This window comes from Pan paniscus, chromosome X (genome assembly GCF_029289425.2).
Source record: "Pan paniscus chromosome X, NHGRI_mPanPan1-v2.0_pri, whole genome shotgun sequence".
NCBI classification, from domain to species: domain Eukaryota; kingdom Metazoa; phylum Chordata; class Mammalia; order Primates; family Hominidae; genus Pan; species Pan paniscus.
The window spans coordinates 115,836,577-115,908,665 of NC_073272.2; the positions used below are offsets into that span (position 1 = coordinate 115,836,577).

Consider the following 72,089-nt stretch of genomic DNA (forward strand, 5'->3'; position numbering starts at 1 on the left):
TTTGCAGCACCTCCTTTTCCAGTTCTTTAGAATATGTAGTGACACGATTTAAACTTTATTAATTAGAAAAACATATTGAAAATGCCTGCACACGAACACAGATAATATTAATATGACCATTCTTTTTTTTTTTTTTTTTTTGAGACAGAGTCTCGCTCTGTCGCCCAGCCTGGAGTGCAGTGGCGCGATCTCGGCTCACTGCAAGCTCCGCCTCCCGGGTTCACGCCATTCTCCTGCCTCAGCCTCCTGAGTAGCTGGGACTACAGGCACCCGCCACCACGCCCGGCTAATTTTTTGTATTTTTAGTAGAGACGGGGTTTCACCGTGTTAGCCAGGATGGTCTCGATCTCCTGACCTTGTGATCCACCCACCTCGGACTCCCAAAGTGCTGGGATTACAGGCGTGAACCACCACGCCCAGCCTAATGTAACTATTCAGTAATTGTTTTTTATCTCTTCAAAGGACTCTAGTAGGTAGGTTAGGGTTCATAATAAATTATACTTTATGGTTGTTTTTATTTAAGAAGTTAACAAGAACAATTATTCCATGGATCTTATGAAGCAAATAATTTCCTGAGGTAAGAAAGTAAGAGTAGGCATTTGGCTGTCTGAAAGGCCTTGGATTTAAGAGCTAAGATACATAGTTTTGATAAAGTTTATTTTTGTAAATGAAAACCGGCAGCAAGCATACCTTACAGCAATGCATTTAAAAGGAGGAATACCAGTATACCAAAGGTGAAGTCTAAGTCCAGGCATACCTCATTTTATTGAACGTCACTTTTATTGTGCTTTGCTGATATTGCACTTTTTACAAATTAAGCGTTTATGGCAACCCTGGTTTGAGCAAGCCTATTGATGCCATTTTTCCCAACAGCATGTGTTCACTTTGTGTCTGTGTGTCACACATGGCTAATTCTCACAATATTTCAAACTTTTTCATTATTCTTATGTCTTATGGTAGTCTATGACTGGTCATGTTTGATGTTAGCATTTTAATTATTTTGAGGTGCCATGAACTATGTTCATATAAGACGGCAAACTGTTGTGTGTATTCTGACTGCTCCATTGGCTAGCTGTTTCCCATCTCTCTCCTTCTCCTTGGGCCTCTCTATTTCCTGAAACACAACAGTATTGAAATTAGGCCAGTTAATAACCCTGAAATGGCCTACAAATATTCAAGTGAAAGGAAGAGTCTCACATCTCTCACTTTAAATTTAAAAAGCCAGTAATGATTGAGCTCACTGAGGAACCATTATTGAAAACTGAGAGAGGCTGAATGCTAGGCATCTTGTGCCAAACAGCCAAGTTGTGAATGCAAAAGAAAAGTTATTGAAGGAAATTAGAAGTGCTATTCCAATGAACACGTGAATGATAAGAAAGTGAAACAGCCTTATTACTGACATGGAGAAAGTTTTAGTGGTCTGGATAGTAGACCAAACAAGTCACAACATTCCCTTTAGCCAAAGCCTAATTTGGAGCAAGGCACTAACTTTTCAATTCTATGAAGGCTGAGAGAAGTGAGGAAGCTGCAGCAGCAAAGTGTGAAGCTAGCAGACCTTGTTCATGAAGTTTAAGGGACGAAGCCATCTCCATAACAGGAAAGTGCAAGGTGAAGCAGCAAGTACTGATGTAGAAGCTACAGCAAGTTATGACAAAGATTTAGCTAAGACTATTGATGAAGGTGGCTACATTAAACAACAAATTTTCAGTGGAGGACAAACCAGACTTCTATTCAAAGAAGATGCTATCTAAGACTTTCATAGCTGCAGAAGTCAACACCTGACTTCAAAACTTCAAATAACAGGCTGACTTTCTTGGTAGGGGCTAATGTAGCTGGTGACTCTAAGTTGAAGCCAATGCTCATTCACCATTCTGAAAATCCTAAGGTCCTGAAGAATTATGCTAAATCTATTCTGCCTGTGTTCTATAAATGGAACAACAAAGCCCGGATGATAGCACATCTGTTTACAGCATAGTTTATTGACTATTTTAAGTCGACTGTTGAGACCTACTGCTCAGAAAAAAAGATTCCTTTTGAAACATTACTGCTCATTAACAAAGTATCTGGTCACCCAATGACTGTTGTACAAGGAGATTAATGTTCTCTTCATGCTGCTAACACAGCATCCCTTCTGCAGCTCATAGATCAAGGAGTGATTTTGACTTTCAAGTCTTATTATTTAAGAAATATATTTTGTAAAACTATAACTGCCATAGATAGTGATTCCTCTGATGAATCTAGACAAATTACAGTGAAAAGCTTCAGGGAAGGATTTACCATTCTAGATGACATTAAGAACATTCATGATTCATGGGAGAAGTTCAAAATGCCAACATTAACAGGAGTTTGGAAGAAGTCGATTCCAACCCTCATGGATGACTTTGAGGGGTTCAAGATGTCAGTGGTGGAAGTAACTGCAAATATGGTGGAAATAGCAAGAGAACTAGAATTAGAAGTACAGCCTGAAGAGGTAACTGAATTGCTGCAATCTCATGATAAAACTTGAATGAATAAGGAGTTATTTCTTATGCATGAGCAAGGAGTTGTTTTTATTTATTTATTTATTTTGAGATGGAGTTTTGCTCTTGTTGCCCAGGCTGGAGTGCAGTGGTATGATCTCGGCTCCCTGCAACCTCCACCTCCCAGGTTCAAGCGATTCTCCTGCCTCAGCCTCCCAAGTAGTTGAGATTAAAGGCATCTGCCACCATGCCTGGCTAATTTTTTGTATTTTTAGTAGAGACTGGGTTTCGCCATGTTGGCCAGGCTGGTCTTGAACTCCTGATCTCAAGTGATCCACCTGCATCGGCCTCCCAAAGTGCTGGGATTACAGGCGTGAGCCACCACGCATGGCCAGAATATCTCTTAAGATGTCATCTACTCCTGGTGAAGATGCTGTGAATATTGTGGAAATGACAACAAATAATTTAGAATATTACATAAATTTAGTTGGTAAAACAGTGACAGTGTTTGAGAAGACTGACTCCTATTTTGAAAGAAGTTTTGCTGTCAAACAGCATCACATGCTACAGAAAAATCTTTTGTGAAAGGAAGAGTCTGTTTACGTGGCAAGCCTCATTGTTGTCTTAAGAAATTGCCATAACCACCACAACCTTCAGCAACAACCACCTCTATCAGCCAGCAGCCAACAATATCAAGGCAAGGCCATCCAGTAGCAAAAAGATTATGACTTGCTGAAAACTCAGATGATTGTTACCATTTTTAGCAATAAAGTATTTTTAAATTAAGACATATACGTTGTTTTCCAAACAATTCTATTGCACACTTAATGGACTACCATGTGGTGTAAACAGAACTTTTATATGCACTAGGAAACCAAAAAATGTGTGTGACTTGCTTTATTGCAATATTCACTTCATCGTGGTGGTCTGGAACTGAGACTGCAGTATCTCTAAAGTATCTCCGTACTTCCCTCCTTTAATGCATCATTAGAATAGTATCAGGTAACTAGGTCATGTTAAAATTTTTTATTCATTGTTTGTTTAAAAAAATAGTCAAACAGCCACACTAGCTCCATTGCCCAGTTGATTTAGGTGTGCCTTATATTAAGGATTTGGCTTGGTTAAATATATGCAGGAAAAAGGGTGCATTGCATGGGTTGGTTAGTGAAGCACCCAAGTATTCCAGAGTCTCCGAACCTATTTGTTTGCTATACCTTAGAGAACAATATATGTCTATATTTGTTTCTGAGCCATAGCTACTGAAATCAGCCTTCACCTTGAGCACCTAGCACTGATTGTCCTCACTGTGGATCCAAACTTCTTGCAGGTGACACTTGTAAATTGACAATGTGAGACTCAGCTGGAAAGGAGGCATAAATGTTGTTTAAGTTGCGACCTCTTCAAAGAGGAAATATAAATAAATGTGTTCAGTCTAACTGAAGTGGATATTAAACAGAGTTTCATCTATGTGTGGTGCTCTATTAGATATGGAGGGTCAAGTGATGCCTAATTATTCCATGTTACCATAAATGCTGGTGGATTACAGCAGGGAGTCAACAAACAGAATTTTCTAACATGTTACCTTATTTTCTTATAGTAAAATAGTTAGAGAACATAGGCTTTAGAGTTGGATCGTTTGGGCTCGAATATCAGATCTTTCACTTACTAGTTGTGTTATTTTGAGCAAGTCACTTAACTTCTCTAAGCCTTAGTTTCTTCATTAGTAAAATGAGAATTATAATTTTTCCTACCTCAAAGGGGTTCTGTGAAAATTAAATTCGAGAATAAATGTAGATCACTTAACATAGTACCTGGCTCAGTAAATAATGGTTTTCTTTTCTCATCAGGCACCCTCTTTCTTCTACCTTCTGTCTTTTCCTGCCACAGCCCATTCCATGCCATGAGGCCTTTAAAGGTCTATGTTGTAGTGCTGATGCTGATGGAAACATACATTGGAAAACTGTTGGGTAACGTATATTAAAGCTGAATTGATTATACCCTGTGATCAGAAATTCTACTCTAGTTCTATACCTAACAGAAATACATACAGAAGAAATGTTAAAAGAAAGTTCATAGCAGGAATATTCAAAATAGGTCTAATCTGGAAACAGCTCAAATGTTCATCAGTGAAATGGTTAAGTGAATTTGGTATGTATTGTATAGTAGCATATTCATACATTGTAATATGATATAGAATGATAATAGGTGAACTACAGATCCACGTAACAGTATGAAAGACCCTCTAAAACATAAGGTTGAGTCAAAGATGTCAGACACAAAAGTGTATATATTAAAATATTCCATTTGTTAAAAGTTCAAACACCGGGAAAACTAACTTACGGTGGTAAAACTCAAGATAGTGGCCAATCTTGGGGAGGGTAATAAGAGGCCTTCTGAGGTTCTGCTAATGTTGTTTCTTGAACTTACTTCTAGTTGCATGGGAGTGTTAAGTTTGTGAAAACTCATCAAGCTGTATATCTATAATATGTGCATTTTTGGTATACATGTTACACTTCAATATAAAGTTTATACTAAAAGCTCTATGTTATGTTACAGGCAATGTAACAAAAACATGAAATTTAACAAATTCAGCTTCCTTATTTGGAAAGAACCAATATGAAATTATGCATCAGGAGCTATTATTTTCTTTCAAGATTCTATAGCATGTTATCCTTTATATTCTGTAGAAAGCAAGATTTGTGTTCTCTGTCAATTCACTAGTTGATACTGCTAGAGCATCATCACTTCTTTGGCTGACAACAAAATTTTCTTTCTTAAATAAGTCTTGCTTCTTAGAATTATAGGAACCTTTTCTAGAAAAACTTACTAATGTTTTGACTATGGGTAGAGTCTGATTTTTAGTAAAGTGGTTAATGTCTGAAATCATAAACTTCAAATGCTTAATTCATGTTTACACATTTACTAAAATAGGAATTTATATCATTTATTTTTACTGTAGACCAACTAGTCTTTCTTCTTCATTCTTTCACACTTTCAGATGGTGAAGTTTAAAGAGTTCTTTCAGGAGAGGGCTAAAAAACAATGTGGTTGCTCAATAAGGCATTGGGTTTCATGAACGTGTTCAAAGTCCTTCTCTTTTATTTTTATTTTTTAATTACATATTTGATGTATATATTTTGGAGGTACATGTGATGGATAATTTGATATATTCATGTAATCAAATCAGGGTAATTGGGATATCCATCACCTTAAATATGAGACTAAAGATAACTTCCATGGTTAATGACATAATCTTAGTGAGAAAGAAGAAGAATATGGGATGTAACTATTGGATCCATTTTTATTTTAACTTGTTTCCTGGAAAAAAATCACAATTATGAGCTGATTTTTAGTTGCTAGTGACTTACTACTAACTAAATCTTTCGATTGCTGTATTAGTCTGTTTTCACACTGCTATAAAGATACTACCTGAGACTGGGTAATTTATAACTAAAAGAAGTTTAATTGACTCACAGTTCCACATGGCTGGGGAGGCCTCAGGAAACTTATGGAGGAAGGGGAAGGAGAAACAAGCACCTTCTTCACAAGGTGGCAAGAGAGAGAGAGAGTGCAGGGCAAACTGCCACTTTTTAAACCATCAGATCTCATGAGAACTCCCTATCACCAGAACGGCATAGGGGAAACTGCCTCCATGATCCAATCACCTCCCATCAGGTCCCTCCCTTGACATGCAGGGATCACAATTCGGGATGAGATTTGGGTGGGAACACAGAGGCAAACCATCTCATTTGCTGACAATGCTGTGTGTGTGTGTGTGTGTGTGTGTGTGTGTGTGTGTGTGAAAAAACAGCAAATCAGGTTGATGGCTATTGTTGTGTGTGTCCTAGCTGGGATGGCCCATATTTAAAAGTCCCCCACTGAACAACGTAGTGCTTGTGGGTCGTTAATTATAATGTTGAAGTGTTTTTGCACAACTAAAACAGAGCTTGCCATGTGTCATGGCCAAGTTAACAATCACTTTACTATTGCCTTTCAGACTGTGGCTTAGGCCTAGATTGCAAGGCAGATGCGTGGTCACACTCTCTCTCTCTCTCCTTATTTTTTATTACTCCAATAATGAACAGTCTTCTCCTGTTTTCCCACACCATGCTCATTCATATCCCTGTGATCAAGTTTACTTAGTTCCCTCTCTCTTTCACCTATTCAACTTCTATACTTCTTTCGAGTTCCAAATCAATAATTCATAAACATAATTTGTTCATCAGTTAATAAATCAGGGCCCAAAGAAAAGAAAATATGCTCTTGGATCTCTTGAGCCTTTGAGAGTGAATTATAGACCAGGTGTCCTTCCCTTTTTTGGCAACAAAGTCATTAAATTACTTGTCTGAGTCAAATTTTCTAATAAATATTTACTGAGTGCCTACTCTGCATCAGGTTTTGTGTTAGATGCAAGAAGAATTAACACAGTCTCCCTGCCTTCAAAGAACTGGTAGTCTAGTGGATGATAAACAAGTAATTTCACACAATATAAAAAGAATATATGGTGCATAGGGACACAGAGGAGAGACATCTAAATCTAGTCCGCTGTAATAGAGGAGGAAGTATTGTGAAAAGACCTGGAGGAGGACACCCAAGCAGAGTTTTAAAGGACGAGTAGTAGCCAAATGAAGAGGAGGGTGGGAATTTCCAGAAGAAGCAATAGCATGAGCAAAGGCACTGAGGTGAGAAACATTATGTCTGTGACATACACACTAAACGTTTGAGACAATGAATGGGAAGAGATGATACTAAAAAGGCAGGCAGGAGCCAGGTCATGAAAAGCAAAGCATGGTAATGGGAATAATCCTACCCCCCCCACCCCGAAACAGAAGTATATTATCTAAAATCGATCTCACATTTTATGTGTTAAATGCTCCAACTCTCAAAGGTGATAGAAACTTTACTGCATAACAGGCAGGGAAAATTGGCCCCCCTGTATAACAGATACCCTTGCCTTGTGATATGTTTGGGCTTTGTGTCCCCACCCAAATTTTATCTTAAATTGTAGTTCCCATGATCCCCACGTGTGATGGAAGGGACCCAGTGGTATGTCATTGAAACATGGGGTGGTTACCCCCATGCTGTTCTCGTGATAGTGAGTAAATTCTCACAAGATCTGATGGTTATATAAGGGACTTTTCTCCCTTTGCTTGGCACTTCTTTCTCCTGCTGCCATGTGAATAAGGACGTGTTTGCTTTCCCTTCCACCATGATTGTAAGTTTCCCAAGGCCTCCCCAGCCACGTGGAACTGTTAATCAATTAAACCTCTTTCCTTTATAAATTACCTAGTCTCGAGCAATTCTTCATAGCAGCATGAGAACGAACTAATGCGCCTTGTGATTCCCATAATCTCTCTATCCTTAGGATTCCTGTCTTCTTTCTATTTCCTTGGTTACCAATTGTTTGACGTGCCCCAAGGTTGGCTTCTTTCATTTATATGGGACTTTGATCGTTTAGTAAATGCTATTGGATTTGCTTTTTAGCTCATCCTTTTATAAGGAGGTTTATAAGCCCCTCTTGCTCCTCTCCCTTCTATGTTTAATCTTAGCCTTTAGGTCATACCAGTAGTGTACAGTACTAATAGGCACACACTCATGCATTAGCACTCTCCATCCCCCAATTCCCCATTGATACATGCACATGTGCACACACACACACATGCACATCAGCCTTTGTTATGTTCAAGACAAAGTTAAATAAAACTTATTGATACTTTCCTTACTACCATCCTACATCTTTCATGGACTTTTCTCTACCTTACCTGCCAAGATTCCCCAGGGCATATTTCTATTGCAAATGGAAAATTCTTGCAGTCAGTGGAGAACAAAGGAGCTGTACGTAGGGTACAGAATTTGCCTATTTGCTCATTCCTCTGTGTGCATGAATTTGTGCTTTGCTTTATAGAACCACCATCACTATCTGTTACCTGGGCAGACTGAGTTTAAATCCTTTGAGTTTCCTGATGAAAAGGCATTCCATTTGTAAACAGCATTATAATAATTATTTCCTCCCTGGTCAAGCTGGGATGTTTCCTCATAGTTTACTTTCTAGGCCTCATCTTTCTTACAGAGTGTGCTCCTTTGTTAAGGTTAGAATTTCCCATAAACCTGCTCAATAATTTGTTTGTGTTTGGCTTCTTTGAAATACTACACAAAGCAATCCCTGTAAAAGGCAAAGCTGTCCTGAAGGCTGAGAAAGGAGCCTGAGACATAGGCTCCAAGTTGCTTTTTTCAGGCAGAGCCAGCTGGGTAATCTTATCTCAGATGGCTGCTTTTCAAGGTGCCCAATTCAGGGGCTTTTCCTCTGGGAGCAGCATTTGCCCCAGGGAATCAAGTGCTTTCTAGTCAGGGGCAAAACTTTGGGAAATCTGAGGACCCAGGGTGGTATGGTCTGTTCAGTAGAATTTTGGGGAACAGAATGGCCCCCTTCTCCCTCCAGCACTTGTGCAGATCAGCACTTGGCCCCAGAACAGAGACCAGACTGAGAGGCGAGGTTAGGAGGAAACAGGGGACCCAGGAAAGGAGGCTAGATTGCAAACGCACCTACACAGCTCTGAGTCAAAGGCTGTCAGTCATCTCGGCTCAGACTGCTCTGCTCTCCAGCAGCCCAGCCCTTTCCCAGGGCTGGGGCAGGAGATTGCTACATGTAGGCTTATCTGGGGAAAAACCAGAGCCTCACTTTAGTCCCTTCCGGTAATTGACACTACTGGACACCCAGGAGGGGGAGGAGAGAGCTTCTCTTCATAAATGTTCCCACCCCTGGGCAAGGTGGCTCACTCTGGCAGGTAGGAACAGGGGAGAGTGCACCTGCTACCAGTCAAGCTCAGCCAGACTGCAAGAGGAGGCGAGGCGGAGCCAGCCGAGGGAGTGAACCATGGACAAGTTGAAATGCCCGAGTTTCTTCAAGTGCAGGGAGAAGGAGGTAGGGGTCTGGGAGCTGCGGGAGGTGTGGAGGACCTGAGAGTGGAAAACTTAAGGGGGGTTGCTAGTCTCAGTTTTTGCTTTCTGTGGCTGTTCCTTGTGCTCCACATTTCTGTTCAACTATTAGGTGTGACTGAGATATATCTATAGAGTAGAGAAGAAAGAAAAGCTCTTACTCTCATAGCTAGAAGACTTAGGGCCACCTCATCCTCTGCCTTGGGAGTACCCACAAAATCCTGTTCTCTATCCCTCTCCTAACTGTGTCCATATGCTAGAGGAAAGTACAAAAGTACACTGTTCTTAATTGACCCAAAGAACCCTCCATACCCCAGAGAAGTGAGCAGGTTGGGAGAGAACCCCTGTCCCTTCTCTCCCTCCCAAGTGGCGAGAGAGCTACTTCATCTGGTGAGACAGGAGAATTTGTCTCTGCATATTATTCTACGGCTTTTAGAAAGGCATTGATTTTAATCTGTAAGACAAAGAAAAGTTAAACTACCCTTAACTTGATACATCCAATACTATCAAGCCATAAGAAAAGTTTATAGATTCTTGTTTTTTTTTCCAGCAGACACTACATTTGATCCTGCTCAAAGATCTGCTACAATATCAATATTGATGACTTTATCTAATTCATCTTTAAGACTTTTGTATTTGAAACCTGATTTGTCTACTTTCATTTTTCCCTCACACCAGTGTGACAAAGACCTTTGTATTTCAAACCTAATTTGTCTGCTTTCATTTGTGTCTCACACTGCTGTCACATTTAATGTTTTTACCAAAATTTGAATAATCTTAGCTGATGGAGTAGTAAACATATCTACCTACAGAACTTTGCTCATTTTAAGAGGTAAATGTTGTAAAGTAAAAGCAGCTATCAGCAGAAATCTCCCCAACTTTGTAAAGCATTCCCCTCAGCTATGGTTTTCAGGGTTTCTTCCCCCCATTTTCTGTTGCTCTTTGGATTTGTGAAATTATGCTTCTGTGGAATTTGTAATGGTAGAAAGGCAAGCTGTTGATATTTTTTCTTCCCCAGAAAGTGTCGGCTTCATCAGAGAATTTCCATGTTGGTGAAAATGATGAGAATCAGGACCGTGGTAACTGGTCCAAAAAATCGGATTATCTTCTATCTATGATTGGATACGCAGTGGGATTAGGAAATGTGTGGAGATTTCCATATCTGACCTACAGCAATGGTGGAGGTATTCTATTTCACCCCCACCCTCCCACCCCCGCTTTTCCCTCCAGTTTTAAGTGTGGTTCTGTATGGCTTCTGAGAATATTTTACGAGTTGAAGGAAGGCATATGACAGTTGACAGTTTGGGTTAGTGGGAGAATGAGAAACAAGCATATTGAATTTATTATTAGTCTGAGCTACTAGCTCAAGTTAGAAACCTAGTTTCACAAAATCCTCAGGTATAAACTTGATAAAAAGCTTTATTTTTAGCACTTCTAAGCTTCTGATTTGAGATCTCACATAATCTTCAACTATGACATACTTTTCCTAATTTATGCATGTTTCTGTGATAATCTGTTCAAACTCAAGTTGTGCTTTGCTTAATTTATAGCTGAATCAGAAATAAACAGAAAAATAAGTTCTATTAAGAAGCTCAAATAAATTATTTGCTTAACTAAAATAATGCATTACATTTTGGTGATTTAAGTGTTGAAAGAGATGATTAAAAAGTAATTAAAGGTTTAGTATTTTAAGTTGCAATGTTGAGTTACATGTATTCCAAATTGGACGGACTATGTAGAAGATCCTTCTAAAATGAAATAATTTAGTTCAAGGATTGTTGTTTTATTCCTGCAAAAAAACACTGTTTATACCTTGTAGATCATTAGGGTAGACTCAATTAGAAAAAGGAGAGAAAAATCACTTTGAGGTGACACACAAAGGGAAACAAAATGAATTGCACAATTCTCTAGTAATGTTCAAACAACTTTTCACTTACACCATATTTTATTTACTCATAATTACAGGTTCTATTAGAAGTATAGAGGTGACATGCCCCTATATTTCATAACTGGGTACCAGTGAGACTGTGCCACTATAATTATTTTTCTTAGTATAATAGGATTTTGTGTGGTGATATTTCAATCATATTTCTTATTAATTGGTTACATTAAAATATTCACAGTGGTCTTCAGAGACTTAAGAAAGAAGCTCTGTTTATTAAACAGTTTAAGTGTCAGTAGCATGAATTCCCCTATCTAGAAGCTGGGTCATTTAGTTGTCTTGGTATCGAATATTAGCTGGAAAATGCATCAGAAATCACAGTTTTATTTCCGTCTCTGTCCTAAGGTCCAGTGTGGTAAAGAGAAGCATTCTGGATCATTTTGAGCCTCTTGTAACTCATGTTTAGAAAAAGAAATTCCCTGTGCCTTGACATCATACATAGGCCCAGTAATTGCCACAAATTTCTAGGAACTATATTAAACTAGTTTTAATAGAAACTTTTAAAATATAGCCAAAACAAAAATAATAATATTAATTGTATGCTATTATCTTTTTCACCATTTCCTCTAAAATTTAATATGCCATATTGGCTTTCAATTTTTTATAATAACATCATTTGGGTAATAGATGATCTAGGCACTCTCAATCCTTCTTTCATCCAAGAGTAGAAGAGGAAAATGAAATTAAAATTTGTTAAATGCGAATTAGGTTTAAAAATATGGTCAGGTTTGAAAAGTTGTTTCTAAAATCTGGAAATATTTTTATCTGTATATTCTTTTTAACAGTTTATTAAAGAGAAGTGTCATACCACCTTAAGGTCTAGGTCTGCAGTATTGACAATTTGTGGCTATATTAACTATATTAACAATTTATCATCTATGGATAGTATTAATAATAAAATAATATAATAGGTGAAAAGTCAGGTATAACACTGAAGAAAATAATCTTTTTTAACAAAAAATACCTGTTCACACTCGGCTGGTAAAGCTTGTTTATTGTTGTAGTTAAACAGTTGTATTTATTTTTTCGTATTTGTCATTCATAGGACTTAAACTTCTACTAGTCATAGTAAAGATGGTATGTACATTCCAACATCTATACAAACATATTTTTCCCTATGGTCTAGTGACTTCCAGGGTTAGTATTAAAGTAAGTCACTTACCTATGAATAAATAACAAGTTCTTTATAGACTCATTTTTTAGTAGAATGTATTTTGAGAGTTGAAAAAAATGTTATTCCTAGGTATGATGTTACAGTATCATAATATGAAAAATACTTGAGGCAAAACTGTAACATGAGTAAATTAAATGTATACAATCTGAAAACCCATTTTTATCCACTGATCCCCACATTCTTTATTAAACTTTGCCAATTCTTCTGGAATGTTTTATTAATAAGTTTAATATTCTGCCCTTGCTTCAACGTATAATTTGGCAAAACTTCTAATGAAAAATACTATGCCCCAAAAGTGGAAAGAAAAAAAAAGGAAAATGATAAAAGGTTAAAAGGATGGGGGAGGTGAATTGTCTAGTGTGGGAGAATTATTCCTTGTGAAATTGAAAGTTAACTACAAGTATTTTTCAAAAGTTCAGAGTCTTCAAACAAAACCAATACATTTTGTATTAACATTGAGTGAAGAACCTTGTGACTCTTTGGAGAATAATAAACTTAATTGCAATAGCTTACACTGTGAGCCACATTAGCATTTTAACTCCAAGTCTTAAAAATAGACCATTTATTTTTAAAGGAGAAAGAAAGATAACCAATGTTGAACATGGGCTATGTGCCTGGCATTTTGGCAAGTGTTTTCACATAGGCCCTGTATTTGAACCCTTATGACAAACTGAGTTGGCATTGTTCTCCCCTTTTATAAGGAATCCAAGATTCAGATGTTAGGCAAATTGCTGGAGGTCACATAACTGGTAAATGGTCTAGCCAGGATTTCAACCTAGGTTTACCTGGCTCCAATGCCTGGGATCGCTCAATTCCTCTGGCTTACTTTCTATACTCTACCATTTTTAATAATCACAACAGCCTCATTAGGTAATACTAGCATCCCCATTTCATAGATGAGAAATCCAAGGTTTAAAGAATCAACTACTTATTCATAGAAAGCAGTGAACTTTAGGCCCAAACCCAGCACTCTTTGATTCCAATATATCAGGATGCTTTTAAAGTGTTATGCTGGTTGTCAAAGTGCCATCAAGACTTCGAGCTGTAATAGTGCTTTGGTTCTTTCTCACCTTTTTTAGGCGCCTTCTTGATACCTTATGCAATTATGTTAGCATTGGCTGGTTTACCTTTGTTCTTTCTGGAGTGTTCACTGGGACAGTTTGCTAGCTTAGGTCCAGTTTCAGTTTGGAGGATTCTTCCATTGTTTCAAGGTTGGTATTAAAGCATTTTCTTGGTATTAAAGCATTTTCTTCACCATGCTTTTTTGTATATTTGTGCATATAGCTACCTTCACTGTGAGGAACAAAAAATTGCTTAAAATTCTGACAATTTAAAGCAAAGAAAACATGCATTATTGTTGTTTTGCTGTACAGTTTGCCACTGCAGAATTTAAAAAATCAAACGTTTTTATTTCTGTTTATCATGGGCTGCAGAAATGGGAAGGATTAGAAAGCACGCTAAAGATGGTTAGAAGGGTGTCATTATTTTCCTGTTTTCACCCTGTGAATTCTTTTGGCACATAGTCTCGTGCTCTAATTTAAAGGCCCTAACTTTTTTCTACTTCATATGTAGTTTTTGTCTTACTGCCTTTGCATATCTTTTACAATGCCTCATTCAGAAAAGCTGAAGGGTAGGCCACCATTTTTTTTCTTGGATGCTCTTAATAGAATAGGACACTGGTAAAGCTTAAAAATGCCTTGTTATTAAACATCAAACTACCTCTTTTGACTGAAGATTAAATATCATTTTGGTATGTGCTAGCTGCTGAAAATTATTTGTTTTCAATGCAACATCAAAAATAAATTCATAGTGAGGTGAATAGAATATTGTTCTGGAAGAGTGGAGAAACTACCTTAAAAGCTAGTTTTGAGCATTGGAGTTATATTCAGCACGCTAAACTGCATTTTGAAACTACCTAGTTAAGGAAACTTTGGATATTTAAATTCAGATTGTTACTGAATTATTTAATTTTCTTTACACATAGTTGTAGATATATCTACACCATCCCTCCAGGTCATTATTTTAGAGGCTTCATTTTCTACTTCTCAAAATGTTGATTTATAGATGAATATTGTATTGGTCAGTGAGTAAATAAGATACGAGCTTTGAATTTTTTTTGTCTAAAGAATGTCGACTTTGCATGATCTGACAAGAATTTGCAGGCTTAACAAGAAAAAGTAATAAACATGGGTTTTTCTTTATGTGAATTTGATGCGCTTACCACAAGTCTTCTGGCCTTGGCCTTAATACCCTTTGTAATCAACTAAGAAACTGCACCAGCAAGCCAATCATAAAATTAAATTTAAATTTAGAAGAAAATTACTCAGACAGCATTAGCCCCTACTCTCCCAGAAAGAAAAAGGAAAAAAGTAATTTAAAACAGTCTTTATTTATTTAGAGACAGAGTCTCACTCTGATGCCCAGGCTGGAGTGCAGTGGTGGATCTAGGCTCACAGCAACCTCCGCCTCCCAAGGTCAAGCAATTCTCCTGCCTCAGCCTCCCCAGTAGCTGGAACTACAGGCATGCACCACCGCGCCTGGCTAATTTTTGTATTTTCAGTAGAGACAGAGTTTCACCATGTTGGCCAGGCTGGTCTCGAACTCCTGACCTCAAGTGATCCGCCCTCCTCAGCCTTGAAAAGTACTAGGATTATAGGCATGAGCCACCGCACCCTGCCTGAAACAGTCTTTTTTATTTTAAAATAGATTTTGTGGTAATCGAGATACAGCTTTTTTATGAATTAGCAAAGTAAATTTCACTTGAGTTTGGTTTTTATTTTAATTGTTCTTTTTTTTCCAGGTGTGGGAATTACAATGGTCCTGATCTCCATTTTTGTGACAATCTATTACAATGTCATAATTGCCTATAGTCTTTACTACATGTTTGCTTCTTTTCAAAGTGAACTACCATGGAAAAATTGTTCTTCGTGGTCAGATAAAAACTGTAGCAGATCACCAATAGGTAAAATTTGTCAACACCCAAATAGTTCTTTTACATATATTTTTTATAAGCTTGAAAGGTCAAATCATTCTCTAAGCAACTTAGGTACAATTTTAAATGTTCCAAAGGTCACTGGTGAAAGCAGAAGATAGCATATATAATCAGAAAAATGATTAATACAATGTATTAATCTCTGAGAGCAGTCAGGAAGGCTAAATCATGCCTAAGAGTACTTCTTCCAGGCCTAAGTCTTGGGCAGGAGAGGAGAAACTGAGAAAATGATAAAGGGAGAAAAGTGCTATCTAGGATAGTTGTGTGTGTCTCAGGAGACAGTAGGTGTTGTTCATGTCATATGTTGCTAATCTTTGGGATAACGTACCATCCATGTCATAGACTATTACCATTTTAATTACCTATGTATATCAGAGGATAAATTTATAAATATTTAATGCTTCCGAGAAGTTTAAAGGCCTTAATTTGTCTATATACATAGGTTGGATAGGTAAATCCACATACAAAAGTTTGTTAGAGCACTAAACCTCAACTGAAACAATTGTTACTCTATACCTGTTGTTACTATAAATACAATCACAGCTTAAAAGGGCAGACAGTTTTGTAATCCCTCCTAGTTTAGTAGAAAAGATTTTAAGATGCTGAATGTACATAGCTTATTCCATCTGTAAGATTTCTACTCCACTTTTTTCAAGTAACAATTTTGATGATAATTTAAATATGTTACCATTAAAACATTTTCTAGGAAAGTAATCTTCTAAAACTAAGTACATGTCTGTGTCTATATTTTTTATCCTCTTTAGTAACTCACTGTAATGTGAGTACAGTGAATAAAGGAATACAAGAGATCATCCAAATGAATAAAAGCTGGGTAGACATCAACAATTTTACCTGCATCAACGGCAGTGAAATTTATCAGCCAGGGCAGCTTCCCAGTGAACAATATTGGAAGTAAGTACACTAGATGATTTACTTTTAAGCAGATGTTATCTTAAAATTTGTACAAAACAACAAAACATTAATCATCTCCTTCCTTAACTCACATAAATAGAAAAAGGAAAATCAGGACAAATTATATTTCATTTAACTCAAATGTCTACCGATCCCAGGTGATTAGTAGTTACCTGCAAAATTAGCTCATAGTCAGCAATGTGTCTTTTATAAATTAGTTATTAAATGGGCACAACACTGTAATGATTTATGAAGTGCTTATTAGCTATGATTTAGGAAATTGCTTTGAAGAAAACACATACAAATTTTAGACTACAATGATCAAGTTGTAATGATAAATAGTTGGGTGATGAGTAATATTGCTATTTAAAAAAGTGTAATTCTTCAGCAGTTTTGTTTACAATTGTCATTATATGGTAAGAATAGATATGTAGTGTTATATTCACTTTTATTAATTTCAAACGATCTCTCTACTTACTCCACATCTATCCATTACTCTTACCTAATATTGTTGACTCTACTGCTAAATGACCTCTTCTTCATCCACTGTTAATGACCTTTGTAACTCTTTTAAACTTTGGATCTTCAAATGTTCTCAAACTTCAAGCTTAGAAATAAGATCCATGCATGTACCTAGTGAGAATCTTGGAATTTTACAGAAAGTCTGTGGAAAAGGCGTGAATAACAGGATCATTTGAGTTTGATGATATCTATAAGTATGGAATGAGGAAATATTTAATATAATTTTAAATGTTTTCCTCATTATTTTAACATGAGAAAATACTGTAATAGTAAAATAAAATAATCTGACATAAAGTCAATTTATTTACATAAAGGATCTTGAAATAGAGGAAAGTAATAGCTAAAAGAATCAGTAGATCTTTTATTCTATGGTTTGAAACTTTGGATTGGCTGTGGTTAACTGAAGTTCAGAGCCTGGCCATTTAATGAACTATCTGTGCCCTTCGTATTGATAGTATCTATCAATAAAGGCTCACCGAACTTTGATATATTAATAAGATACAATATTCATGAAGCTTCGACCTGGATAAATGGTATTACAAAACTCAATGTATTTTCTTTAAGTCAAGTGATTCTGTGATCATAAAATGGCTTATGTGTTTCAGTAAAGTGGCGCTCCAACGGTCAAGTGGAATGAATGAGACTGGAGTAATTGTTTGGTATTTAGCACTTTGTCTTCTTCTGGCTTGGCTCATAGTTGGAGCAGCACTATTTAAAGGAATCAAATCGTCTGGCAAGGTAACTTGAAAAACACATTAGATAGCGATATAGCAGCTTTCCAATTTCATGGTAGTTCAATATCAAGCATTACCAAAAGCATGTTTTTTTTTCTATAATGGGAGCATTCAAATGTGTGAAAAGCTTTCTAAATAGTCTGTGAAAAGCTTTCTAAATAGTCATTTTAAGCTCTAAGTAAATACATAGGATCTCTGTTATTGCTAAATACAAAACAAACAAACAAAATAAAAACTGGTACTAGAGGTGCACATTTCCTAAAAACATGGACCCTTTTAGCTGATAGAGCATTCTGAAGCTTAAGAGTATATTATTAAATTTTCTATCCTACTATATAAAGAAGCATCTTGAATGGAATCATACATTGCAATGTATGGTTTGGAAAGTCTAGATCCTTGTTCTATAGAGTAATAGTATCAGGAATCCCCTAGTCGGAGAGAGAGAGAGAAAGAGAGAGAAATGTGTGTGTTTGTGTGTATGTGTGTGTGTGTGAGTGTGTATGTATATATACACACAAACTATATATTCATTCTCTTAAAGATTGCCAAAATGGACACAGAACTTTTTCTCTCAGTGAAAGGGCCTCTTCTGAAAAACATTCTGTTATATTTTCCCACTTCATTGTTTACTTTTATAAACTTTCAGAGAGAATAATGGTAATTTAAGAAAACAACATGAAATTTTCTCTGTGAACAGTTACACAATACCCAGAAAAAATGTCTATGTGTTTTTAACTAGTCAATGGATATTTCCCTAAAGGTGGAGGACAGGAATAACTGGGGATCTTGTCTTTGTATTCTCAGTACAATATCTAGCACGTTCTGTTAATGTTAAGTTGTGATGAGACATGCTGTTACATCACAAAAATACTGTGAATATCACAAATCCAGGGAAAACTTTCCAAAATGTTTTAGTTGCACATTTTTTAAACCCTTGGTTTCCTTTTGATGTTAATATTGAAAGAGTCCATTAAAGGCCATTTACCCAGGCGATTAATTTTTATTGGTCTCTGAATGACTTGTTTAAACCATCTCCTTGGATGTATTATAAAACACAGGACATCTATGGATCAAGGAAATCATCCTCATTAAGGCAAAGCTGGTCTCAAAGGCAATCTGCTCATCTGGAACCATGTGTTATCTAGTACAGAAGCAGTGCACTTGTATGTATGCTATCAAACTCTCTTAATGGTAGCTGTAAGGATAACAGTAACAAGTGTCCAGTATTCACTTCAATATGCTTTTCTGGGATTTGAACATCTGCTAGGAAATATTTTCCTTTTCTTTGAAGACTGAATATATATTAACCAATGCAGGGTTTAAATCATTTCTCTCCTCACCTCAATGCAGTAATTTACTGAGAGAAGACATTCAGTCTCCTCAGACATGTATAAGGATATATTTATCGGAGCAATCCATTTAGATCCCAAGTTATCACTGCTGATGTATTATTTATTTACAGAATAAACCTGGGAAATGTGGATTAACACATCAAATTATTTTTGAAATGGATCATTTGAGAGTAGTGAGGACACAAATAAGAAATTATGCTAACTTTGGTATATCATCAGACCCTATGAAATCCCCTGTACTTTATTTAATTAATCTCAACTGGCTAATAATTTTACTTGTATACAGTTATACACCATGATTTTAAAAATAACTTACTAATTTTTGGTTACTTTTCTTGGTAGGTGGTATATTTTACAGCTCTTTTCCCCTATGTGGTCCTACTCATCCTGTTAGTACGAGGTGCAACTCTGGAGGGGGCTTCAAAAGGCATTTCATACTACATTGGAGCCCAGTCAAATTTTACAAAACTTAAGGAAGCTGAGGTGAGTCTTAATTTGGATTTCAAATTATCTGAGGAGGTAAATCTTAAAAGTAAATGCCAAACATCTTTGGTTCCATATGAATATCATAATGTAATAGCTTGCAAAATAATATACAGTTAAATTTATTAGTTTCTATCCACTAGGATGTCTGACTTAGCTAATATTTAACCTGCCATTAATATTCTTTTATTGATGGTGAGATAATTTTTAGAAATAGGATTTTTAAAGTCATTTTTTATTCATATAAACTGAATCTATTTGACCAACAAAATTTCAGGCTTATTAATCTGAAAAACAATATTTCATGCATAAATACCCACAAGTTGATGATTGGGGCTATGTGATTTATTGGATAAACTCAGACTAGCTTTAGAGATTACTGTTGAAAGTTTAATAGTCTAATATACATTTTAGTTTTCTTCAAAATTTAATATTCGCAAAATATTATCAAATTTTGTCTAGTGAATTGTGAAGTTAAAACATACATTTGATAATGGATTAAGCATTCCAAAATTGTTACTTATACCAAAAACTTAAACGTGTGCCATGAATAAGAATTGGGTAACCCTATTTCAACTTTACCTTCAGATAATGGCTGAATGTATCACTGGCATGTAACATCTTTTAAAATTTGACTGCTGAGAGTATTAACAGTAAGTGTACTACAGATAGCATGCTTCTATTAGTATGGTCTAGAATGCTTTCACTTTTTTTTTTTTTTTTGAGACAGAGTCTGTTGCCCAGGTTGGAGTGCAATGGCACAATCTCTGCTCACTGCAAACTCTGCCTCCCAGGTTCAAGCAATTCTCCTGACTCAGCCGCCCAAGTAGCTGGGATTACAGGCATATGCCACCGCACCCGGCTACTTTTTTGTATTTTTAGTAGAGATAGGGTTTCATCATGTTGGCCAGCCTGGTCTCAAGCTCCTGACCTCAGGCGATCCACCCGCCTTGGCCTCCCAAAGTGCTGGGATTACAGGTGTGAGCCACCGCACCTGGCCCTTTCACTTTTTTACTAGTCACATCACATTCTTAGCACACATTAAGCTTCTGTTCAACTAAAAACCTGTAATTTTATGTTGAAATCAAGAGAGACTATGTTAATATTATCTGCCATACTACTAGTACTATTCAAAATGGATATTAGTTTGCTATAGTATTCTTCATGAAACTCATGCTAATTTCCAGCCATTGCTGTCTTCTTTTCTAAATACTTACAAGAGGATGTGTAATTATTTCTTGTAAATATTTTTTGTAAGCAGTGCCAAATTTATTAGCTTTTAGTTGTGGAAATCTGTCATTAATTTACAATTACCTTTCTGAAAACTGAAATGCCAATCTTTGGTCTTTGGTTACCTTTTTTTGTGCTCAATAATTTCCACTCAATGATTAATCACATAGCTTTAACTTATTTTAGATCTATGGAATTTTCTTATTATAGTCTTGGAGATTAATATACTTTGATGTGTCCACAGGACATCTTAATTTGTTTCTTCATTTATCTTGGGCCTCACTCTTTTTATCCCTGTTGGTTAATCTCTTCCTAATTTGAAGACCATTTTGGATGGTGAATAAGAAACAAATAAAATGGAACTTAGCATTCATCACTTTCTCCATGTTAGGTTATTGAACAAGATAAATTATGTTAATGCACTTGGAAATAGTAAGATTTTATATAAATATGAGCTAATGTACAATTATTTCAATTATTTCTGTTATATTATACTATCTTGCTAGAGTTGCAACATTTTCCCTAAGAAGTAGATTCACCATTTTCTTTGAAACTCATGACTTTGAGCCTAGTTAAAAATCCCCTTTGATATTCTTTTAGTGGCTTTTGCAAGCCTAAGATATCTGGGTTTTGTAGTTCCTTGAAATCATTCTGAAAAATTTATATGACACTTTTATATTGGTCTGTGTTTCAGTGACTCTAACATCTTTAAAAAATCAGAGTGAAACCTAAAGCTCCTTGTGAGACAAACAATTTCATCTTCTCACCCCTCTACTCTCCAACACGACATGACCCAACTCCTTCTTTTTGGGGTTTGCTGGCAATGACAATTGTTTTTCTTAGATTTTTTTTATTCCTCACAATATATATTCTAAACATGGAATCATAATCAGGTGTCTTTTCTTTCCTTTGAATATCTGAACTTCATTGAGATCTCCAGGAGAGTAGAGAACCACACAAATTTATAGATAGAGGAGTCTTCAGCAATGCAGAGATTATTTTTCTAACTCCCTCATTTTACAGTGATGAAACTAAGACTTACATAGATTCTATTTTAGCCAATTGTACGCAGCCAATTAATAAAGTTTGAATTACGATTTCCTAGTCCCTAATGTAATAATCTTGTATATTGGTATGAGATTAATAGATATGGAGATTAAAACTATGTTTGGAATTTCTCTTCCCTTTTGTTTGCAACCTAACTACACATCATGGTATTCAGTAGCATTCTTACACAACACAGGACTGCCACAACAACTTCCAGCTCCCCCTGTCACACAGGCACATGTAATGTATCAAGTAAAAGAAGCTCAGAGACCAACATGAGCATGCTGTTCATCTGTTAATATGGGCAATGACCAAAGAAAAAAGAGGGCATTTTATTTCTAACACAATTTTCTAAAATATAAGTGAAATAACCATGATCTATCCCAAAAGAGTTTTCTATGAAATTTGAAAACTGATTCTAAAGTTTATTTGAAAAAGAAAAAGGCCAAAACCCCAAGGTGTATCTGAAGTGAAGAGGACTTGTCCTATCAGATATGAAACAATATTTATAATGCTGTACTAATTAAAATAGTGAGGTGTTAGCATAGGTATAAATATATAGACCAGTGGAACAGGATAATAGTCTCAGAAATAAATTCAAAAACAAATGGAACTTGGTATGTGGCAGAGGTGGCAATGCAGATCAATAAGGGAAGGGATGATAATCCAATTGATAGAATTGACATCCAATTGATATCTAATTGATTTAATTGATATATCAATTATCCTTGAACAATTGATATCCCATTTAGGAAACAACATCAGTTGGAAATTTCACATATCATTCACATATCACATATATTGATATGCACAATATCAATTTTAGGTGAACTGAAAATTTAACAATATAGGCAAAACTTGAATTCCTTTAGAAGAAAATACAGAATAGTACCTTTATAACCTTGGGCTAAGCCGTTTTTTAAAAGTAATAGAGATCAAGGATAATACCTATAGTCAAAGATGGATACCTTCAGCTACAGTAAACCAACAACAAAAACTTTGGTTCATCAAAGAACACAATGTTAAAAGGTAAACAAAATTAACCTACAAATTTTGGAGGAAAAAAATCAACATATATAATAGTCAAAAGATTAGATTCCAAATTACATCAAGAATTTTAAAAACCGAGTAAGACAGCCCAAACCCAAAACTGGCAAAAGACATGACCAGGAATTTCACAGAAAAAAACAAATCATATGGAAAATGAAGTGTTTGCAAGTAGGCGGAGGAATGGGAACCCTCACAGCCAGCTGGTGGGAGTGCAAAATGGTACAACCCTTTAAAGAACAATTTGGCAAGATTTAGTAGAAGGGAGGAATACATATACTTTTCGACATCACAGTTACACACCTACATATGGGGAATGTACAAGAATGTTTACAGCTCCATAATAGCAACATACTGAATGATCTAAATGTCCATCAACAGGAGAAATGATAAATTGTGACATATGCAGTGTGGCAATAAAGAAGTGGAAAAGGGCCAGGCGCGGTTGCTCACGCCTGTAATCCCAGCACTTTGAGAGGCCAAGGCGGTCAGATCACCTGAGGTCAGGAATTTGAGACCAGTCTGGCCAACATGGTGAAACCCCGTCTCTACTAAAAATACAAAAAAATTAGCCGGGTGTGATGGTGCATGCCTGTAATCCCAGCTACTTGGGAGGCTGAGGCACAAGAATTGCTTGAACCTGTCAGGCAGAGATTACAGTGAGCCAAGATTTCACCACTGCACTCCAGCCTGGATGACAGAGCGAGACTCTGTCTCAAAAACAAAAACAAACAAACAAAAAAGAAGTGGAAAAGAATGATTAAAACTACATATATTTAATTTAACCAAATAAATTTGCTTATATTCTTTCACTTTTGAATTACAAAGTGGACATTTTATATAGTTCAACTTGATGATGGATAAATTTCACAATACCTAATAAAAAATGGCACGTTGTATATGTTTACGTGCATTAAGATAACTTTTCTATAAATTCCAAAACAAAACATTCAAATCTAAGTGTAAAGAAGAACAAAGAAATTATGAGCACAAAAGTCAGGATGGCAATTGCCACTGGTGGGTAGAAGGGTGACAATGATGAGAGAGGGGTACAAAAAGGATTTAAGAGACTGCAACATTTTATTTCTTAAGCTGAGTAGTGGGCATTTGGGTGTTCATTTCATTGTTATTAATAATATATTCATTTGCTTATGTGAAATATTTACACAAATAAAAAATTGAGTATATGTTTTAAAATATTAAATTATTTTCTCTTATAGGTATGGAAAGATGCTGCTACTCAGATATTTTACTCCCTTTCAGTGGCTTGGGGTGGCTTAGTTGCTCTATCATCTTACAATAAGTTCAAAAACAACTGCTTCTCTGATGCCATTGTGGTTTGTTTGACAAACTGTCTCACTAGCGTGTTTGCTGGATTTGCTATTTTTTCTATATTGGGACACATGGCCCATATATCTGGAAAGGAAGTTTCTCAAGTTGTAAAATCAGGTATATAATACTATATATTATCAACTTTGACTAATTCAATGTATCTCACTTATGAAACTCCAATAGAATTTATAGAAATTTACTTGACACAGTCATGATTTAGAATATTGAATTTTCTTCCTCATTTCATCTTATATAATTTTGTTGCTGTAACAATATAATAATTCTTAGATTATCCATGTAAACAAGAGTATATTAAGGAAATATTGCTGAAGAAGATAGGATGTTTAATTTTGTTTAGTCCTTGCTAAGCACTTTCCATGCATTATAAAAGAAAGAAAATGTGTATACAAATTTCCTCTGTACAATTATACTATTGGGTTTGAATTTTTAAAACACATGAACATCATATAGGTGAGAGAGTCAAGTGACTTTGAGTTTCCACTTGTGTCTAGCTTTAAAGGAATCTTAGTGAACTCCCTAACTTTACGGATATTAGCTAGGGATGCTTAATTATCTGGCTACAGATTCTGGGGGAAAATACTAGGGTTGTTTTAAGTAGGGATGCTTCATTAAAATTTTGTTTATGTTTTTAGTATCATATGATGGAAAGACTGGTGATTCATAACAGAATGTCAAGGATCTTGTAGATTATCTAGTGTCCAGCTCCTCATTTACAGAGAAGTGGATTGATACACAGTAATGTCATATATGTCTTGCAGAAGGTCAAATATTTAGGAAGTGATAGAGCCTAGACTAAAAGCTAATTTTCATGAATCCCAAGTTAGTCCTCCGGGAGGTCGAAGAAACTTAAAAATACTTAAAACTGAGGATCACATAATAGAACTGGCACAAAATTGAAAAGCATTCTAAAGGTAACATCAAATGGAAAACAAGATTTAATTTATAGTTTCATTACATACGATTTTGCATATATGCATATAGTGATTCTGGGTAAACATTTGGAGAGAAGGTTAAAAACAAAAGTTAGTTCGTAAATGTATCTTTCTTTAACAGTGCAATTCTTTTAGAGCATCTAGGCTAAGATAATGTGAACTAATTTACGTTTCTGGAATTTAAGATAGTTTTTATTCTTTGTCAATCTTAAAAAATAAGATAAGTTAAATAAAACTATTAAAAGAATTAAAATTTCTTATGTGAGAAATGTACCATTTACATTACAGTCTATTTGCTAACTTAATTCATGTCACATGTTCACATTATCACATCACAAAACAACCAAATTCAATATTGTAAAAAGGGAAGGTGAAATAGTTGGTAAAAAAATTTATGTCATGGATTGTGTTGCCAAATAAGATGAGATTTTTCTAATATCTTATGTTTTAAATGTTTAAATATGTGAATATTCTTGGTAACTAATTTATAATATCATACATGTTTCGTAGGTTTTGATTTGGCATTCATTGCCTATCCAGAGGCTCTAGCCCAACTCCCAGGTGGTCCGTTTTGGTCCATATTATTTTTTTTCATGCTTTTAACTTTGGGTCTCGATTCTCAGTTTGCTTCGATTGGTAAGTAATACTTCCAGTGGTAACATATTCCTCTTATATTTCTTTTGCATTTCCTCTACTTGAAAACAAGGTGCTTTTATTACCCCTGTTACCGCCTCTAGCTGTTAATCTCAGAATGATCTTTCTGAAAGTTGCTTTAAATAAAATTTAAATACAGAAAAATACTTGACACTCAAAAGGAATACACATTAATATTTTATCATACGTGTTTCAGATATTTTAAGAAAATAAACTGTTACAGGTGAATTTGAAGTCCTCTTTCTTTTCCTAATACAATCACATTTTTTTCTAGAAGCAACTCTTACCATAGATTGTGTATGTTATTCTATCCATGTTTATATACATTTTATATGTCTGTACATATCATATACATTTTTAAATTTGCACATAAATGTGAAGTTTCAGAGCATGCATATGACTCTGAAAGTTGTTTTTGCATTGATTATGAATCCCATTGATACACAGGCATATAGATCTAGTTAAATCACAATCTCTTTGTTGCCATAATAATGGGCATATGAATGATATACAATTTTTTAAAAATTACACACACTGCTGCAATGATCATCCTTGCACATACTTCTATGCACACGTAGGGATTTACCTAGGTTACATGACTAGAGAAATTCTGAAACAATTTTCATCCTACCACTCTCTCACATACAATATTTTCAGTTTACTCTGTTTATAGGATAAAATCTAGACTTTTCTGGTTGACTTTCAAAGTCCTTGAACATCTCAAACATATTTTCTGATATTTTCATTCTCACATCCTTCTACTCTTAGCCAGTTCCCTATTTGATGAACACATTTATCTCTTAACCTAGAATCCTTTCTGTTTCCACACCACTGATTCAAATATTTGCCTTATTTAAAAGTCCTACTAGAATTCTTCCTTTTAGACTAATTCAGTTCACAGGGGACTGTTACCTTACAGTTGTTATCGATGAAAAATCATATAAAGCAGGCTAAAAATAACAAATAGAGCTGCATTTGATTTTCATCAGAACCAAGTGGTGACTGCCAAAAGAAAAAACCCTGTGGGTTTTTAAAAGCAAGGAACAGGGCTCAGAGTCTATTTTCAACATATGTTTGTAAATTTGATTAACATACATTGAATTCTGTGATTAACAGTATTGGCAAATAAGTTGACATATAACATGTCATTTCTCCACCTCTGAAGAAACGATCACAACAACAATTCAAGATTTATTTCCCAAAGTGATGAAGAAAATGAGGGTTCCCATAACTTTGGGCTGCTGCTTGGTTTTGTTTCTCCTTGGTCTCGTCTGTGTGACTCAGGTATACTACAGCATTTTTTTTCATAGAAACATATTAGTTGGAACATACTTTATAACCTAACTAAAGAAACCGAAGCTTAAGAGGATGCTTAGTGACAAGTCCAGGTCTGACTTGGATCAAGGTTTTCTGGGTTTTAGCCCATTTTTCTCCATTATTACTTTTATAGAAAGTCTATTTTGCAGATGAGGAGGCCGAATAATGGACAGTTACTTCAGTTACAATAAGATTACAGACTTTAAACACATACTACATTTCTCACAGCCACTTCAGAACATACAGACATTGCATACCATTCTGATAATCAACAAATTTAAGTGCTTATTTTCTTTCCAGTGACTCAGTATAGATTGAAAGATTCTTGAGATATTTAAAGTCACATTTGAGTTTACATTTGAAACATTGCTTTTCGCATTTTAGCAGAAGGGAAACTAAGGAGCATATGTCAAGATCAAATTAATAGATTCAATTTGAATATCCCATCAATCATAAAAACAATTAAAATATACTTAGAAGTAATTAATATTTTTTTGGTAGGCTGGAATTTACTGGGTTCATCTGATTGACCACTTCTGTGCTGGATGGGGCATTTTAATTGCAGCTATACTGGAGCTAGTTGGAATCATCTGGATTTATGGTAAATAGTAACTATAAAATTATTTTCCAGTTTTATTAAAATAGTTTAGTTTGATTCATTTTCATTATATTTACCTAATTATACTATTAATTTTTATACTATTATAATAGCAAAGTACAATATACTGCACAACATTATGTTATGTAAAAATGTAATTACAGGTGTATGATTCATTGTTGTGGTAGAGAAAAATGTTTAGACACAGAAAGATAATTGATGCCATAATGGTTACTGGAAGAAAATATTAGCAAGCACTCAATGTACTCTTTGTTTTCTTTAGGAGGGAACAGATTCATTGAGGATACAGAAATGATGATTGGAGCAAAGAGGTGGATATTCTGGCTATGGTGGAGAGCTTGCTGGTTTGTAATTACGCCTATCCTTTTGATTGTAAGTAATAATACACCATGAACTTGATTTCGATAATACATACGTTCTAAGATAAACTTAATAATTCACATTGAAGACAAAAGGCAAATTAATTTTATAAAGGAATGATTTTCAAGTTTTGCAGTATTTACGGCTGGTGCCTCCAAGTTGCCTAAATTAAAATGCCTTTGCAGTATTATTTTGAGGCCATCAGTTTAAACATTTACCATTTGAGAAAATAAACAGGTTCGTATAGATGTAAAAGTTATCAATAATTTAAAATTTATCAATACAAAAAATGAAAATAAAACATGAATTTGCTCATTCCCTAAAAAAATATGTTGAGCCATCAATAATATTCCTAACCTCTCTGCCAGGCACAGAAAAAACAAAGATGCATAAGGCCCAGATCCTCTCTTCAAAGAATTCAGTTTAAATATACTGACTGCTGAGAAACAACAGTCATATTTTAATTCATATTTTATCTCTTAATGAGGGAGGTATTTGGCAGATGATAGTAAAAGAAACTTACCTGTGTCAATAGGGGCAATGGTTTATGTCAATAAATTCAACAATTAATACTATTTAGAAGCTGAGGTAAAGCAAAAGTATGTCTTACTCGAGAGACATAACTTATCAACTTAAAATGTTCAAATAACATTTCAGGACAGTAAATGGCTGAGCACCAAAATAAACACTACACTGGAGGGAGAATGATTACGGACTAGAAATAATGGTGGTGGGGTGAGGCAGTGTCAAAGCTTCATAGATTTATTTTGGTTTTCATTGCCTTCATGCTTCAAAGGTTTTCCTAGAAAAGGCCATTAAGTAATTCTATGCAGGATTTCCTTCAAATCTAAAGTACCACATTTGTTTGTAGAGAGGATTACATTTTTTTTTTTTAACATTATGAGATCACTTTCAAAAGCTGAGCAGTTTGGAACGAGATCATGGTGAATTAAAATATTTGGATATTCCATATTTTTGCTAAATTATTTTGAAAATGACACTAAATATTTTTATTTGACAAGTCTCCATAATAAAGTAAGCCCCCTTGTCAACTTAGAAGGTCTAGCTGGATCACTTAACAAGCTAATATTCAATGATTACATAAGTTTGACACCTGAATTTAATTTAAAATGCAAAAGTATTAGATATGAAATGATTTACATTGCCATCTATTTTTTATAAAGTCATGTGTATTGGACTCCACTATCCCTCATCCATTCTTTTGTAGTTATGTACATTCATAGTAACTGTAAAGTATATTTAAATTACTGTAATTAAATTAATGGAGCTAAGTCATTTAATTTTAAAATTAAACATAGATCTATTTATTGTTTTCTCGCTGATTTTAATAAAACAAAAACAGCTAAATTTAAGGAAGCTCCTCAATAATTATTGGGTTTTGTTTTGTTTTGCTTTACCAATTTCTAATTAATTAGTTTTAATGCTTCAACATTTCAGGTTTATTTTAACTTGGCCTTATAATGTGTTCATCTTTAACATTCAGATTTGACTGTATTGCCTAAGCAGATATTGAGGGTTTTTTTGGTTTGTTTTTTGTTTTTCCCTCAGTAAGATGCTGGAAGTGAAATGTGCTTTGGTAAATGCTCACCAATAATGTGTGTAAATGCATGTGTGTTTTTGATGTGTCAAAAGGGGATCTTTGTGCAGTGGGAAAGAATAGAAGCAATTCCTAAGCAAGGAGAAAAGCATGCCCACTAAGGTGTACTTCACATTCTCATTGTATTAATCTATATGCTGGCATGTAGATTTAATCTATGGCATAGAATAAAACCATGCTATTATAAATCAAAGTGAAAAGCTCAATAACAGAAAATTTCAGATATTATTTTACTTTCAATCTGATATATGGTCAAGTATTTTATTGAAATATATGTTGAACAAGTATTTGGATTTATAAATATATGATGGTATTAATTTTGGAAAAATTTATTCAAAGTAAAAATAAAAGTTATATATTTTGGTTCATTCCATATTGTTATCTTCTGGCTTGTTACCTGATTATTTCAATTATTTGAATATATTTTCATATTAACTATTTTTGATAAATCACATCTGAGGAACAGAATCAAATTGCTAATCATCAGTGCAATAAAGTCTAATCTTTAGCTTTGTCTTTGCATATTTAACTTTGACAGGCAATATTTATCTGGTCATTGGTGCAATTTCATAGACCTCATTATGGCGCAATTCCATACCCTGACTGGGGAGTTGCTTTAGGCTGGTGTATGATTATTTTCTGCATTATTTGGATTCCAATTATGGCTATCATAAAAATAATTCAGGCTAAAGGAAACATCTTTCAAGTGAGTGCATTAAAATTGTTTATACTTTATACAAAGTAGTTATCATCAAAATGGAGATTAATTTACTCACATGGTAGTAATATGAGATTGTATGAAATACAATTAATTACTCCTTCCTCTTGGCTACTTCTATACCTGACACAGTCATCTGTTACTAGTGCACAACATGGTATTTTATTATTTATATATTTGCTGTGTTTCTCTATGCTAGACTATAAGCTCCTTGTGGGGAAAGTCGGGTCTTATTTGTTGCTGTACCTCTGGCCTTGCTACGGTGCTTAGCATATGACAGCTATGATATCTATACCTATGTTGAGTTGTCCCTGAAGATGTCACAAAGCAAATGACCTGTTTGCTTTATATCCATAGTCACTGCTTTTAAACCTCATCTGGCTATAATATACATCCTAATAGTGTTTTTATACTGGAATAAGCCTGGTAAATATCTTGAACCCAATCTAGAGCCTGAGTCATCCCTCTTCCATGGAGGTCTAGGGGTATGAAGTTCATTATGACATCTCAGTAGGACAATGACAAAGTAGGCTTAGCAGCCTTAGATTTAAATAAATTCCTAAGTCCATACAACAATGGATCCAAATCAGTGGTTTGATCCTGGAACTCCCATTTCCTTTGTTCTTGAAACACATCCCAGGTATACACTGGTTTAGATCCTCAGCTCGTCCTCATCCTAAGGCCAGGATGGAAATGTCTGATTCAGTGAAGGTACAGAGTAGTCACTCTGTTACTCTAATGGGTTCACACACCTTGTTTTGAAATCATTTACATGCTCAGCTATTTTGGTTTAGTAGTTAATATACTTCTATTAACAACTAGCTACATTTGATTATACCTTTTTCTTGGTAAACTGTGCATTATTAAGAATTTAGATGAACACTTTTTAGTTTTCTATGATTCTTATTTTTTGTTAGTAGAGAAAAAATAATTTAAAGGAAAGTACAGTTCAATATTTGCTTGTTTACAGATTGTAGCACTTAAATTCTAAGACAATGATTTTTTGTTCTTGCATTTCAGCGCCTTATAAGTTGCTGCAGACCAGCTTCTAACTGGGGTCCATACCTGGAACAACATCGTGGGGAAAGATATAAAGACATGGTAGATCCTAAAAAAGAGGCTGACCATGAAATACCTACTGTTAGTGGCAGCAGAAAACCGGAATGAGATCTCATTGAAAAAAATATATGATTGTATAATGTGATTTTTTTTAGAATAGGGGGAACCTTATTTATTTGTGTGTTAACTGAATAGGAAAATGTACATACTATGTTCATGATAGTGTGATTTTTTTCACATTTAAGCAGGAATGCAATATAAAAATGTGAATCTCTTAATTCTCAGCCATGTGCTTATTATATTTCTTTTTAGATTGTCTATCTGTATAACACACACACACACACACCTAACAGTCTCTATTTCACAATTATATTTTTGTAAATAGTGTATGCATTTTTAATACATTGGAGGCTTTATTTTGAACTAATTTCTTAGAGAATAGTTATATTTTCTATTACACAAGTTTAAAAATATTATTAACTTGTATTTTCTTAATATACAATCTATCTTTTCCACAAATATGAGTGGGAAATAAATCAGCACATTTAAAAGAAAGTGTTAAAACTGAAGGCCTCACTTAATTAGAAACGTGATAAATATATGGACAAATGGACTATACATACTATAAGAGGACTGTAGTTTAATACTTTTTACCCAAATATGTTTAAAAACTTCGTGCATTTGTTACAGCTCATGTTTTCTATATGAACTTAGTCATTAATGTTCTTTATAAAAAGTGAAATAAGATGGAAAAATAAGGATCCTACAGCCAGTAAGTGATAAATCTAGAAAATTGAGTTTTTAGTACCTCTTTTCCCATATACAATCTTCCTTCCTTAGGTAATTTGGAAGAAAACTATGACCCATTTAATTTCTATTGTGTTTCACAAAATTAAGTGTTGTTCATTATACTCTCTGAAATATAGGTTTAATTTCAAGTGGAATATGGACTTAAATGTTAATGAGAAAATGGCTTTAATCAATTCTAGCATTTTATTACTGTAATACAGGGCTGATAGAGTGATTTTGTCTTATATGAGTAAGTTACTACTTACAGGTGATAACTTGCATACTATTGGAAGATAAACTTGTCAAACTTGTCAAGAATGAGAAAAGCCAAATTAGAAAATCCTATGTCCTAGTTTCCTTACCAAGGATAATTAAATATATCACTAAGAGCTTTATATGTTGATTATATATTGTTGACAACTGGTTTAAGCATCATAGCCTATGATGATAAACACTGCCTATATATGTAAAGAGCTTTTCATCAATTCTTAAATTTCTTAACCTAGGCTTCAGGGAGCATATGAAACCAAAATTATATGGAACATTTTCTGTGTGTACATGTACATGCATTTTTCTAGGGAGAGAGTCTGTAGGTTTATCAGAATATCAAGGAAAACTGTGACCCAAAGAAGTTTAAGAATCACATACACTGCTGCTGGCTTTTTGTGCTTGGCAAATGAGTGACAATAGAAGAAATAATTTTTCTTACACATTTTAAAACGTTTTCTCTTCCTTGTGATTGAAGATGAAAGGAGTAAGAAATTAAGGCATTTGTTTAATTTATACTGGTAATTTATTTAGGGGGGAGGGGACATGAAGGTAGGTAAATAGGTAGGCCTCTAATTGAACCACCTCTCTAAGTTATGTACGTATATATAAGCTGAAATTGTGTTTGACATTCTGAGGGTTTTCTTTTTCTTTTTCCTTTTTTTTTTTTTTGGTGGGGGGCTGGGGGTCAGAGTCACGTTCTGTTGCCCAGGCTGGAGTGCAGTGGCATGATCTCAGCTCACTGCAACCTCTGCCTTCTGGATTCAAGTGATTCTCCTGCCTCAGCCTCCTGAGTAGCTGCGACTACAGGTGCCCGCCACCACACCAGCTAATTTTTGTATTTTTAGTAGAGGCGAAGTTTCCCCATGTTGGCCAGGCTGGTCTCGAACTCCCGACCTCAAGTGATCTGTCTACCTCGGCCTCCTAAAGTGCTGAGATTACAGGTGTGAGCCACCGTGCCCTGCCCATTCTGAGGGTTTTCTTTGAAGACAGGTCAAATGCTGTTAGTAAGTTTCAGGAGATTGTTAATTCCTCAGTTATACCAGATTTTATAAAATATTTGAGAATAGATGGCTAACAAGAGGTTAGAAATACTTTTCCTTAATTTTAATCCACAGTATGTTACATGCATTCTACCACTACATTTTGGTGCTATTTAAGGTGTGCAATTTTCTATAGGTGACTTTTGCAATTCAGGGAAGATTGGGGCATATTAAATGAAAGAATATCTAATTGGGGGAAGTGTGAAGGGAAAGAAATTCTTTTCAAAAGCTGACCACAAAGAGTAGTTAAAAGTTTTTGTCACTATCTTCACAAGTGTGTAAAGCACAGATTTTAACAGAGTGCTTGGCATATTGTAGGGTGCTCAATGGTGGTTTTTATTATTATTACTCAGATTCCACAGTGGCAAGAAACATCATTCTACATAATGGAAAACATTTACATCAAATCCCACTTACTTTAATGCGAACTTGGAGATAATTTATGGTATTGTATTGTAAACCATTAATGAAAACTTTTTCACAGTTGAGTGAAATTAAAATCACTATATCTCAACTAGTCGTTTACTGTCACTTCTTTATTGTTAAGAAACTTTTGAACTGTTTTTCTTTCTCTATTGTGCTTCCATTCCTTCCCCAGTAAGTATATTTTAGCCATATGTAATCAATTACTTAAAGTATAAATAAGAAACTTGGTAAGTATCTGGATTTTTTGTATGTGACTTGGAATCCCCTCCCTCTTAAAAAAATAATTCATTTAGTATAAACACACAATCAAATGAATCCACTCAAAGTGTCTTTAATGGTTTCCACCACTGGCATTACATCCTGTACGCTTTTAGGTGGATTTCCGGTGAGGTGATGCACCTCTGAAACCCTTGCTAAGTAGAGTATGTTCCAGTTCAACCAGCTTGTTTTCCACCATACTGAGGTTTACCAATATTCGCTTCTGCCTGGCTATTGAGTGTGGGAAATTATTTAAAATATCCCGAGAGAGGTCGTAGACTGCAAGATTATTGTCTGTATTGCTGTTAATTAACCCAGAAGAAGAGGGTCTCACTAGTGCAAGAGCAGTTGAATTTGATGACATTTCGCCAGTGTTTCTCTGTAAAGAAAGGGAATTATACATACGTAGTTTATCGAATTAAGCAATTTCCAAACTACCGAAAAACAACTTGTTTAATCTTGGTCACCAAAATAAACTGATTTCCCCTAATATGTCGAGATTAAAAATGTATTGAATTACTACATTAATTCAAAAATATATTCTTCCAAAACCAGACTGAGAAAAAAAATATATGAAAGTAGCCGTTAGTGACAAAGTTCCATATCCTTTCCTTACATTTCCTGTAAGGAAAGCAGCCCAGTAGGTAAACATATGAACCCTGTCTTTGACTCTTATCTAAAAGCACCTCACTTGTGACTTTAACACCAGAAAATCCACATTCACACTCGAATTATTTGTGAATGCCCAGAAAGCACCATAAAATAAAGATGGTGAGATTAGCAAACAGACACGTGGGAGAGGAGAAGCAAGAGAAGAAAGAGAGAAGGTAAGATTCTTAAAGTGGAGAGATGGTGGTGGGGAATGGGCACTGACAACTGCACTTTGATCTCCAATGAGTGGAAAGCTGACCATATTACTTAGGGACTTGGGGCTTTTTAGAAGAGACCAGAACTGTCGAATCACTGGTGAGAATACAGGAATTGCGGGAGTAAGCGGTAAAAGTCTGGGGCTCCTTTGAGCGAAAAGGAGAGATGAGGTGATCTCCCCTTACCTCTCATTTTACTGTATTTTACTCTCTTACATATACACTCCCAAGTCCATATACTCATCTAGCTTCATCTAATTCAAATCTCCCTTACATTCACCATTACCTGAAAGCGGCGATATTTCCAGAAGACAATCAAGGCACACAGAATGCTGCTCGCTAGGAGTAAATAGAAGTTCATGTTTCCTCTTCGGCCTCTTCTCCCTTCTCGGGACGGGCCCCCTCAGCTGGTAGTTGGGAAGCAGTGGGCCTCTAGCCGCCTGGATTTGGGAAACTTTGGGCCAGGATGCCTGGTGTAACTGGGAAGTTCTGTGTTGTCCCGCTTTATATACGGCTGAGGGCGCGAGACCTCACAATTGGGCACGCAAGCGGCGGTGCCACGCCACAATGAGATGATGTAAAAACCGGCCCTGCCGGAAACCAGGCGGCACTTAGTACCGCCCACCTGGTTAGTTTCAAGTCCTTAGAGAGGAGAGTGAAGGACAGTGAGGAAGTTTGGGATTTCTGGGAAGCCGAAAGGTAGTAGAAGGACAGGCTGTAAATGGATTGGTTAAATAGAATATTTAAAGTGCTCCTACCTTTTAAAAAATATGTCTTTGCTACAACCACTGCTTTATTCACTTCAAAAACAAGACAAAAATGCAATGTAAAAAGTAGTTACCCCCAAATTATCTTTGCCAGAAACTACCTCCTCCACAGTCACCTTGCTATTTTAGCTTTTACTCCAACCCTAGTTACATTGGAATAATTATGTACATTTGTATCATTTTACAGTTTAAGAAATAATTCTGGGGACATTTTCACATATAAACCTCACAACAAATTTGTACTAAAGGTATTTTTTTTTAATTTCAAGTTTATACCATGACATTTATTTTTATTTTATTTTTTATCAACTTTTAAGTTCCGGGATACATGTGCAGGATGTGCAGGTCTGTTACATATGTAAATGTGTGCCATGGTGGCCTGCTGCACAGATCAACCAATCACCGAGGTATTAATTAAGCCCAGCACCTATTACCCCAACACCCATTAGCTGTTCTTCCTGATGATCTTCCTCCCCACCGATCCCGCCGCCCCCCACAGGCCACAGTGCGTTTTGTTACCCCTTACTATGTGTCATGTGTTCTCATCGTTCAGCTCTCACTAGCTCCTACTTATAAGTGAAAACGTGGTGTTTGGTTCTCCAGAGCCAAGGTATTTTTACTATGTCTATTTTTGCAAATGTGGAAACAGATTCAGGTGTTAAATTCATTTGAAACTAATAGCAAAAGCAGGACTTGAATCCATGGAGTTTGAGCTCTGAGATAAACTCCCCCATTCTCCTCCTTATACACATGATCTCCACCTCCACTCTGATTTGTGAGCATCAAGTATTTTATATTCTCCTACCAAGGTACTGAACATTGTATTTGGAGTTGTATTAATGGGACGTAACACCTACAGAAATAATTGCACTAGACAGGTTAGAAATGTTCAGGAAATTCAGTTAAATGTAGACTATGACACTGACCTAAAGACCTGGAACTAAAAATAATACCCACGGTAATCTTAAGGTGAGTGCCCAAATGCAATCCAGTAACTCTGCTAGGTAAACAACCCTCATCTTCATATAGATGGGAAGGGGAGAAATTACATTTTTAATTTTTTTCATATCACACCATTTCCTAGTTATGAGTACAAAGCTTAAAGTTTTATTGATTCAATGAATATTTATTAAACACTTATATACTAGACACTGTTCTGTATTTTAAGAATCTGATTATAAGCAAAAATAAAGTCTTTCTCCACCTGGAATGTGCACTCTAGTTTAAGAGGCAGACATTAATCAAATACAGAAATGTATGTGAAAGTGCTGAGATAAATGGTACCAAAAAGTACCTGGTGGTGTGGGAGCTCATAATAGAATATAGGATCTAAAGAGGAGTGAAGTTCCTGGCTTTATGGCTTACTCAATTGGATGAATAGGAGATAAAAAAGTATGGAGTTGCTGGTCATGAATTTAGTCTTGGACAAATGCAGTTTGCGGTGGCTTTGAGACATGAAATAAATGCTCCCAGGGAGATAAGCCAAGACATAAATTTGTGAGTCATCTACATATAAATCATAATTGAAATTTTAGATATAAAAGAAATTTCTTCATGTCAGTCTAGGAAGTACAAATGAAGACAAATTTGAATAGAGCATTGGAAGATTTTAATATTTAATAACTGGGCAATAACACTTCTATTAGTATGTGATTGTGGGCTTCCTGACATCTAAATTTTCTGTTTCATTGAATAACATTGAGTGAAGCCCATTAACCTTATCTCTAACAATAGGATATTGAATTTTGATCCTACTGGTATTTAAGTGGAAACTTCAGAAATATTTGAAAATATTCTCATCAAACACATTAAAGTACTGTTGCTAACTATTGATTTTTTTTCATTTTACTTTTTATTATAAAACATATATGACATAGAATTTAACATTTTAATCAATTTTAAGTGTATAGTTTTGTGGCAATAAGTACAATCACATGGTGGTATAAACATTAGCCATCCATCGCCAGAACTTTTTCATCTTCCCCAACTGAAACTCTATATTTATGAAACATTAACTTCCCATTTTCCCCTTTCCCTGGTCCTTGACAACCCCCCTTCTATTTTCTGTCTCTATTAATTTGACTACATTAGATACCTCATGGAAGTGGAATTACACAATATTTGTCCTGTCCTGAAGGGCTTATTTCAATGAGCATAATATACTCAAGTTTCATCCATGTTGTAGCATGTGTCATAATTTCCTTTTTTTTCAGGAAGGGTAGGCTGAATAATATTCCACTGTATGTGTATACCATGCTTGGCTTTTCCATTCTTCTGTCGATAAACTTTTGTGCTGTTATCATGTTTTAGTATTGTGCATAATGCTGCTTTGAACATGGATGTACAACTATATCTTCAAGACCCTGCTTTTAATTCTTTTGGGTATATACCCAGAAATGGAATTTCTGGATAATACAGTAATTCTATTTTTAATTTTTCAGGAACTTCATGATGTTTTCCACAGCTGCTACACCATTTTATATTCCATGAACAGTGCACAAGGTTTCCAATTGCTCCATATCCTCCTCAACAATTGTTATTTTCTGTTTTCTTGCTTTTGTTTATATAGTAGCCATCCTAATGGTTATGAAGGGTATTTCACTGTGACTTTCATTTGCATTTATGATTAGTGATATTGAATGTCTTATGTGCTTATATCTTCTTTGGAGAAATCTCTATTCAAGTCCTTTCCTGGTTTTTAATTTGTTTGTTTGTTTTCTGTTGTTACTGAGTTGTAAAAGTTCTTTATATATTCTGGATACCAATATCTTATCAGATATTTGCATTGCAAATATTTTATTTCTTCCTGTGAGTTGCTTTTTCACTGTTTTAATAACGTCCTTTAAGGCACAAAGCTTTTTTTTTTTTCTTTTTTTTTTTTTAATTTTTCTTTTTTTATTTTTATTTTTTATTATACTTTAAGTTTTAGGGTACATGTGCACATTGTGCAGGTTAGTTACATATGTATACATGTGCCATGCTGGTGCGCTGCACCCACTAACTCGTCATCTAGCATTAGGTATATCTCCCAATGCTATCCCTCCCCCCTCCCCCCTCCCCACCACAGTCCCCAGAGTATGGTATTCCCCTTCCTGTGTCCATGTGATCTCATTGTTCAATTCCCACCTATGAGTGAGAATATGCGGTGTTTGGTTTTTTGTTCTTGCGACAGTTTACTGAGAATGATGGTTTCCAATTTCATCCATGTCCCTACAAAGGATATGAACTCATCATTTTTTATGGCTGCATAGTATTCCACGGTGTATATGTGCCACATTTTCTTAATCCAGTCTATCATTGTTGGACATTTGGGTTGGTTCCAAGTCTTTGCTATTGTGAATAATGCCGCAATAAACATACGTGTGCATGTGTCTTTATAGCAGCATGATTTATAGTCATTTGGGTATATACCCAGTAATGGGATGGCTGGGTCAAATGGTATTTCTAGTTCTAGATCCCTGAGGAATCGCCACACTGACTTCCACAATGGTTGAACTAGTTTACAGTCCCACCAACAGTGTAAAAGTGTTCCTATTTCTCCACATCCTCTCCAGCACCTGTTGTTTCCTGACTTTTTAATGATTGCCATTCTAACTGGTGTGAGATGATATCTCATAGTGGTTTTGATTTGCATTTCTCTGATGGCCAGTGATGATGAGCATTTTTTCATGTGTTTTTTGGCTGCATAAATGTCTTCTTTTGAGAAGTGTCTGTTCATGTCCTTCACCCACTTTTTGATGGGGTTGTTTGTTTTTTTCTTGTAAATTTGTTTGAGTTCACTGTAGATTCTGGATGTTAGCCCTTTGTCAGATGAGTAGGTTGCAAAAATTTTCTCCCATGTTGTAGGTTGCCTATTCACTCTGATGGTAGTTTCTTTTGCTGTGCAGAAGCTCTTTAGTTTAATTAGATCCCATTTGTCAATTTTGTCTTTTGTTGCCATTGCTTTTGGTGTTTTAGACATGAAGTCCTTGCCCACGCCTATGTCCTGAATGGTAATGCCTAGGTTTTCTTCTAGGGTTTTTATGGTTTTAGGTCTAACGTTTAAATCTTTAATCCATCTTGAATTGATTTTTGTATAAGGTGTAAGGAAGGGATCCAGTTTCAGCTTTCTACATATGGCTAGCCAGTTTTCCCAGCACCATTTATTAAATAGGGAATCCTTTCCCCATTGCTTGTTTTTCTCAGGTTTGTCAAAGATCAGATAGTTGTAGGTAAGCGGCGTTATTTCTGAGGGCTCTGTTCTGTTCCATTGATCTATATTTCTGTTTTGGTACCAGTACCATGCTGTTTTGGTTACTGTAGCCTTGTAGTATAGTTTGAAGTCAGGTAGTGTGATGCCTCCAGCTTTGTTCTTTTGGCTTAGGATTGACTTGGCGATGCGGGCTCTCTTTTGGTTCCATATGAACTTTAAAGTAGTTTTTTCCAATTCTGTGAAGAAAGTCATTGGTAGCTTGATGGGGATGGCATTGAATCTGTAAATTACCTTGGGCAGTATGGCCATTTTCACGATATTGATTCTTCCTACCCATGAGCAAGGAATGTTCTTCCATTTGTTTGTATCCTCTTTTATTTCCTTGAGCAGTGGTTTGTAGTTCTCCTTGAAGAGGTCCTTCACATCCCTTGTAAGTTGGATTCCTAGGTATTTTATTCTCTTTGTAGCAATTGTGAATGGGAGTTCACTCATGATTTGGCTCTCTGTTTGTCTGTTGTTGGTGTATAAGAATGCTTGTGATTTTTGTACATTGATTTTGTATCCTGAGACTTTGCTGAAGTTGCTTATCAGCTTAAGGAGATTTTGGGCTGAGACAATGGGGTTTTCTAGATAAACAATCATGTCGTCTGCAAACAGGGACAATTTGACTTCCTCTTTTGCTAACTGAATACCCTTTATTTCCTTCTCCTGCCTGATTGCCCTGGCCAGAACTTCCAACACTATGTTGAATAGGAGCGGTGAGAGGGGGCATCCCTGTCTTGTGCCAGTTTTCAAAGGGAATGCTTCCAGTTTTTGCCCATTCAGTATGATATTGGCTGTGGGTTTGTCATAGATAGCTCTTATTATTTTGAAATATGTCCCATCAATACCTAATTTATTGAGAGTTTTTAGCATGAAGGGTTGTTGAATTTTGTCAAAGGCTTTTTCTGCATCTATTGAGATAATCATGTGGTTTTTGTCTTTGGCTCTGTTTATATGCTGGATTACATTTATTGATTTGCGTATGTTGAACCAGCCTTGCATCCCAGGGATGAAGCCCACTTGATCATGGTGGATAAGCTTTTTGATGTGCTGCTGGATTCGGTTTGCCAGTATTTTATTGAGGATTTTTGCATCAATGTTCATCAAGGATATTGGTCTAAAATTCTCTTTTTTGGTTGTGTCTCTGCCAGGCTTTGGTATCAGAATGATGCTGGCCTCATAAAATGAGTTAGGGAGGATTCCCTCTTTTTCTATTGATTGGAATAGTTTCAGAAGGAATGGTACCAGTTCCTCCTTGTACCTCTGGTAGAATTCGGCTGTGAATCCATCTGGTCCTGGACTCTTTTTGGTTGGTAAACTATTGATTATTGCCACAATTTCAGCTCCTGTTATTGGTCTATTCAGAGATTCAACTTCTTCCTGGTTTAGTCTTGGGAGAGTGTATGTGTCGAGGAATGTATCCATTTCTTCTAGATTTTCTAGTTTATTTGCGTAGAGGTGTTTGTAGTATTCTCTGATGGTAGTTTGTATTTCTGTGGGATCGGTGGTGATATCCCCTTTATCATTTTTTATTGCGTCTATTTGATTCTTCTCTCTTTTTTTCTTTATTAGTCTTGCTAGCGGTCTATCAATTTTGTTGATCCTTTCAAAAAACCAGCTCCTGGATTCATTAATTTTTTGAAGGGTTTTTTGTGTCTCTATTTCCTTCAGTTCTGCTCTGATTTTAGTTATTTCTTGCCTTCTGCTAGCTTTTGAATGTGTTTGCTCTTGCTTTTCTAGCTCTTTTAATTGTGATGTTAGGGTGTCAATTTTGGATCTTTCCTGCTTTCTCTTGTGGGCATTTAGTGCTATAAATTTCCCTCTGCACACTGCTTTGAATGCGTCCCAGAGATTCTGGTATGTTGTGTCTTTGTTCTCGTTGGTTTCAAAGAACATCTTTATTTCTGCCTTCATTTCGTTATGTACCCAGCAGTCATTCAGGAGCAGGTTGTTCAGTTTCCATGTAGTTGAGCGGCTTTGAGTGAGATTCTTAATCCTGAGTTCTAGTTTGATTGCACTGTGGTCTGAGAGATAGTTTGTTATAATTTCTATTCTTTTACATTTGCTGAGGAGAGCTTTACTTCCAACTATGTGGTCAATTTTGGAATAGGTGTGGTGTGGTGCTGAAAAAAATGTATATTCTGTTGATTTGGGGTGGAGAGTTCTGTAGATGTCTATTAGGTCCGCTTGGTGCAGAGCTGAGTTCAATTCCTGGGTATCCTTGTTGACTTTCTGTCTCGTTGATCTGTCTAATGTTGACAGTGGGGTGTTAAAGTCTCCCATTATTAATGTGTGGGAGTCTAAGTCTCTTTGTAGGTCACTCAGGACTTGCTTTATGAATCTGGGTGCTCCTGTATTGGGTGCATAAATATTTAGGATAGTTAGCTCCTCTTGTTGAATTGATCCCTTTACCATTATGTAATGGCCTTCTTTGTCTCTTTTGATCTTTGTTGGTTTAAAGTCTGTTTTATCAGAGACTAGGATTGCAACCCCTGCCTTTTTTTGTTTTCCATTTGCTTGGTAGATCTTCCTCCATCCTTTTATTTTGAGCCTATGTGTGTCTCTGCATGTGAGATGGGTTTCCTGAATACAGCACACTGATGGGTCTTGACTCTTTATCCAACTTGCCAGTCTGTGTCTTTTAATTGGAGAATTTAGTCCATTTACATTTAAAGTTAATATTGTTATGTGTGAATTGGATCCTGTCATGATGATGTTAGCTGGTGATTTTGCTCGTTAGTTGATGCAGTTTCTTCCTAGTCTTTACATTTTGCAGCGGCTGGTACCGGTTGTTCCTTTCCATGTTTAGCGCTTCCTTCAGGAGCTCTTTTAGGGCAGGCCTGGTGGTGACAAAATCGGTCAGCATTTGCTTGTCTGTAAAGTATTTTATTTCTCCTTCACTTATGAAGCTTAGTTTGGCTGGATATGAAATTCTGGGTTGAAAATTCTTTTCTTTAAGAATGTTGAATATTGGCCCCCACTCTCTTCTGGCTTGTAGGGTTTCTGCCGAGAGATCCGCTGTTAGTCTGATGGGCTTCCCTTTGAGGGTAACCCGACCTCTCTGTCTGGCTGCCCTTAACATTTTTTCCTTCATTTCAACTTTGGTGAATCTGACAATTATGTGTCTTGGAGTTGCTCTTCTCGAGGAGTATCTTTGTGGCGTTCTCTGTATTTCCTGAATCTGAACGTTGGCCTGCCTTGCTAGATTGGGGAAGTTCTCCTGGATAATATCCTGCAGAGTGTTTTCCAACTTGGTTTCATTCTCCGCATCACTTTCAGGTACACCAATCAGATGTAGATTTGGTCTTTTCACATAGTCCCATATTTCTTGGAGGCTTTGCTCATTTCTTTTTATTCTTTTTTCTCTAGACTTCCCTTCTCGCTTAGTTTCATTCATTTCATCTTCCATTGCTGATACCCTTTCTTCCAGTTGATCGCATCGGCTCCTGAGGCTTCTGCATTCTTCACGTAGTTCTCGAGCCTTGGTTTTCAGCTCCATCAGCTCCTTTAAGCACTTCTCTGTATTGGTTATTCTAGTTATACATTCTTCTAAATTTTTTTCAAAGTTTTCAACTTCTTTGCCTTTGGTTTGAATGTCCTCCCGTAGCTCAGAGTAATTTGATCGTCTGAAGCCTTCTTCTCTCAGCTGGTCAAAATCATTCTCCATCCAGCTTTTTTCCGTTGCTGGTGAGGAACTGCGTTCCTTTGGAGGAGGAGAGGCGCTCTGCATTTTAGAGTTTCCTGTTTTTCTGTTCTGTTTTCTCCCCATCTTTGTGGTTTTATCTACTTTTGGTCTTTGATGATGGTGATGTACAGATGGGTTTTCGGTGTGGATGTCCTTTCTGTTTGTTAGTTTTCCTTCTAACAGACAGGACCCTCAGCTGCAGGTCTGTTGGAATACCCTGCCGTGTGAGGTGTCAGTGTGCCCCTGCTGGGGGGTGCCTCCCAGTTAGGCTGCTCGGGGGTCAGGGGTCAGGGACCCACTTGAGGAGGCAGTCTGCCCGTTCTCAGATCTCCAGCTGCGTGCTGGGAGAACCACTGCTCTCTTCAAAGCTGTCAGACAGGGACATTTAAGTCTGCAGAGGTTACTGCTGTCTTTTTGTTTGTCTGTGCCCTGCCCCCAGAGGTGGAGCCTACAGAGGCAGGCAGGCCTCCTTGAGCTGTGGTGGGCTCCACCCAGTTCGAGCTTCCTGGCTGCTTTGTTTACCTAAGCAAGCCTGGGCAATGGCGGGCGCCCCTCCCCCAGCCTGGCTGCCGCCTTGCAGTTTGATCTCAGACTGCTGTGCTAGCAATCAGCGAGATTCCGAGGGCGTAGGACCCTCCGAGCCAGGTGTGGGGTATAGTCTCGTGGTGCGCCGTTTTTTAAGCCGGTCTGAAAAGCGCAATATTCGGGTGGGAGTGACCCGAGTTTTCCATGTGCGTCCGTCACCCCTTTCTTTGACTCGGAAAGGGAACTCCCTGACCCCTTGCGCTTCCCAGGTGAGGCAATGCCTCGCCCTGCTTCGGCTCGCGCACGGTGCGCGCACCCACTGGCCTGCGCCCACTGTCTGGCACTCCCTAGTGAGATGAACCCGGTACCTCAGATGGAAATGCAGAAATCACCGTCTTCTGCGTCGCTCACGCTGGGAGCTGTAGACCGGAGCTGTTCCTATTCGGCCATCTAGGCACAAAGCTTTTAATTTTGATGAACTCCACTTTACCTACTTTTTCTTTTGTTGCCTGTAATTTTGGTGTCATATCTTGAAAATCACTGCCAAATCTAACATCATGAAGCTTTTTTCAAATGTTCCTTCTAAGAGTCTTATTGTCTTACCCCTTAAGTTTAGGTATTTGATTCCCTTGAGTTAATTTTTGCATATTTTCTAAAGGGTCCAACTTTATTCTTTAGCATATGGAGATCCAGTTTTCCCAGCACCATTTATGGAAAACACTAATTATTCCTCATTGAATAGTCTGGGTACCCTTGTTGACAATCTATTGACCATACATTCAAGGGTTTATTTCTGTGCTCTCTGTTCCGTTGGCTCATGTGTGTCTTTATGTTAGTAGCACATTTTTTTTTATTACCATAGCTTTGCGGTAAGTTTTGCAATCAACAAATGTGTGTCCTCTAACTTTGTTCTTATTTCTCAAGATAGTTTTGGCCATTTAATGTCTCTTGTGTTTCCAAGTAAATTTTAGCATGGATTTTGATATTTCTGCGAAAAACATCTTTGGGATTTTTGTGAGTCTTGCTTTGACTCTGTAGATCACTTTGGGTGGTATCGACATTTTAAGATTATTAACACTTTCACCCCAATATTATGGTATATATTTTCATTTATTTGTATCTTCTTTAAATTCTTTCAGCAGCATTTTGTAGTTTCTAGTGTATAAGTAAGTTGCCTCCTTTGTCAAGTGCATTTCTGTGTTTTACTGTTTTTGAGACTATTGAAAATGGACTTGTTTTCTGAATTTTCTTTTCAGATTTTATTGTTAGTGGACAAAAGTGCAAGTGATTTTTGAGTGTGGATTTTACATCTTGCAACTTTGCTGCATCCTTTTATTAGTTCTAATTTCGAGTGTGTGTGTCAAGGTGTGTGTGTATGTATCGGTGTGTGTGTGTGCAATATTTAGGACTTACTGAATATAAGATCATGTTATTTGCAAACAGAGATCATTTTACCTCTTCCTTTTCTATTTGGAGATCTTTTGTTTCGTTTTTCTTTTTTAATTGCTCTGACAAGGACTTTTAGTACCATGTTAAGCACAACTGGCAAGAGAGGGCATCCTTGCCCTTTTCCATGTCTTACAAGAAAAGCTTTTAGCCTTTTATCATTGAGGATGTTTGATTCCTAGTTTGTTGAGGGTTTTCATCTTGAAGGCTGTTAAATTTTGTCAAATATTTTTCTGCATCAATTCACATGATTGTGTGCTTATTTCCTTTTAATTCTGTTAATGTGATGCATTACGCTGACTGATTTTTATATATTGAACTATCTTCGCTTTCCAGGAATGAATTCTACTTGGTTATGGTGTATAATTTTTTAAATATTCTGTTGACTTCAGTTGGCTACCAGTTAAAAATATACAATTTTAGAGAAGCTTCAGATCCACAGAAAAATTGAGCAGGAAGTACAGATATTTACCGTATGCCTCCAGCTCTCACACATGCATGGTCTCCCGGACTTTCAGCATCCCGTGATCAGGGTGGTGAATTTGTCACAACTGATGAATCTAAATTAACACCTATTTATCATACAGAGTCCATAGTTTATATTAGGATTCACTTGAGCATTGTACATTCTATGGGTTTGGCAAATTTATAATGCCATGTATCCACCATTATTGTATTGTACAAAGTAGTTTCACTGACCTAAAAATCCTATGTGCTCTACCTATTTACACCTCCCTCACCTCAACCCTTGTAAACCACTGATCATATTACTGTATCCATAGTTTTGCCTTTTCCAGAATGTCATATAGTTGGAATCATACAATTTGTAGCCTTTCCTGATTGGGTTCTTTTTCTTAGTAATATGCACTTAGGTTTCCTCCATGTCTTTACATGGATTCATAGCTCATTTCTTTTTAGTCCTGTCTGGATGTTCAAAAGTTTATCTATTAACCTACTCAAAGACATCTTGGTTGCTTCCAAGTATTTGCAATTATGAAAAAAGCTGCTATAACCATCCATGTGCAGGGTTGTGTGTGGACATAAGTTTTTAACTTTTTTGAGTAAATATCAAGGAGTATGACAGATGGATTATATGGTAAAGGTTTACTTAGTTTTGTAAAAAACAACCAACTGTCTTCCAAAGTGACTATAACATTTTGCTTTCCTCCAGCACTAAATGAGAGTTCCTGTTGCGCCACATTCTTGACAACATTTGGCGTCAGTGTTCTGGATTTTGGCAATCCTAATAGATGCATAGTAATATCTCATTCTTGTTTTAATTTGGATTGTTCAGATGATATCTGATGCTTGACATATTTTTGTATGCCTATTTGCCATCTGTATATTTCTTTGGTGAGGTATCAGTTAAGATTTTTGTCTCGTTTTAAAATCAGATTTTTTGTTTTCTTATTATTGAGATTTAACAGTTTTTTGTATATTTTGGATAGCAGTCCAGTATCAGATATTGTTTGAAAATCTTTTCTCCTAGTCTTTGGCTTATCTTTTTATTACCTTGACTGTGTCTTTCACAGAGGAGGAAATTTTAATTTGAATAAAATTCAGCTTATCTTTTTTTCATGGACTGTGCCTTTGGCGATGCATCTAAAATGTCATCACCAAACTCACTTTACATTTAGATCTGTGATTCATCTTGAGCTCATTTTTATGAAGGTCGTAGGGTCTGTCTGTGGATTTATTTTGTGCATGTGGATGTCCCGTTATTCTGCCACCATTAATTGAAAGATTATGTTTGCTCCATTGTATTGTCAAAGATCAGTCAACTATATTTATGTGTGTCTGTTTCTGGTCTCTGTATTTTGTTTCATTCATCTGTCTATCCCTTTTTTTGAAATGAGATCTTGGTATATTGCCCAGGCTTGTCTCAAACTCCTGGGCTCTAGGTACATGGCGGGTATATATATTTATGGGGCAGGTGAGATGTTTTGATATAGGCATGCAAGGTGTAATAATTGCTTCATGGAAGATGGGGTATCTAACTCTTCAAGCATTTATGTTTTGTATTACAAGCAAACCAGTTATACTTTTTTAGTCATCTATTTTTTATTATTTTTAAACAATTTTAGAATTAAATTATTATTGACTACAGCTACCTCGTTGTGCTACCAAATACTAGGCCACTTCTATTCATTCTGCGTTTTTTGTACCTATTAATCATCCTCATTCCCTGCCTCCACCACCACCTTCCTCCCTTCCCTTCCCCGCTTCTGGTAACCTTCTTCCTACACTTTATGTCCATAAGTTCAATTGTTTTGACTTTTAGATCCCACAAATAAATGACAACATGCCATGTCAGTCTTTCTCTGCCTGCCTTATTTTGCTTAAACTTGATCTCCAGTTCCATCCATGTTGTTACAAATGATAGGATTTAATTTTTTTATGACTAAATAGCAATCTATCATGTATATATACCACATTTTATCTATTCAACTGTTGAAAAACACTTAGGTCACTTCCAAATCTTGACTATGTGCAGCAAACATGGGAGTGCAGACATCTCTTTTATATACTGACTTCTTTTGAATATATACCCACCACTGGGATTACTGGATTATAGGCTAGCTCTCTTTTATTTTATTTTTTTGAGGAAACTCAGAGTGGTTGTACTAATTTCCATTCCAACCAATAGCATATGATGGTTCCCTTTTTCTCCACATTCTTTCCAGCATTAGTTATTGCCTGCCTTGGATACAAGCCATTTTAACTGGGGTGAGATGGTATCTTATTGTAGTTTTGATTTGCATTTCTCTGATGATCGATGATGTTCAGCACTTTTTCATATGCCTAATTCCCATTTGTATGTCTTCTTCTGAGAAATACCTCTTCAAATCCTGTGCTCATTTTTTATGGTATTATTGGATTTATTTCTATAGAGTTGTTTGAGCTCCTTATATGCTCTAGCCGTTAATCCCTTGTCAGATGGATAGTTTGCAAATATTTTCTCTCATTCTTTGAGTTTACTCTTCACTTTGTTGATTGTTTCTTTTGCTGTACACAAGCTTGTTAGCTTGATGTGATCCCATTTGTCCATGTCTGCTTTGGTTGTCTGTGCTCAATAAACGTTTGCCTAGAACAATATCCTGGAGGTTTTCCCCAATTTTTTGTAGTAGCTTCATAATGTGAGGTTGTAGATTAAAGTCTCTAGTCCATTTGATTTGATTTTTGTATCTGGTGAGAGATAAAGGTGTGATTTTCTTTCTCTGCATATGAATATACAGCTTTTCCCAGCCCAATTTATTGAAGAGACTCTCTTTTCATCAGTATATGTTTTTGACACCTTTGACAAAAATGAGTTCAATGTAGGTGTGTGGATTTTTTCAGGTTCTCTAATCTGTTCCATTGGTCTATGTGTCTGTTTTTATGCCAGTAACATGCCGTTTTGGTCTATAGCTCCGTAGTATAATTTGAAGTGAGGTAATGTAATTCCTCCAATTTTGTTCTTTTTTAGGATAGCTTTGGCAATTCTGAGTGTCTTCTGGTTCCATATAAATTTCAGATTTTTTTTCCATTTCCATGAAGAATGATATTGGTATTTTGATAAGCATTACATTGAATCTGTATATTGCTTTGAGTAGTATGAACATTTTAAAAATATGGATTCTTCTAATTCATGAACATGGAATTTCTTTCCATTTTACGGTTTCATCTTCAATTTCATTCATTAGTGTTTTACAGTTTTTATTATACGGATATTTTACTTACTTTGGTTAAATTAATTCATAGGTATTTTATTTTAATTTGTGGCCATTGAAAATGAGATTATTGTTTAAAATTTATTGTTCACATTGTTCATTGTTGGCATGTTGAAATGCTACTGATTTTTGTGTGAATTTTGTATTCTGAAACTTGAGTGAATTTATCAGCTTTAATAGTTTTTTTGTAGTCTCTAGGTTTTTCTAAATATAAAATTATACCACCGGCAAACAAGAATACTTTTACTTCTTTCATTCTAATTTGTATGTCATTTATTTCCTTCTCCTGTTAGATTGCTCTAGCTAGGATTTCCAGTACTATGTTGAATAGCAGTAGTAAAAGTGAGAACCCTTGTTGTGTTCCAGATCTTAGAGAAAAGGATTTCAGTTTTTCTCCATTCAGTATGATACTGGCTGTGGGTCTGCCAAATGTGGCTTTTATTACATTGAGGTATGTTCTTTCTATACCTAGATTTTTGATGGTTTTTATCAAAAAGGGATGTTGAATTTTATTAAATGCTTTTTCAGCATCAATTGAAAGGCTCATATGGTTTTTATTTGTCATTTTATTGATATATCACATTGATTGATTTGTGTATGTTAAACCACCCCTGCATCTCAGGAATAAATCCTATTTGGTCATGATGAGTGATCTTTTAAATGTCTGGTTGAATTTGACATGCTAGTATTTTGTTGAAGATGTTTACATCAATATTCATCAGAGATCTTGCACAGTGATTTTTTTTGATGTGTTTTTGTCTGGTTTTGGTATCAGGGCAATACTGGCCTCATAGAATGAATTTTAAGTTTTTCCTCCTTCTCTATTTTTTGGAATAGTTTGAGTAGGGTTGGTATTAGTTCTTCTTTAAATATTTTGTGGAATTCAGCAGTAAAGCCATTGAGTTCCAGGCTTTTCTTTACTGATAGATTTTTTTTTAACTGCTTTTAACTCATTACTTGTTATTGGTCTGTCCAGGTTTTGGACTTCTCCCTGGTTCCATCATGCTAGGTTGTATGTGCCTAGGAATTTGTACATTTCCCGAATATTCCAATTTATTGGCATATAGTTGCTCATAGTAGCCACTAAAGATTTTTTGAATTCCTGCAGTATCAGTGGCAATGTTTCCTTTTGGATGTCTGATTTTATTCATTTGGATCTTTTCACTCTCCTTTTTTTATGTCTTTTTTTATTTTTTATTTTATTATACTTTAAGTTTTAGGGTACATGTGCACAAAGTGCAGGTCAGTTACATATGTATACATGTACCATGTTGGTGTGCTGCACCCATTAGCTAGTTATTTAACATTAGGTATATCTCCTAATGCTATCCCTCCCCCTCTCCCCCCACCCCACAACAGGCCCCAGTGTGTGATGTTCCCCTTCCTGTGTCCAAAAGTCTGGCTAAAGGTTTGTCCATTTTATTTAACTTTTCAAAAAAAACTTTTTGTTACATTGATCATTTGTATTGTTTTCTTCATTTAAAATTTCATTTACTTCTGCTATGATTATTATTATTTCTTTTCTCCTATTAATTTTTAGTTTTGTTTGCTCTCACTTCTCTTGTTCTTTAAGATGCATCATTAGATTGTTTATTTGAAGTTTTTCCTCTTTTCTCATGGGCACACTTACTTATAGCTATAAGCTTCTCTCCTAGTATTGGTTTTGCTGTATCTAATAGGTTTTGCTATGTTGTGTTTCTATTATCATTTGTTACAAGAATTGTTTTCAATTTCTTTCTTAATTTTTTCATTGATCCACTGGTAATTTGGGAGTATATTGTTTAATTTCCATGTATTTGTATAGTTTCCAAAATTCCTTATTATTGATTTCTAGTTGCATTCTACTGTGGTCAGAGAAGATGCTTGATATTACATCAATGTTTTGAATATTTTAAGACTTGTTTTGTGACCTAACATAAATATTCTTGAGAGTGATCCATGTGCTGAGGAAAAGGATGTGTATTCTGTACCACTTGGAAATGTTCTGCAAATATTTAGCAGATCTATTTGCTTTATAGTGCAGATTAAGTCCAATGTTTCTCTGTTGATTTTCTCTCTGGAAAATCTGTCCAATGCTGAAAGTAGGGTGTTGAAGTCTGGTTCCACCTATTATTGTATAGGGGCCCGTCTCTCTCTTTAGCTCTAATAATATTTGCTTTATATAACTGGATCCTCCAGTATTGGGTGGATATATATTTAAAATTGTCATATCCTCTTGCATTAACCCTTTTATCATTATATAGTGACATTCTTTGTGTCTTCTTACAATTTTTTTCTTGAAATCTATTTTATGTGAGAAAAGTACAGCTACTCCTGCTCTTTCTTGTTTCCATTTGCTTGGAATAACTTTTCCATCTTTCGATTTTCATTCTTTATCTGTGTTTATAGGTGACGTGTGTTTCTTGTAGGCAACAGATCAAGGGGGTCTTGTTGTTGTTGTTGTTGTTTTTCCATTCAGCTACTATGTGTCTTTTGATTGGAGAGCTTAGTCCATTTACATTAAATGTTATTATTGGTAGGTAAGGACTTACTTCCATTTTGTTATTTGTTTTCTGGTCTTCTCTTTGTTCTTGATTTCCTTTCTCTCATCCTTCAGCAAAGGTGATTTGCTCTGGTGATACAATTTCGTTTCTGGCTTTTAAAAAATATTCATTGTATTTTGTTTGGTTTGAAGTTACCATAAGGCTTGTAAATTCTTTTTTTAAAATTATACTTTAAGTTCTGGGGTACATGTGCAGAACAGGCAGGTGTGTTACATAGGTATATACACATGTCATGGTGGTTTACTGCACCCATCAACCTGTCATTTACATTAGGCATTTCCCCTAGTGCTATCCCTCCCCTAGCTCCCCACTCCCAGACAGGCCCCAGTATGTGATGTTCCCCTCCCTGTGTCCATGTATTCTCATTGTTCACCTCCCACTTATAAGTGAGAACATGCAGTGTTTGGTTTTCTGTTCTTGTGTTAGTTTGCTGAGAATGATGGTTTCCAGCTTCATCCATGTCCCTGCAAAGGACATGAACTCATCCGTTTTTATGGCTGCATAGTATTCCATGTTATATGTGTGCCACATTTTCTGTATCCAGTCTATCATTGATGGACATTTGGGTTGGTTCCAAGTCTTTGCTATTGTGAATAGTGCCGCAATAAACATACGTGTGCATGTGTCTTTATAGTAGAATGATTTATAATCCTTTGGGTATATACCCAGTAATGGGATTTCTAGGTCAAATGGTATTTCTGGTTCTAGATCCTTAAGGAGTCGCCACACTGTTTTCCACAATGATTGAACTAATTTACACTCCCATCAACAGTGTAAAAGTGCCAGAACTTTGGTAGGCTGAGAAGGGCGGATCATGAGGTCAAGTGATTGAGACCATCCTGGCCAACATGGTGAAAACTCATCCCTACTAAAAATACAAAAATTAGCTGGGCATGGTGGCACCTGCCTGTAGTCCCAGATACTCAGGAGGCTGAGACAGGAGAATTGCTTGAACTTGGGAGGCGGAGGTTGCAGTGAGTCGAGATCATACCACTGCACTTCAGCCTTTTGACAGAGAGAGACTGCGTCTCAAAAAAAAATTATATCTTATAATACATTAATTTAAGGTGATAGCAACACTTTTTGCGTAAACAAACATACAATCCAAAAACCTAGTGAAAACCCAACGCCATAACTTCGTATCCCGCTTTTTAATTTTTGTTGTTTCTATTTGTACCTTATTGTACTCTATGTCTTCAAACGTCATTGTAATTATTATTTTTTATTAGTTTATCATTTAGTCTTTCTACTTAGGATAACAGTAGTTTACACACCAAAATAATAATGGCATAATATTCTGTGTCTTTCTGAGTACTTAATATTAACAGGGAGTTTTTTACCTTCAGGTAGTTAGGGATTTTTCATTAATATTCTTTTTTTTTTTTTCTGAAGTACTCCCTTTAGCATTTCTTGTAGGACAGGTTTACAGTTGATAACATTCCCCAGCTTTTGCTTGTCTGGGAAGGTACTTCTCCTTCATGTCTGAAGGGTATTTTTACTGCATATGCCATTCTAGGGCAAAAGGTTTGCTTTAAGCACTTTCAATGTTATGCCACTCTCTCCTGGCCTGTGAGAGTTCCACCGATAAGTCTGCTACCAGATGTGTTGGAGTTCCATTGTATATTATTTGTTTCTTTTCTCTTGCTGCTTTTAGGATGCTTTCTTTATCCTTGACCTTTGGGAGTTTGATTTTTAAGTGGTGGTCTTTGGGTTAAGTCTGCTTGGTCTTTTATTTACTTCTTGTAGTTGCACATGATATCTTTCTCTAGGTCTGGAAAGTTATTTGATAGTATCATTTTGATACTCTTTCTACCTTTATCTCTTACTCTGCCTCCTCTTTAAGGCTATTAGCAGTTAGATTTGCCCCTTTGAGGCTATTTTCTACATGGTGTAGATGTGGTTCATTGTTATTCAATCATTTTTATTTTGTCTCCTCTGACCGTACATTTTTAAATAGCCTGTCTTCAGGCTCACAGATTCTTTCTTCTACTTTATAAATTTGGCTATTAAAAAACTCTGAGGCATTCTTCAGTATGCCAATTGCAATTATTAGCTCCAGAATTTCTGCTTGATTATTTTTCGTCATTTCAATCTCTTCGTTAACTTTATCTCATAGGATTCTGAATTCCTTCTCTGTGTTATTTTGAATTTTTTTGAGTTTCCTCAAAAGAGCTATTTTGAATTCTTTGTCTGAAAAGCCACTCTTCTCTGTTTCTCTAGGATTGGTTCCTGGTGACTTACATAGTTCATTTCTTGAGGTCACATTTTCCTGGTTTATCTTGATGCTTATAGATATTTGTCAGTTTCTGGGCATTGAAGAATTACATATTTATTGTAGTGCTCTCAGTCTGTGCTTATTTGTACATGTCCTTCTGCTATGGCTTTCTAGATATTTTAAAGAACTTAGGGATTGTGACCTTAGCTTCATCTGTGTTAGAGGGCACCCTAAGCCCAGTAATACTGTGGTTCTTGTAGATTCACAGAGGTACTGAGTTTATGGTCTTGGACAAGATCCAGAGGAATTTTCTAGGTAACCATGCGGAAACTCTTATTCATTTTTCTTACTTCCACTAAATAAACAGAGTCTCTCTCTCTCTCTCTGTTCTGAGCCCCCTGAACCTGGGTGTGTAGTAACACAAGGACTCCTGTGGCCACCACCACTACGACTGTGCTTGGTCAGACCTAAAGCCAGCATAGCACTGGTTCTCACCCAAGGCCTGATGTAACCACTCCCTGATTATCTCCTATGTTTGCTCAATGCACTGGTGCTCTACAATCAGCATGTGGCAAAGCCAGCCAGACCTGTGTCCTTCCCTTCAGGGTAGAGAGTTCCCCCTGGCCTTGGGTTGATCAAGAGATGCTGTCTTGGAGCCAGGGACTAGAATCAAGAACCTTATAAGTCTACCATCTATTATATTGTATTGTGGCTGAGCCTGCACTCAAACCACTAGATGCAGACTTTCACACTCCTCCTTCCCCTCTCCAAAGACAGAAGTGCCTCTACCCATGTCCACTATGATTACAAGCCCATGTGGAGTATCACCAGGCTATTGCCCATGTTCCTGTAAGGCCCAACAGCTCTTCAGTCAGCCTGTGGTAATTGCTGCCTGGGATGGAACTCACCCTTCCAGGCATTGGGCTCTCCTCTGGCCCAGGGCAGGTCCAGAAATAATGTCCAAGATTCAAGTCCTGGAATCAGGGATCAAAAGTGCCTGCTTGATGCTTACCACTCTTTGGTCAAGCTGGTACCTAAGGTGCAAGACGAAGTCCCCTTTACTTTTCTATCTGCTTTTCTTAACCAGAAGGACTCTCATCCAATAGCCAACACAGCTGGGAAGGTGCTGAGTCTCAAATTAAGCCAAGAAGTCAGAGTCTCATCCAAATTTCTGGATATATTTCCTGGGGATAGCTGCTGGTTATTCAGGATGCAATGGCTCTATGGTTTGTAGGTGATGAATGCTGTCAGGACAGGATTCTTCTCTTCAAGGCAGCAGGTTCCCTTTTGGCCTATGGTGTGTTTAGAAATTTCATTCAGGAGCTAGGGCCTGGAAAAGGGGCCTCATGAAGCTGACAGGTGCCCTATCTTGCTGTGGCTCAGCTCTTATACAAGATGCAAGGAAAGTCCTCCCCAGTCTTTTCTCTCCTCTCCTAAAAAAAAAAAAAAAAAAAGGAATGTGTTTCCTTTGGAGCTGCAAGCTGTGCAGCCTGGAGTTAGGGAAGGGATGATACCAGTATTCCCTTATCTGCTTCAGCTGGGATCTTGGTAGGTCATGTGCCTTCCTACTCCACTAATCTTGGGCCCAGTTCAGCACTAGGATTCACCTAGGCCTTTCAGTCCTTGTGGCCTAGATTGCCTTTCAAGTTTATTTAGGGTCCCAGAATGCTTTAGCCTGCTTTGGCGAGGTTTGTGGGAACCGAAGTTCAGGCTGCTGGGATTGGCTATTCCTCTCTGGCTATGGCTGTTTTAAATGCTCACTCCATGGATGAGCATTAGCTGACTTTGTTCTAGCTTTATTTTCTGCTATAACAGGAGTACTGAGTTCAATTCCTCACAACTTCTGCAGTTTCTCTTTCCCTAGCACATAGGAACACTCTTTGCACCATACATCCACTGCTGGGAGATTGGGAAGGGGTGGCGTGGACAATTCAAGACTGTCTTTTTCTACCTCTTCAGTGCTTCCTTTCAGTAATATGAAGTTAAAACCACATACTGTGAGTGCTTACCTAATTTTTCAGTTCTTAACGATGGTGCTTTTTTGTGTAATTATTTGTTAAATTTGTGTCCTAGTGGGGGTTTAATGATCAATAGAGCCTTCTATTCTGTTATCTTGCTCTCATCCTCTATTTTCTGGTTTTTTGTGGATAGAAAAGATATATGTTTCCTGTAAAATTATTTTAGTTTAGAATATTATTTTTATTAATACCTCAGAGCTAATGTGTTTGATATTATGATGTTGGGCATTAGACACAGATGGGTTACTGGCATCGACAAAAACTCAATGTTCATACACAGTTGTAAAATTGGGATACCTGCCTCCTACAACAATAGAAAATATTAAGGATATTACAAGTGAACAAGGCTAGGAAGATGCAGAAGGAGAGTACTTCAACATAATAAAAGCTATGTAAGACAAGCCTACAGCTAGCAGTATACTCAACCAGTGAAAAGTGGAAAGCTTTTACTCTAAGATGAGGAGAAAACAAAGATGCCCACTCTCCCCACTTGGATTCACCACAGTAGTAAAAGTCCAAGCCAGAACAAATTCAGCAAGAAAATGTATAAAAGCCACCTTAATAAGAAGTTAAATTGTCTCTTTTTGCAGATGACAGGATCTTATATATAGAAAACATTAAAAATTTCATTAAAAATTGTTAGACCTAATAAATTCAACAAAGTTGCAGGATACAACATACAAAAATTTGTTGTGTTTTTATGCACTAGTCATGAACAATCTGAAGAGGAAATTGAAAAAAACAATCCCACTTCCAATAATGCCAAAAAGAAGACCATATTTAGGACTGAAAATGTGGGGCAAGATGGCAGAATATAAGGGCTCAACCAATTGTTGCCCCACAAAAACACCAATTTAACAACTACCTACACAGAAAAAAAAAACATCTTTAAGAACCAAAACTCAAGGAAGCATTCACAGTACCTAGTTTTAACTTCATATCACTGAAAGAAGCATTGAAGAGGTAGAAAAAACGGTCTTGAATCACTGACCCCACTCATCCTCCATCCCCCTGGCAGTGGTAGTGCAGTGCAGAGATTGTTTCTGTGCCCTAGGGAGAGGGTGAGCCAGCAATTGTGTCGTTGAACTCAGTACTGTCTATTATAGGAGAAAGGAAAACCAGAGCACACTCAGCTGATGCCCACCCACAGAGTAAGAATTTAAACCAGCCATAGCCAGAGGAGAATCACTGATCCCAGCAGTCAGAACTTGAGTTTTCGCAAGCCTGGACAATGTGGGCTAAAGTGCTCTAGGTCTGTAAATAATTTGGAAAGGCAGTCTAAGCCACAAGGACTGCAACTCATAGGCATGTCCCAGTGTTAAATTGGGCTAAGAGCCAGTAGACTGGGGGCTCACACAACCAACTGACATATGAGCGGGGGCAGCAAAAGGAATACTGGCATCACCCCTCCTTTAACTCAGGCTGCACAGCTTATAGCTCCAAACGAGATTCCTTCCTTATGCTTCAGTGGAGGGGAAGTAAGAGTGGGGAAGACTTTGTCCTGCATCTTTGATACCAGCTCAGCCACAGCAGGATGGGGCACTGGTAAGAGCTGTGAGGTCCCTTTTCAGGCCCCAGCTCCTAGAAGACAGTTCTAGACATACTCTGAGACATGAGGGAACCCACTTCCCTGAAGGGAAGGATCTAGTCCTGGCAGCATTCATCACCTTCTAACTGAGGAGCCCTTGGGCCCTGTATAGCCAGCAACAATATTGAGATACTACCTTGATGGCTTTGAGTGAGACTCTGAAACTATCTGGACTCAGGTGAGACTTAGCAAATTCCTCACTATGGTGGCTACTATGGTGATGAAAAAGAATCAAGCAGAAATTCTGGGGCTGAAAATTGCAATCTGCTTACTAAACAATACATCAGTCTTTAATGGCAGAATTGATCAAGCAGAAGAAAGAGTTAGGGAGCTTAAAGACAGTTTATTTGAAAATACAGACACAGAGGAGACAGAAGAAAAAGAAAAAAGAATGAAGAGCAATGAAGCACACCTACAGGATCTAGAAGATAGTGTCAAAAAGGAAAATCTAAAAGTTCCTGGCCTTAAAGAGGAGATAGAGAAAGAGATAATGGCAGACAGTTGTTCAAAGGGATTATAACAGGAAACGTCCCATACCTAGGGAAAGATATTAATATACAAGTACAATAAGGTTATTGAACACCAAGCAGATTTAACTCAAAGAAGATTACCTCAAGGCATCTAGTAATCAAACTTCCAAAAGTCAAGGATAAAAAAGGATCTTAAAAGCAGCAAAAGAAAAGAAACAAGCAACATACAATAGTGCTCCAATACATCTGGCAGCAAGCATTTCAGTGGAAATCTTACATTCCAGAAGAGAGTGGTACGACATATTTAAAGCACTGAAAGAAAAAAATAACTACCCAAGAATAATATATCCAGTGAAAATATTCTTCAAACACGAAGGAGAAATAGTTTCTTAGACAAACAAAAGCTGAGGGATTTTATTAACACCAGATCTGTCCTATAGCAAATTCTAAAGGGGGTCCTTCAATCGAAAAGAATATTAAAGAGCAAAAGGTAATCATCTGAAGGTAAAAAAATCACTGGGAATAGTAAATACATAGAGAAACAGATAATTTTATAACACTGTAACTGTGATGTGTACTCTAGTCTTATCCTAAGTAGAGGGACTAAATGATGAGCTCATCAAAATAATAACTAGAACAACTTTTAGAGACATAGAGAATACAGCGAGAAATAAATAGGTACAACAAAAAGCTAAAAAGTGGGGAGACAAAGTAAAGGCTTATAGTTTTTATTAGTTTTTTTTTTGCTCCTTTTTTTTTTAATGCAAAGAGCATGAAGGTGCCATCAGCTTAAAATGATGGGTTATAAGTTAATGTGTGAAGCCTTATGGTAACTTGTAACAAAAGCATAGAGTAAATGCACAAAATATAAAAATGGAGACACTAACTCATATCACCAGAGAAAATCACCTTCAGTAAAAGACAGGAAAGAAATAAAGAAAGAAAGAAGTAATAAAAGACCACAAAGCAACCAGAAAACAAATAACAAAATGGTAGGAGTAAGTCTTTACTTACCAATAATAACATTGAATGTAAATGGACTTAACCTTCCAAACAAAAGACAGAGTGGCTGAATGGATAAAAAAGAAAAACTACAAGGCTACAGTAACCAAAACAGCATGGTACTGGTATCAAAACAGATACATAGACCAATGGAACAGAACAGAGGCCTCAGAAATAACACCACACATCTACGACCATCCGATCTTTGACAAACCTGACAAAAACAAGCAATGGGGAAAGGATTCCCTATTTAAGAAATGGTGTTGGGAAAGCCATATGCAGAATTCCCTATTTAATAAATGGTGTTGGGCTAGCCATGTGCACAAAACTGAAATCGGACCCCTTCCTTACACCTTATACAAAAATTAACCCAAGATGGATTAAAGAGTTAAATGTAAAACCTAAAACCATAAAAAATCCTAGAAGAAAACCCAGGCAATACCATTCAGGACATAGGCATGGGCATATACTTCATGACTAAAACACCGGAAGCAATGGCAACAAAAGCCACAATTGACAAATGGGATCTAATTAAACTGGAGAGCTTCTGTACAGCAAAAGAAACTATCATCAGAGTGAACAGGCAACCTACAGAATGGGAGAAAATTTTTTCAATTTATCCATCTGACAAAGGGCTAATATCCAGCATCTACAAAGAACTTAAACAAATTTACAAGAAAAAAAACCAAACAACCCCATCAAAAAGTGGGCAAAGGGTATGAACAGACACTTCTCAAAAGAAGACATTTATGCAGCCAACAAACAAATGAAAAAGAGCTCATCATCACTGGTCATTAGAGAAATGCAAATCAAAACCACAATGAGATACCATCTCACACCAGTTAGAACGTCTATCATTAAAATGTCAGGAAACAACAGATGCTGGAGAGGATGTAGAGAAATAGGAACGTTTTTACACTGTTGGTGGGAGTGTAAATTAGTTCAACCATTGTAGAAGACAGTGTGGCGATTCTTCAAGGATCTAGAACCAGAAATACCATTTGACCCAGAAATCTCATTACTGGGTGTATACTCAAAGGATTATAAATCATTCTACTATAAAAACACATGAACATGTATATTTATTGCAGCACTATTCACAATAGCAAAGATTTGGAACCAACCCAAATGTCAATCAATGATAGACTGGATAAAGAAAACATGGCACATCTACACCATGGAATACTATGCAGCTGTAAAAGAGGATGAGTTCATGTCCTTTGCAGGGACATGGATGGAGCTGGAAACCATCATTCTCAGCAAACTAACACAACAACAGAAAACCAAACACTGCATGTTCTCACTTATAAGTGGGAGTTGAACAATGGGAACACATGGAAACAGGGAGGGGCCTGTCAGGAATGGGGGGCTAGGGGAGGGATAGCATTAGGAGATATACCTAATGTAGGTTACAGGTTGATGGGTGTAGCAAACCACCATGGCACATGTATACCTATGTAGCAAAACTGCACATTCTGCACATGTACACTAGAACTTAAAGTATAATAATAATAAAAAAAGAAAATGTGGTATATATATACAACATGGACTACTAACTCAGCCATAAAAAGGAAAGAAATAATGTCTTCTGCAGCAACTTGTATGGAGCTGGAGGCCATTATTCTAAGTAAAGAAACTCAGGAATGGAAAATCAAATGTCGTACGTTCTCAATTGTAAGTGGGAACTAAGTTAGGAGGATGTAAAGGGATTGGAATAATGTAATGGACTTGGAGGAAAGGGTGGGAGAAGGGTGAGTGATTAAAGACTACACACTGGGTACAGTGTATATGGCTTGGGTGACAGGTGCACCAAAATCTCAGAAATGACCACTAAAAAACTTACCCATGTAACCAAAGACTATTGAAAGAAAAATAAAATAAAATAAAAAGTCAAAAAAAGAAGAAAAAAAAAAACAAGACCCAGTAACCTGTTGCCTACAAGAAACACAATTCACCTATAAAGGCATACATACACTTAAAATAAAGGGATGGGAAAAGATATTCCAGCCAACGAAACTTCAAAAAAGCAGGAGTATTATATTTATATTAGACAAAATAGATAACAAAACGAAAAGTGTAAGAAGAGATAAAGGAAGTCACTTTATTATGATAAAGGGGTAAATTCATCAACAGGATATATCACGTTTAAATACGTATGCACCCAACACTGGAACACCCAGATATATAAAACAATTATTATTAGAGCTAAAGAGAGAGGTAGGCCCAAATATAACAATAGCTGAGATTTCAACATCCCATATTTAGCGTTGGACAGGTCTTCCTAGTCAGAAAATCAACAAAGAAACATCAGAATCAATCTGTACTATAGGGCAAACGGATTTAATAGATATTTACAAAATATTTCATCCAACAGCTGCAGGATACAAATTTTTTTCCTCAGCACATTGATCATTCCCAAGGATAGAGCATATGTGAGGTCATAAAACAAGTCTTAAATCACTCAAAAATTATATAATATCAAGCATCTTCTCTGATCACAATGGAATAAAACTACAAATCAATAACAGGAGGAATATTTGAAACTATAAAGATACATGAAATTTTAAAAATACATTTCTGAATGACAAGTGGGTCAATAAAGAAATTGAAAAATTTCTTGAAACAAATGATAATGGAAACACAACATAACAAATATGTGAGATAGAGTAAAAGCAGTGCTAAGAGGGAAGTTTATTGCTATATGTGCCTAAATCAAAAAAGAAGAAAGATGTCAAATTAATAACCTAATATTGCATCGTGGAGAACTAGAAAAGCAAGGGCAAACCAAACCAAAAATTAACTTTAAAAGAAATAATGAAGATTAGAACTTCGAAAAATTTCAAATAAAATTGAAATGAAAACAATACAAAAGATCAACAAAACAAAAAGTTGTTTTTAAAAATGTTAAACAAAATTGACAAATTTAGTTAGACTAACTATGAAAAAAAAGAGAGAAGACCTAAATAAATAAAATCAGAGATGAAATCAAAGATATTGCAATAGATACTGCCAAAATTCAAAGAAACATTAGTAGCTACTATGGGCTACTATATGCCAGTAAATTGGAAAATCTAGAGAACATGGATAAATTCCTAGACATTTGCAGCCTACCCACATTGAACCAGGAAGAAATCCAAAACCTCAACAGACCAATAACAAGTAATGAGATTGAAGCTTTAATAAAGGTGTCCCAGTAAAGACAAGCCCAGGACCCAATGGCTTTACTGCTTAATTCTACCACACATTTAAAAAACTCATGGTAGTCCTACTCAAAGTATTCTAAAAGATAGAGGAGAAAGGAAAATTTTCAAACTCATTCTACAAGGCCAGAATTACCCTGATGCAAAAACCAAAGACACATAAAAAAGAAATCTGTAGGCCAATATCTCTGATGAATATTGATACAAAAATTCTCAACAAAATACTAGCAAACCGAATTCAACAATATATAAAAAAGATCATTCATCATGAGCAAGTGGGATTTATCCCAGGGTTGTCATGATTGTTCCACATATGCAAATCAATCAATGTGATGCATTATATTAACATAATGAAAGACAAAACCTTATGATCATTTCCATTGATGCTGAAAAGCATTTTATAAAATTCAACATCCCTTCATGATAAAAACCCTCAAAAGACAGAGGATAGAAGGAATATACCTCGTAATAAAAGCCATATATCAAAGACCCACAACTAATATCATACTGAATTGGGAAAAACTTAAAGCCTTTCCTGTAAGATCTGGAACACAACAAGGATACTAACCATCACCACTGGTATTTAACATAGCAATGGAAGTCCTAGCTAGAAAAATTGGACAAGAGGAAGAGATAAAAATTATTCAAATTGGAATGGAATAAGTGAAATCATGCTTGTTTACAGATAATATAATTTTATATTTGGAAAAACCTAAAGACTCCACCAAAAAACTGTTATAACTGATAAAAAAATTCAGTAATGTTGCAAAATGCAAAATCAACATACAAAACTGAGTAGCATTTCTATATGCCAACATTGAGCAATCTAAAAAATAAAAATAAAAAAACTCTTATTTACAGTAGCCACAAATAAAATCAAATATCTAGGAAATAACCAAAGAAGTGAAAAATTATAATGAAATTATAAAACACTGATAAAAGAAATTGAAGAGGACACCAAAAAATTGAAAGATGTTTCATGTTCATGGATTGGAAGAAGAATTAATATTTTTAAAATGCCCTTGCTTCCCAAAGCAATCTAGAGATTTAATGCAACCCCTATAAAAATACCACTGATGCTCTTCACAGAAATACAATAAATAATCCTAAAATTTGTATAGAACCGAAAAAGACCCAGAACAGTCAAAACTATTCTAAGCAAACAGAACAAAACTGGAGGAATCACATTATCTGACTTTAAATTTTTCTACAAAGCTGTAGTAACCAAGACAGCATGGTACTGGAATAAAAAACAGAATCATAGATCAAGGAAACAGAAAACCCAGAAACATATCCATTCACCTACAGTAAATTCATTTTTGACAAAGGTGCCAAAAGCATACACTAAGGAAAAGACAGTCTCTTCATTAATGGTGCCAGGAAAACTGGATACTCATTTACAGAAGAGTAAAACTAGAGCACTATCTATCTCTCGCCGTGTACAAAAATCAAATGAAAATGAGTTAAAGACTTAAATCTAAGACCTCAAACTGTAAAACTACTACAAGAAAACTTTGGGAAGAATCTCAAGTACATTGTTCTGGGCAAAAATATCTTGAGTAATGCCCCACAATCACGGGCAACCAAACCAAGAAGGAACATATGGGATCCAATCAACTTAGAAACCTCCTGGACAGCAAAGGAAACAAAGTAAAGAGACAACCTACAGAATGGGAGAAAATATTTGCAAACTAACCATCTCACCAGAATATATAAAACGCTCAAACAACTCTATAGGAAAAAAAATCTAATAATCCAACCAGAAAATGAACTCGATATTTGAATAAGTATTTCTCAAAAGAAGACATACAAATGGCAAACAGGCTTATGAAAAGGTGCTCATCATTGATCATCAGATAAATGCAAATCAAAACTACAATGAAATATCATCTCACCCCAGTGAAAATGGCTTATATTCAAAAGACGGGCAATAACAAATGCTGGTAAGGATGTGGAGAAAACGGAAGCCGTGTACACTGTTGATGGGAATGTAAATTACTAAAACCACTATGGAGAACAGTTTGGAGAATCCAGTAATTCTACTTTTCATTATATACCTCAATAAAGTAAATGAGTATATTGAAAAGATATCTGCACTTACATGTTTGTTCCAGCACCATTCCTAGTAGTCATGATTTAGAAGCAACCTATGTATCTATCAACAGATGAATGGATAAAGAAAATCTGATACATATATACAATGAATTACTCTTGTAAAAATAATGAGATTCTGTTATTTGCAATAATATGGATCAAAATGGTAATCATTATCTTAAGTGAAATAAGACAGGCACAGAAAGACAAACATCGCATGTTTTCACTTATTTGTAGTATCTAAAATTAAAAGCAATTGAGCTCATTGACATAGTGAGTAGATGAATTGTTACCAGAAGATGCAAAAGGTAGTAGAGGAATTGGGGGGCGGGGGTTGGGGATGCTTAATGAGCAAAAAAATAGAAAGAATGAATAAGACCTATGATTTCATAGCATAACAGCGTGATATCATCAATAATAATTTAATTGTACATTTTAAAATAACTTAAAAAGTAGAATTGAATTGTTTTTAATACAAAGAACGAATGCTTGAGGGGATAGAAACCCCATTCACAATAATGTGATTATTTCATATTTCATGCTTGTATCAAAATATCTCATGTACCTACAAAAAACAAAGAATGAAAACATGGAAATGAAATGAGTTATCCTTTCATGTTAAGTTCAGATTCATTTAAATAAAGGAAATATTTAAAAAATTAAAAGATATTTAGGAGTAAGTTTAACTAAGGGGATGAATGATCTACATACTGAAAACTATAAGATATTGATAAAAAATTGAAGACAAATAAATGTAAAGATATTCCATGCTTATGGATTGAAAGACTTAATATTAATAAAATACCTGCATTATGCAAAAGTATGTACAGATTCAATACAATTCCTACAAAAGTCCAAAGGGCATTTTTCACAGACAAAGAGAAAACAATCCTCATGTTTGTATGGAACAACAAAAGACCCCAAATAACCAAAGAAATCTTGAGAAAGGAAAACAGAGCTAGAAGCCTCACATTTCTTGATTTCAAACTTTATTACAATCCTATTGTAATAAAAAGAATATGATACTTTCAGTGAAAAAAGACACAGAAACCAACGAAACAGAATTGATTGTCCAAAACTAAACCCACGCATATACAGTGAACTAATCTTCAAGGGTTTCAGGAACACACATTAGGAAAGTGATAGTCTCTTCCAAAAATGGTGTTTGTAAAACTGGATATCTACATGCAAAAGAATAAACAGAACCCCTGTCTTATACCATATACAATAATTAACTCAAATATATTAAAGACCTAAAAGTAACGTGTGAAGCAATAAAATTTGTAGGAGAAATCATAGAGAGAAAGCTTCTTAACAGTGAGTTTGAAAATGTTTATTTGGATGTGACGTCAAAAGCACAGGCAACAAGAGCCAAAAAAAAAAATCCCAAAACAAAAAACAAGTGAGATTACATCAAACTAAAAAATCTTCTGCACAGCAAAGGAAATAATCAACAGAATAAAGAAGCAACCTATGGAATGAGAGAAAATGTTCGCAAACCATAAACTATCTCCTATGAAGTTAATGTCCAAAATATATAAGGAGCTCATGCAATTAAATAGAAAAAAACAAAAATAACCTGATTAAAGCAAAGGACATGGATAAACATGTTTCCAAAGAAGACATACGAATGGTTAACCAATACATGAAAAGGTGCTCAATGTCACTAATCATCAGGGAGATGCAAATCAAAACCACAATGAAATATCACCTCACACATGTTAGGATGGCTATTATCAAAAAGACCAGAGATAACAAGTATTGGCAAGAGTATAAAGAAAAGGGAGCCAGTACACAGTTGGTAGCAATGGAAATTAGTACAGCCATTATGCCAAAAAATTAAAAATAGAGCTACCTTATGATCCAGGATTCTCATTTCCAGGTACATATACAATTGATATCTCAAAGAGTTATCTGCACTTCTATGTTTATTGCAGCACTATTCACAATAGACAAGATATGAAAACAACCTAAGTGTCCATTAATGCATGACATTTAGGTTCAAGAAAATATGGTGTATGGTATATATACACACATATATATACACACACACTATATATATATGCACACATACTGGAATATTATTCAGCCATAAAAGAAGGAAATCTTACCATCCACAAGAACATAGAAATTTACTTAGCTTATTTCTAAGCTTCCATCTGAGACAACATAGATATTTACTTACTTCACTTAGCATAATGGACAATCTGGAGTGCATTAAGAGGGTGGTTGCCAGGAATTGGGGATTAGGGAAAATGGGTAGATGTTAGGATACACATTTTCAGTTATGAGATGAATAATTTCTGGGGATCTAATGTACAACATTGTTACTATAATTAATGATACTGTATTGTTTAATTGAAATTACTAGGACAGCAGAGCTTAACTGTCCTCACTGCACACACACATACACACTTGTGGAAATAGTAACTATGTGTGGTGAAGGATGTGTTAGTTAATTTGATTGTGGCAATTATTACTCAATGCACATGTATATCTTATTATGTTATTATACATTTAATATATACAATTTTTTTGTCAATAATACATCAATAACCCTGGAAAAAACAATGTTAAATTTGAAAATACCTGATTCCTCAATCATTTGCATCTCACTGTTAAATATTGGTAGGCAACTTGATGAATATTTTCAAGCTGGTGTTTGAATATATGTAATATTTACGTTACAGTTGAGCCCTTTACAGTGTTGTTTATGGTAACGAGAGTTAGATAAATGTATTTGGTTACATGGACAATTTATTTGTGAAAATGATTTGCTACCTCCAGTAATCTGGACAGTAAGTTCATGCCCTTACATTTGTTTATTATTTCTATGCTTTACAAAGCATCTTCATTTACATGATTTCATTTAATTTTCCCAACAACCCTCCGTAGTAGATAGGACAGGTGTAATTCCCATTTTGCAGTTGAGTAAGGTGATGTAGATTATTTAATCGCTTTGATTAAGATCTCAGAATTAGTTAACTAGGAACCTGATCTCCTGATTCCAGTTTCCCTCATTATACTGCCTCCATATATGTATCTTCAAATAGCAGAGAATTGCTACTTATTATACGGTTTTAGCTTTCCATTCCTGTGTAGAGAAGGTGAATAAATGGAGACGCCTTGGCAGCATTTTGCAGACATACTAAGTATGCTAATGTGTTCATAAGTAGTTGAAAAATGTAATTCTATAACTTCATCATGATTGATAGTGTCATTTTGTTCTTGTGTACTTTTCAGTTTTTCAAGTACATGTAATAAGTAACAATCTTGGTTGGTTGTTTTATTGGGTACTCACATGCTGTTTGAGAGGACCCCACTCATAGTCTTTTTGAAAATTTTTACCCTAGTAGTCCTTTTTTCATTTAGGTTTAAGTTTAGCTGTAGCAGAGATTCAAAATAGCAATAACTTAAAAAAACAATGTAGTTGATTATAAGACAGGCAGTCTGGCACATGGAGGAGAAATTCATAAATCTATTGGGGAATATAGATTTGTTATATACAGTTTCTTTTTCATCCTCAATGTATATCTTCAACTTCATTGTCCAAAATGTTTGCTGAACTGCTCTCAGCTACGACACTTGTGGAAAAAGTAAAGAAGGACATGCCTCCTCCCTTTTAAGTACATTTCCCAAACATTGTGTATGGTGCCACTTGCATTTTACTGGCGAGAGTGTAGTTACATGGCCAAAGCTCACTGCAAAGGAAGCTAAGAAATACTATGTTTATTCTAAGTGGCCAATATGCTCAACCAAAATTTATGGTATACTACCAAGGAGAAAAGGAATGAGTATTGTGGGGATATAGCTCAATCTTTGTGGATATCTATCAACCTTCTTTAGAAGGGGATTTAGATTTAGTTTCAGGATACCAACTCCTATTTTTGCCAATAAATTGCAATGAACTCGCTCAATTGTAAGAACTTCGGCTGATATTTGAAAATTGGAGAAAAAGAGGAGGAGAATAGCAATCTGTTTTTTTCAGAATACCACCTGTTTTCCTCTTCAAACACCTTCATTGGAATTGTCTATAAACAGTTCTTCTCTGTCTATTGTTACTCTCCCAGAACAAGGCCAGACTACATCGTGCCTATTCAAGGCCATGCAACAGGATGCACTGCATTAACCATTAATGTCTTGACATTTTCCCTATTAATTTACATAATTTTGAACTGACTGATATAAAAACAGAACATAACAAGTTCATCCCATGAGATTAAATTCAGACACAAAAACTGAATTAAACTGAATTAAAAATGAAGAAACATATTGAAAATTTTCTTTCTGATCACGTATTCTCTAGTTTACCAACAGAGGGCTCTGTAGGTTTATTTTATTTTTTGGTTGCTCTGTACTTTTCAATTACAGCTTCCTTACATTTGGAAGTACACCATATTATCCAGGGTCAAATAAATAATTGTTATATTGTGTCTGTGAAATATACCATAGATCATTGATCTATAACACCAGAACCCTCAAGTCACTTGTGGATTAATATAATTAACATAGTATTTAATAGTTAATATAAATTAGCATAGTATTTTGCTGAGGACATGCTACTTAAAATTAATTATATGTAAAATTATATATAAAATTAATTATATATTTATATATATATATTCTGGAAAATATTAACAGACTCAGAAAAGAAATTGCTTTTAGCTTTTTTCCTCAGAATGAACTACATGTTCAGTTTAAATTGAGAATTTAACAATTCATTACGTCTATCACTGAAACATTGAAATGCTAACTTGAAAATTTTCTTAAAATATAATTTTCAACCTAGTCATAACTTTTAAGAATAGAAAAAATAAAATGTTAAAAATTGTTATTAATATCAGTTGGAAATTTAAGTGAAATATATGGTTTTTCTAGTAACATCTATACTTCACTTTTCTAAAAATAATTTTTTACATTTAAAAAATTTATTTTTTATTTTTATGAATACATAATAGTTTTACATGTGATATTTTGATACAAGCATGCAATGTATAATGATGAAATCAAGGAAAGTAGAAAAGCTATCACCTCAAGCATTTGTCATTTATTTGTGTTAGGAACGTCCTGATTTCACTCTCCCAGATATTTTGAAATATATAGAACGTTATTGTTATCTATACTCGCCCTATTGTTCTACCAAACACTATATCTTACTTTTTCAACCTAACTGTATTTTTGTACTCATTAACCGGTCCCTCTTTATTCCCCCTTACCCACTACCCTTCCCAGCCTCTGGTAACCATCCTTCTACTCTCTATTAGATCAATAGTTTTTTTGGCTTCCACACATGAGTGAGGACATGCAATATTTGTTTTTCTGTGCCTGGCTTATTTTAACTATCACAATTTCCTCTAGTTTCATCCATGCTGCTGCAAATAATAGGCTTTTATTTCTTTTTAAGGCTAAATCCTATTGTGTATATCTTTTTTAATCCATTCATCCATTGATGAGCACTAGGTTGATTCCATATCTTGGCTATTGTGAATAGACCTGCAATAAACATGGGAGTGCAGATATCTATTTGACACACTAGTTTCCTTTATTTTGGATATATTATACCCACCTGTGGGATTGCTGGACCATATGATAGTTCTGTTTTTAGTTTTTTGAGGAATATCTATACTGTTTTCTATAGTAGCTGAACTAATTAACATACCTACCAACAGTGTACAAAGTTTCCCCTTTCTCCACCTCCTCTCCAGTATTTATTATTGCCTGTCTTAAAAAAATTGTGGGTGCATAATAGGTGTGTGTATATATATATATATATATATATATATGGGTTACATTAGATACTTTGATAAAGGCATGCAATGCATAATAACATCAGGGTAAATGGGGTATTCATCACCTCAAGCATTTATCCTTTGCGTTACAAAAAATCCAATGTACTCCTTTAGTTACTTCCCCTCTTTTTGATAAAAGCCATTCTAACTGGAATGAGATAATATTACATTGTGGTTTTAAATTGCATTTCCCCAATGATTGGTGATGTTGAACATTTTCCCATATACCTGTTGTCTATTTTTATGTCTTATTTTGAAAAATATTTATTAAGATCTTTTGCCCATTTTTAATAGAATTATTTATTATTTTGCTATGGAGTTTTAGCTCCTTATATATTACAGTTATTAATCCCTTGTGGGGATATTTTCTTCCTGTGGGTTGTCTCTTTACTTTGTTGATTGCTTCCATCACTGTGCAGAAGCTTTTTAGCTTGATGTAATCCCATTTGTAAAAAATAGGTTTATTTTGAGGTAAGTATGTGTGTGTGTGTGTGTATATGTGTGTGTGTGTGTGAGAGAGAGAGAGCACGCATGTGTGTGTCTATGTGATGCCTTTGTAAAGCAAAGTATGAGATAAACTGGAACAAAAAGAAACTTTTCAAACAACTCCAAGAAATGTCTGGGGAGTCTGTTCATTACTTTACATCTATTCAATAAATATTTACTGAATATTTACCCTGCAGCAGATACTGTTCTAGATAGTAGGGATAAAATAGTAAAGAAAACAGACAAAAATCCTTTTTGCAGCTTATATTCTATTTGGACACTATGTACAAATTCTCTAATTTTTTTTAGATTTTCAAAGGATACATAATTATCCAATTTAAAAAATCATGGAATGCTTTCTTGAAGCTAATAGAATCCTGACATAAAATCTTGCCAAATATAGCACAGGTAATTTAAGGACTAATTCATTTAAAATAAAAAAGTCCCAAATAAATTACTAGGCAAATAAAATATGGAAAAATAAAATGAAGATAATATCACCAATATAACTTATTTCAATAATATCAAAATGACTTCATTAGAAAGTCTCTTATTATATCACATCCATAGGTCAAAAGAAAACTAAGTTATACGGTTATCCCAATAGATGTCCACAGAGGCATTTTCTGAATTTCAGCACCCATTTCTGATGAAAAAGACAAAGCATTAGTTTTTTAAAAGACTGGGCATGAAAGAATAGGTCCTTAATATTATTATATTCAAATAAAAACAGTAACCAATATCATCCATAACAGTGAAGCACTAGAGACATTATAATAAAATCAGTAACAAGACAAGCATGCTACATCAGTGTAATTGTTTAATACTGGTGTAGAAATTCCACTACATGTAATAAGAAATACACACATAGAAAATCTAAAAAATTATACATAAAATATTAGAATTAATGAAAAAGTTCAGTGAAGTGCCTGTATGCAAAATATATGGACAGACTAAAGAGATTTCCTAAAAACTGATAGTAAGTAGTTAGAAAATAGTGTAGGCGAAAAAGATTCACTTACAAGGCAATATAATACACAAAATACTCAGAAACAATAAAAAAAACTGAACAAAATTACAAAACTTTACTGGGAGAGGTACAAGATTTACGTAAATGTAGAAGAATAACATGTTCTGGAATAGGAAGACTAAATACTATGAACATGCCAAGTTTTTCAAAACTCAGATATAAGTTTACTGTAATTCAG

At 35.6% G+C, this 72,089-nt stretch overlaps 2 protein-coding genes across 2 annotated transcripts; one reads left to right on the forward strand and one right to left on the reverse strand.

Moving 5' to 3' along the window:
- The first annotated feature begins 9,229 nt into the window (after positions 1-9,229).
- Positions 9,230-35,584, forward strand: SLC6A14 (solute carrier family 6 member 14). The gene is made up of 14 exons (XM_003819006.4): positions 9,230-9,381; positions 10,414-10,579; positions 13,591-13,722; positions 15,312-15,473; positions 16,268-16,415; positions 17,543-17,675; positions 19,366-19,506; positions 24,051-24,279; positions 25,626-25,751; positions 26,935-27,053; positions 27,588-27,687; positions 27,968-28,077; positions 30,222-30,389; positions 31,422-35,584. The coding sequence occupies exons 1-14, from the start codon at positions 9,334-9,336 to the stop codon at positions 31,566-31,568; spliced, it is 1,929 nt and encodes a 642-aa protein (XP_003819054.1). The 5' UTR covers positions 9,230-9,333; the 3' UTR covers positions 31,569-35,584.
- CT83 (cancer/testis antigen 83) lies at positions 34,301-35,590 on the reverse strand. The gene is made up of 2 exons (XM_003819007.5): positions 35,396-35,590; positions 34,301-34,622 (listed from the first exon to the last, which is right to left on the reverse strand). Exons 1-2 carry the CDS (start codon positions 35,468-35,470, stop codon positions 34,356-34,358), a joined length of 342 nt encoding a protein of 113 aa, XP_003819055.1. The 5' UTR covers positions 35,471-35,590; the 3' UTR covers positions 34,301-34,355.
- Positions 35,591-72,089: the final 36,499 nt, after the last annotated feature.

Coding starts and splice junctions, on each gene's coding strand:
- SLC6A14 (XM_003819006.4), top strand. CDS start 9,334: ATGGACAAGTTGAAATGCCCGAGTTTCTTCAAGTGCAGGGAGAAGGAG. Junction 10,580..13,590: donor GACCTACAGCAATGGTGGAG/GTATTCTATTTC, acceptor CACCTTTTTTAG/GCGCCTTCTTGATACCTTAT. Junction 27,688..27,967: donor TGGAATCATCTGGATTTATG/GTAAATAGTAAC, acceptor TGTTTTCTTTAG/GAGGGAACAGATTCATTGAG.
- CT83 (XM_003819007.5), bottom strand. CDS start 35,470: ATGAACTTCTATTTACTCCTAGCGAGCAGCATTCTGTGTGCCTTGATT. Junction 34,623..35,395: donor GGAAATATCGCCGCTTTCAG/GTAATGGTGAAT, acceptor CTTTCTTTACAG/AGAAACACTGGCGAAATGTC.